We start from the raw sequence: 72,089 nt of genomic DNA, 5'->3' as shown, positions 1-72,089 counted from the left end.
AATGCAAAATTTTATGTTCAACTATACGAGTGGATATCAAGGTTGACCGAGATAAAATATTTTTCAAAAGGAGATGAACCTAAGGAGTGGACTCCTGAATTGATACAGCAACTCAAGAACACCGACAATAGGATCTCAACAGTTGTTGATTTATGGATTGATAGCATCTTGGGAGGATTCATTATTGAGTTTGCAATAGACTTGACTGTGTCCTACAGAGAAGTAGAATGACAATTCTTCAAAGGACCGCAAGGTAAGTACTTGAGCTCTCTGAAATTATGGATTAAGATGCTTTTGTGTGAAAAGGTAATTTTACGAATGCATTCAGATTATTATTTTATTTATGTTTGGGCAAGGATCTGAAGAAGAGACTGGAACAACGTGAAGTGGAAAAATATATATAATAGACACTAGAAAGAGATCTCGTGGCCAAGATCCAAAGATTTTCATAGAAACTAACTATAGCCCCCTTTTAAGTGAATATGGAAGTGAAGAAATCCTCCCTAAAAACCTCGAAGTAACTCTATAATATTCACCATTCTAGCCTCAAAGTTCATCAAAGCTAGAATCGAGTAATAATTAGGGTGTTTTTGGTTTTCCCCCTTCCCCTCCCCCTCTGAGAAGAAATATGGTCGATGATATTAAGCTACCTGTTTTTAATGGAACTGGATTAGAGGATCCAGAGCAGTTCTGGTTTTTTTGTGAAGCAGTATGGATAGTGAAGCAGGTCCACGATGAAAATATAAAGAAATGTTACACTAAAATTTGTCACCATGACTATTTGCAGTTAGTATGGCTCCATCAACTGTCATACTATCCTCCTTGGCAAGCCTCATACCTCTGCTCTCCATGTCAAACTCCAAGAAAGAGAGAAAGTCATTAAAAATCTATATATCTCTGGGTACGCAGTTTCTCTTAGCCTTACCTGCGTGTACGCACTCCAAGTTCACAATACCTGCATACTTGTACGCTCTGTATGTAAAGCAATGGGTGCGTACTCCTGTAAAGGTCAAAAGGCGCAAGTTTCACTCCAAAAAAGTTACTTGTGGTCATTTCTAGAGCCTTCTAGAAGCTTGTTTGACGTGTATGAAGCGCCTCCAGATGGTTCATGTATCCCTACCAAAGAGGAACTTATCCCATCAAGAGGGGAGCTATCCCATCCAAAGAGGGGCTTATCCCATTGATGGTGGACCTAAATAACTTCCTCTAGAGCACTATAAATACAAGCATTGGGCCAAAGGGAGGGAGGTTGAAAGCTGAACATTCCTAAGGGTAGATGCTACTGGAATTAGGACTCCCTTATAAAGCTTGAGAGGAGAGATTCCCATCCTTTCCTAGCCTTAAAGAGTCGTTAGTGCGGACACAACCGACCTCCCTAGAAGCAAAAGCTTTCTAGTGACAAACAAGACAAATAAAGCTACCTTTCTCTAAACATGCATTGAAAATACAAGTAATCAGGGGATCTTTAACATACCTTTAATCCAACGCTTTGTAGTAGTCCAGCCTCGCCGATCCGGATGAGCTCCTCCTTCTCTTCGAAACCTGCATTCACTAACAAGCCAAAAGATTAAATAGCACCTGATAAACTCATAAAACAATACATATCTATCATATAGACCAAGGAGTATATGAAACAAACCATGAATAACAATCTGTTGAGAAAAATAAGTTCATTTGCATTAAAAGGTAACAAAAGAAACCATTACAACCTGAGCCTTGGTGTTGTGCAAGTCCCTCCTAGGGTCCAGCAAGAGTTTTCCTTTACTTTGATCAGCTCACCCACTCTCAAATAAGTGCTAGGAAAGGATGGGAATCTCTCCTCTCAAGCTTTACAAGGGAGTCCTAATTCTAGCAGCATCTACCCTTAGGAATGTTCAGCTTTCAACCTCCCTCCCTTTGGCCCAATGCCTGTATTTATAGTGCTCTAGAGGAAGTTATTCAGGTCCACCATCAATGGGATAAGCCCCTCTTTGGATGAGATAGCTCCCCTCTTGATGGGATAAGTTCCTCTTTGGTAGGGATACATGAACCATCTGGAGGCGCTTCATACACATCAAACAAGCTTCTAGAAGGCTCTAGAAATGACCACAAGTAACTTTTTTGGAGTGAAACTTGCGCCTTTTGACCTTTACAGGAGTACGCACCCATTGCTTTACATACAGAGCGTACAAGTACGCAGGTATTGTGAACTTGGAGTGCGTACACGCAGGTAAGGCTAAGAGAAACTGCGTACCTAGAGATATATAGATTTTTAATGACTTTCTCTCTTTCTTGGAGTTTGACATGGAGAGCAGAGGTATGAGGCTTGCCAAGGAGGATAGTATGACAGTTGATGGAGCCATACTAACTGCAAATAGTCATGGTGACAAATTTTAGTGTAACAGATTGCCCCCTAAAGTGCGAAGCGTGTAGTAGATTAGGGTTTCATATCATCTAGGAAGGGTGAAGTACTTTATCATTTCAAGGATTATCTTGTGGAGAGCCCAGTCGGAACCTGCAAGTATTCAACACAAAATACATATATAAGATCATATCATCGCTGAGGTAGGCATTCCCATACTCAGATTGGAAACTTTAACTAATTGACTATCTACTGCTCTGATACAGGAATGATTCTGCAGTACATCATAATCATAGACTTTTGTAGACACAGTATGGATGCAGCCATCTGTTTATGATTAGTCTACTGTACAATGAATACAAAACTCCTCGCAGCCTGGATGGTGGAAACTAGATCCAGGGTCTTCATTTCTACTTCCCGAACAGGTACGATTCTATCCATGCGAATAAATGAGTTGATGTCGAACATGGTAGAAACCACTTGATTACCAGTCAATGATGTAAACTGTTAACAAGCGTGAGAGAGACCACCAGTGATGTCAATGGTTCTCAAAGTACCCAATACAATCCATGAGATGTGAATGAATGAGTTGATGTCGAACATTTCACGGAATCCTTCGATCGAAAGTCAATGATGTAAACCGTCGTCAAAGGCGAGAAACCTGCCATTGATGCATGCAGACTTCAAGGTACTGACGATTCCTAGGTCATCTTTCTAGATAATGTGCTGATGTCGATAGAAAGCAACCCGTTGCAGGCAAGCCCACAACACGAAATCATAGATCAAGTTGAAGAAATGTAGCTGTAAGGACTGACTCAGGGATGGTCAAGATGGACGATGGGTATTTTGCGGATGAATGTTTATTGCAGAGACCTCTTGAACACATAACGACACGAAAGATGGCTTGGTGACATTTGACCCAAAGTTAATACCCGGCTAAAGGCTTTCAATGTGGTTTGATCAACTGTGAGGCAAAGGATTTCCCAACCCAGGTGAATGAAAGTGTCGTGTTCAAGAGTGGTAATAAGGCTTCTTCTGAGATAAAGGATAAAAAATGGGCTCATTTTTCTCTCTTTTCCCCCACCATTTCTGGCAAGTACCTCTTTATTTTTTACAAGCTTGAGGAGGATAACATATGCTTGATTATAAGCTCATCCTTTGGATGAGTCCAACTTAGTTTTGATTCGAACCCTAAGAAGGAGTGGTCCGTTCCTGTTTGTAATCGAACAGGTCCTTTACTGTGAAATTTTAACGAGTCCAGTATAGGAGAAACTCGGTGTTTTTCATTTTTAGAGAGTCTGAAAAAATTTAAGAAGACTCCAGGTTGAACTTTTTCGTAAAGTTGTGTCTCCCAAGCCCGAAAAAGTATAAAATAATACTTGGGAGAACCGCTTGATCTTGCGACCAAGGAGTACTTTCATGATTAATGCCTCTGACCTGAAAAGTAAAAAGCGATCAAGGACACGTCGTTTTATTTCCAGTATCGAGTTTAAAACGACAAAAACCTGGCAATCTTTTCCTATTTTCACGGTCAGAAAAGGGATATAAGGGGACCGTCTTTTAATTCCGTTTTAACGAGCGTAAAAGAAACGCTCGGCAATCTTTTCATGTTTTAGGAGTCAGAAAAAGGGCTTAAAAGATGACTCTAAGGTTGCACTTTTTCGTAAGTTTTAACGAGTTCGAAAAAATGATAAAAATGTACTCATGGTTTTCATTTTTTCATAAGTTTTAATGAGTTCGAAAAAATGATAAAAATGTACTCATATGGCCAACTTTCAATTTAATTTACGAGCAGGAAAAGATGGAAAGAACTCGGCATTTTCATTTGTTTTACGAGAATGAAAGATAGAAAAATAATCTCGGGGTTTTCATGAGTTTAACGAGTCTTGAAAATAACCGAAATTGACTCAAGATAGGTTTCATTTTTACAAAAGCTTGAAACAGAGAAAAACTATGCTTCAAAGTAGTTTCATTTTTTCACAAGCTTGAAACAGAGAGAAAACTGTGCTTGATGCCCCTTAAGCATAATTGCTAGAGCGCATGCCCCCCAGCTTCATTTCATTCAACCAGTTGGATGAAATAAAGGTTGAGTTACGAGATCGTTTGAAAGACTCGACCTAAACTGTAAGAAAATTATGCAAAAACTAACCTAAATATAACTTAACATTTATGAGATCTAGACAAACTATCGACTCAAGTAGGGGAGGATTTGTTTCATTTTTTAACGAGCTTGACACAGGAAAAGAACTATGCTCGAATTCGGTTTCATGTTTACGCAAGCTTGAAACGAAAAACTATGCTTGTTATAAGTTCACATGCCCCAGGCATAATGACGCAAAGCGAGGTACATGCCCCCCAAGCTTCATTGCATTCAATGAGGTGGATGGAATGAAGCTTTACTTTCAATATCTTGGAAAGACTTGTGGGAGATGTTTCATTTTTTAGTGAGGTTGACACAGGAAAAGAACTATCCTCAAAACCCTTGTTTCATTTTTTAAACGAGCTTGACACAAGATAAGGAACTATGCTCATAACTACTCTCTACAATCTACCTAACAAAAAACTTTACTCTAAAAACCTTGATTCATTTTTTAACGAGCTTGACACAAGACAAGGAACTGTGCTCTAAAATCCTTGATTCATTTTTTAATGAGCTTGACACAAGACAAGGAACTATGCTCATGACTACTCTCTACAATCTACCTACTTAACCTACAATCTAGCTGCTTCATTTTTTAATGAGGTTGACTCAGTAAAAGAACTATCCTCATACTAGCCTGTTTCATTTTTTAACGAGGTTGATACAGGAAAAAACTATCCTCGTAGCATCCAGTTTCATTTTTTAACGAGGTTGACACAGGATCAAAACTATCCTCGTACACACTGATTCATTTTTCAACGAGGTTGACACAGTAAAAGGAACTTTCCTCACACAAACTGATTCATTTTTTAACGAGGTTGACACAGTAAAAGGAACTTTCCTCACACACATTGATCATGTCTTCCAACTGGAAGAAAGACATGTCAATGGACACACCTTGATCATGGCTTCCAAAAGGTCTTCATCAAAAGGAAGAATAGTTCTTTGGAAGGAACACATGTCAAGGGACTCAAAAGGGATAAGAACATCGTGTTCAAGTAATCCCATAGAGTTTTCCATGTCAATTACTGGATCTAAATCAAAGAAAGATGAGCAAACAGTGAGAGGCTCACTTACATCGGTAACTGAAAACATGGGACCAGTCGCCACATAATTAACCCGTGGCAGGGTAGATACCACTTTAGAATCAGGAACATTTAGGGGTGTCATATTATTGGTAGTTGAAACAAGACTAGGGAATGAAAGCTGGTCTACAGTCACAATACTGCCATTGTGAGGGAAAGACATCACACGAAAGAGTGTCGATATGACAACTTTCATTGCATAAACATAGTCTCGCCCAAGGAGTAAATTGAAATCCAAGGGACCTCGAACTACCATAAGATCAATACAGATAGTTTTACCTTCCAAGGTAATAGAAAACTTAGGAAGGATCCCTAAAGGTTCACTAATGGTTCTGTTAAAAGCTTTCAGATTTTGCGTAATAGGTGCAAGCTGAGGGGAACCCAAAGCTTTCCAAACAGTTGAGGATAAAATACTAACAGAAGCACCTTCATCTACCTGTGTACGATGTATGTCCCTACCACCACCCTTGACAATGATTTGGAAAGGGATGGAGGAAGGAAGACGAGGTTCTGTCAGTCTATTCCAATCAAAGGAAAAGACCTCAGTACTTGGAGGGGGTTCTGTAGAAACAGGTGAAATGCCCCCCGACGTAGAAGAATCTGATGTAACAAGAAGAACCTGAGCGGTATGAAGTTCACTCTCTAAAGGGAAAGTGGGATCGACCAAATGTGAAATTGAATCGACCACTTGATCAACTAATGGATCATCAACCTGAGTGACATGAGTTTCACTCTCCAATGGAAGAGTGTGATCGACTGTACTTGAAATTAGATCAATCACTCCGTCAGTTGACGGTAGGTTGGGAGAAAGTTTACGGTAACCAGTTGGAAATTCTTGCTGTGGAACAGTAAGGTTTTCCAATAATGTTGAGGCTTCATCCATGTGAGGGCAAATGTGAGTTTGATGACTCCCTTTGCATAACTTACAAGGGAACCTAACTTTACCCTTTTTCCCAGGAACCTGACTATCACTAGTTGATGGATCAATGGAAAGTTGATGAGATTTTTGTGACCATACTTCCAAGACCTTTGGAATACCAGGACAATTGACAAGGAAGTGGTCACCCTTACAAAGCCTGCAAGGGTATTTGGGTTTACGATGCATGTCGGAGTTTTCCTCAACACAACTAACACTTACAGCCACGGTTGGTTGGTTGACTTCTTTCTTATCGTGCTTCTTCTTCTTCTTCTTCCCCTTTCTTCTTCTTCTTAGACACCTGGTTACTAGCATCAAGGCTTTTACCAGGCGAAGAGGAAGAAATGGAGTAAGAAAAATTAGGCGAAGAAGGTAAAGGGTCAACAGAAGGTTGGTGATGTTGAGATGGTGAACTCTGTTGAGGTGAAGCATCCGGTTGAGATGGAACAATTGGAGTATTTTGGGCCAACGAAGTTGAAAATAACCATATCGGTAAACCTATTGTAAATCCAGGTAATGACAAAGTAGCCATATAAGGAGGACCAACATTTCCAAAGTAAGGAAAAGTACTAGGATTCTCGTTAGGAGGGGTTCCTAGGTTGGTAAATTCTGGAACATTTGCCATTATATTCAACTTCAGTGAATTTTATTAACAATTTTTAAAACTAAAATTAACAATTCACAATCCACACCTAACAATTAAAATTCACAATTCACACCTATGGTCTCTAAAAGTAAAAACAAACAAATTAACACGCGCTATCAAATCTAGGAGTCAAACCACACACAAACAGTAACCTCCCGGACTGAAAACACTAGTTGGTGGTGAAATCCAACATCGCAGAATTCAGTACAGAAGTGGCGGGTGGAACAGTTACCCCGACAACCTGCTTAATGAATAGACTGGACCAAGTTCCTCCACTTTAACCGTCTCGAGTGAAGTGAACCCCCCAGAAAATCCAAGTGAGTCTAGCCGACGTCTGCTCCAGGTACAATGGGATCTTCCCTCCACCGTCACCTTGGGTAGAACCCTAAAGATAATGGTCACTAAGGTCACCAACAACAACAAATACACCTGGGGGAATAGTCTACGACCCGATAGCACGCAAGGGCAGAGTAACAAGCTCAATCCCCTTGCCGGCTCCTTGACAATAACCCAAGGTTTACCGACAAGTGACCCCAGGCTCCTCGACAATAATCCGAGGTTTATCGTTTGTAGTACGTGTGTATCTGGGGTCTTTCCCAATGAAGGAGGATTGATCCCCTTACTGGTTCGGACACGGTCTCGTGCTTCTCCTTTAAGAGGAGCTTTCCCAGAGCATAAATGTAACAGTTGGATTTATCCTACCACAAGATGAGCTACTTGTTTGGTTTTGTTGTCTTGGAGAGTTAATTACTCTCCTACTCCAAGACACTAACCTAATCTATGTTGGTGTTTCAGAGCCCTAGAAATGTAAAAATTACTAGATGAATTTTAATTAAGCGCTGTGTTATTAAGGCTGTTATTACTCAAATGGGTAAATGGATACGAAACCAATGGTGTTATGACCCGACTCAACTGAATGCAATTGAATATGATAATGTAATCCTTTCAATTCGATGAATCCTAACTAAAGTAAGGAGAGAGTTTCCATTCACTTCCAACAATGCAAAAAATTGATCACTAAGAGAAAATATAACAAATTCTCTAATGCACTAATTTTATCAAGAAAAACTAATGCAAATCAATTCCAAACCATTTTTTTATTTTTATTTTTGTGTAAATTCAAATCAAAGAAAACTGATCTAAATCTACGATTGATTTTCCAGAATGTAAACTATGCAATTGTAATCTATGCACAATTCACTCGAAAAGTATGCAAATGTAATCTATGCACATTTTTCAATAATATTCTGAAAATGAGAATTCTAAATTATGCAAATGTGATCTATGCAAGAGAATTCTCAAACACAAGATGATTCTAATGTAATCTAAGAACCAATCAAGGGCAAGGCGAGAAAATTGGGTGAGAGTTCCAAAGATCAAAGCATAAAAACACTCAAAGGCGATTAACACTGATACACAATTTAGCCCCCCCCAGCGAATGAGGGGGAATTTTTTTTTGCAAAAACAAAAGCAAAAAGATGCAAAATTGTGAAAAGGCTGAGACAAACCTCCAAGTAATGACCAAAGGAAATCAAATTAAGAATTTCTCAAAAAAGAGACTCAAAACACCCAATTGATGAAAGCTTAAAGCAGGAATGCCAATGGAATTAACCAAGGAAAGTTTCTGACAGGTAACCAGTGGATCTGGGCAGCAAAAACAAGCTATAAACAAAATCTAAAAGATAAAAAAGAAAAAATTGAAATTTTCTAGGCTTTTGACAGGGGTACGCAGGCAGCCTGTTTGCACAGGTGCGGGTACGCTCTGTGTACAAAGCTGCAGTGCGTACAAGTATGCACTGTGCTCAACTCAGAGGCTGCGTACTTCTAGCAAAACAAAGAAAAACTAAAATCTAATTTAACCCTAAGCTAGCCCACCCAAATACACAGTCAGACAGCCAAAAACCAGAAAACAAATAACTTTTCTCAGATCAAAAGTTCATACAAAGGAAAAAACATTCACATCAATGGATTCCCCAGTGGAGTCGCCATTTTGTCATGCGGAAAGAGTCGTTAGTGCGGACACAACCGACCTCCCTAGAAGCAAAAGCTTTCTAGTGACAAACAAGACAAATAAAGCTACCTTTCTCTAAACATGCATTGCAAATACAAGTAATCAGGGGATCTTTAACATACCTTTAATCCAATGCTTTGTAGTAGTCCAGCCTCGCCGATCCGGATGAGCTCCTCCTTCTCTTCGAAACTTGCATTCACTAACAAACCAAAAGATTAAATAGTACCTGATAAACTCATAAAACAATACATATCTATCATATAGACCAAGGAGTATATGAAACAAACCATGAATAACAATCTGTTGAGAAAAATAAGTTCATTTGCATTAAAAGGTAACAAAAGGAACCATTACAACCTGAGCCTTGGTGTTGTGCAAGTCCCTCCTAGGGTCCAGCAAGAGTTTTCCTTTACTTTGATCAGCTCACCCACTCTCAAATAAGTGCTAGGAAAGGATGGGAATCTCTCCTCTCAAGCTTTACAAGGGAGTCCTAATTTCAGCAGCATCTACCCTTAGGAATGTTCAGCTTTCAACCTCCCTCCCTTTGGCCCAATGCCTGTATTTATAGTGCTCTAGAGGAAGTTATTCAGGTCCACCATCAATGGGATAAGCCCCTCTTTGGATGAGATAGCTCCCCTCTTGATGGGATAAGTTCCTCTTTGGTAGGGATACATGAACCATCTGGAGGCGCTTCATACACGTCAAACAAGATTCTAGAAGGCTCTAGAAATGACCACAAGTAACTTTTTTGGAGTGAAACTTGCGCCTTTTGACCTTTACAGGAGTACGCACCCATTGCTTTACATACAGAGCGTACAAGTACGCAGGTATTGTGAACTTGGAGTGCGTACACACAGGTAAGGCTAAGAGAAACTGCGTACCCAGAGATATATAGATTTTTAATGACTTTCTCTCTTTCTTGGAGTTTGACATGGAGAGCAGAGGTATGAGGCTTGCCAAGGAGGATAGTATGACAGTTGATGGAGCCATACTAACTGCAAATAGTCATGGTGACAAATTTTAGTGTAACAAGAAAGCAAAGCTCTTCACGACATTCTGAGATAGGGCGTTGATGTGGTACATGAATTATTTGAGTAATAAGATCAGATCATTTGCAGACATTAAAACAATGTTGTTAAAAGAATTTAAGAAGTCGAAGTTTGAGTCGCGGTGTATCAAAGAGTTAAAAGAAATCAAGCAAAGACCTACTGAGTCTGTTTGGAAATTCAATTATAGATTCAAGGTATTATTAGATCATGTGAGCTACAACATAGCTCCACAACAACATAAGGAATGGTTCATAGTTGCGTTGCTACCACATATCATATTATCGTTGACACAACAAAAGATAGAAACTTAAGCCGAACCTCTAGAGCTAGCGATGAAATTAGAAGCTTCGCCTATAGGAGATACCATTGTAGGTATGTAGTAGATTCAGATTTAGCTAGCAAATTTGACTCTGCAGTTACAAGATATTAAGAAAAGTAAATAAGTCAGAGAAGAAGTGCGATGTACAAAGTGAAAATCAGAAAGCCACTCTAAAAAACAATGCCCTCTCTTCAGAAATTACATGGTTAGTGGAGAAATAAATCCTTTGAATGTGATCCAGCCTATGGTGCAAGATATGTAAAACTAGAGGTGAACATTGATAAGAAGATTGCTATTTATTGTAAATATATGTGCAGACTCACAGTAACCTATATTGCAAGTTCTATAAATCTATACGACATGATGAGAACCATTGTAGAGCTTATGAGCTAATGATGGAGCATAATGTTTACACTTATAGGATGCAAGAGGAAGAACATGGACATGATGACAATGGATAACACAGTGGTAGAGGTGGTTATCAAGGAAGAGGTCGAGGTGGTGGAGCTGGTCAAGGACGAGGATAGATTATTTGCTATAACTATGGCCAGCCAAGACATTTTGCAAGAGAGTGTCAGAATCACACTACGACATGTAAGTATTGTAAATCCTTTGATCATGTAATTGAAGAATGTTTGGTACTTATGGAAAAAATGAAAGAAAATATAAACTAGCAACTGACACAAAACATCCAAATGATGACTGCTGAAAGAAGAACCGATGATCCTCGAATCAATATTGTTACTAAAATTGGAGCTATGATCGGTGATGACAAAGTAAATGGAAAGGAGTTTGAGACTACATGGGTTAGAAAGACTACTAAAAAACCTCATGTCATTGATATTCAGAAGGGAAATGAAGTGTTCATGGAATCCAAACGAATCTTTATGGATACTGGAGCTTCGACATCTAGTGCACAACTGATTCAAAAAAGTAACTACAACATGGCATCAACTTCAACACAGGAACAAGCTTTGACACAAAATAAAGAGTCAACACGCCAAGAAGGTATTTTAAGGTCTTTCCTACAAACTTGTATGAAGTTGTTAAGAGATAAAAAGGTTGTAGAAAGACTTCAGGAATTAATAGATTCATGCACATCTAAAGTAATACCACGAAGTGAGTTTTGCATAGTTAACAATTTGCATCAACAGAAGAGAACATGAAGAGAAATGAGGCTTAGTGCGCAAATAGGAGAATACGAGATGGATCACATTATTTTAGATTTGGGATCTGAAGCTAATGTTGTGATGAAGCAGACATGGGAGTTGATGGGTAAGACGAAGTTACAATGGTCACGTATTCAACTAAGAATGGAAAATCCACAGAAGATCTTCCCCTTAGGAAGACTATCAGGTGTGACAGTAGACATTGAAGGGGTTCACACTACGGCTGACTTTGAAGTAACCCCTACCCTGCATTACTTGGACTTGATTGGGCATTTGATAACATGGCTATAATTAATCTAAATAAGAGACAAATGATACTCGATGGGAATTATATGATGGTAATTATTCCCTTGGATCCATCAAAAGGAGCGAGGTATACATAGCCAGTTAGAGAAGAATATTGCACAACTGATATAGATAATATTTATCAATCGATAACAAAGCAACATGATTTTGTTAATCCTACTACAAAAGGCAAGCTAAGTTGGGAACATGAAAGTTCTTGTGCATTAGATTTAGAAGAAGAATTGGAAAATTGGTAGAACATGTTACATGAAGTATCTACAAGGCACTGTGAAAGAATGTCCAAATCGGTTTGTTGCATGACATATGAGGTACATAACCTACCTTCTTATGATGCCTTAGGGGATGTAAATATTTTTCTTGATGATTATGAGGAACAGGTTCCAGAAATTCAAAGATTGTTAGCTTTGGATATAGCCCTAAAAGCTACTCCTGCTAGATGGTGGGGTACACATAAGAAGAATATAGGAGGTTGGCAGGAATGTCGAAGGTTGATATGGATAAGATTTTGTCAAAAAAATACAGAGATGGAATTGAAATATGATGGTGAAACCAGTCCCAGGGAGCATATTCGATTATGTACCACAACATGGAAGGATATTTTAGAACAAGAATGGGTACATGGGTTCATTCATACATTGGAGACAATTCCTCAAAATTGTTACTTGGAAACAGAGCTTCAACATGGTACTAAGAGTTGGGCAGAAATGGTTGATGGGTTTATATTGACATTTAACTTTGAAGACGATTGTCCATATATAGAATAACCCTTCATGTTGGGTGTGGAGCCTGATTATCTTCTTCATTCAGAGGTATTTGTTTTAGCTGGATGTATACCCCAGGAAGACTATACACCCCTCCACGCGGGGGGGTACTTGTCCTCCCTATAGGGGCCCATCCCCCCTGGTTTGGGGCTCTAGGGGCCAGCGAGGGATTGGGGGCAGCACCCCCGAAGCTAAAAAAATAGATGTAAAATGTTGTAATTTTGTAGTCAATCTGAGCCATTCATTAGGCAGATGATCTAATGATAGAAGTTATGTTTAATTTAGGAGTTTTTTCCCTAGAAGGAAACCCATCTCTATGTATGAGGGAATTCTATTGCAATTGTGCATATGTGTATTCTAAGCGAGAAAGAGAGAGGATATTGTGTGAGAGCGAAGAGAAATTTACTACTGTAGGTTGTATTTCTTCATTTTGCTGGATAATATAAAAGGAAGGTCTGCCTATTTCTCCATGGATGTAACCCAAATTGGGTGAACCACATATATTTGTGTTATCTTGTTTTATGCATTTTTTGTGTTTGTGTTTTTGCAATATTTTATGTGTTCTATTGCTCTATAATATATAATTTTCTAACACTTCAGATAGTTAAGAAGAAGATCTTTGGAAATACAATTCCAAGGACTCGACAACAACCTAATTGGGTTGCACAGATAGAACATGCACTAGAATGCTACAACCTTATTGCAGAAGAAGAAGAAGATCCTTGCAACATTGACATAAAAGAATCAGAAGGACACCGCGAAGTAAATGGACTTGAGCCAGAGATACCAGATATAACAAAGCCAGTAAAGACAAAGAAGGTAAATATAGGATCAGAAGAGGAACCAAAGTTTGCAACTATAGGAGATTATTGGGATGAAGAGACAGTCGACAAGGTTACAACTTCAGGAGTATCAGGAGTTGTTCCCTACTAAGTTTTCATAAATGAAGGGTATAGTAGGAGATTTAGGAGTTATGAAGATCCCTCTTAAGCCTGATGTGAAGCTAGTCAAGAAAAGACCTTACAGATTGAATCCAAAGTATAAGGAGAAAGTAAAAGTTGAGTTGGATAAGATGATAGTAGCAAGAGTTATTAAACATGTGGAAGAATTAGAATGGGTAAGTCCTATGGTGTTACAAGAAAAGAAAACTGAAGGAGAAATCGGGATCTGCGTTGATTTGAGGAAGCTGAATGATGTATGCTTACATGATCCTTTCCCTGCCCCTTTCACAGATGAAGTATTAGACAATGTGGGAGGTCAACAAGTTTATTCATTTATAGATGGATTCTCAGGATATCATTGGAAAAGAATTGCACCTGAAGATCGACATAAGACCACCATTGCTACATAATGGGTTTCATGTCAATACACAATGATGCCTTTTGGACTAAATAATGCCCCTGATATATTTTCAAGAGTGGTGATTGCATCTTTCAAAGAATATATCCACAAATTTATAGAGGTATACTTTGATGATTGGACAATATTTGGGTTGCTAAGTAAACATATAGGAAGTTTAAAACTTATGCTTGATACATGTAAACAATATCAGATCTCCTTGAACTTAGAGACGTGTATATTTTGTGTACCTTTTCGTATATTGCTGGGACATGTTGTTTGCAAGCAAGGATTAATGGTGGACCCTGTGAAGATTTCTATAATTGTGAACTTACCTCCACCGAGGATAGTAAGACAGCTTCGCACTACATTGGGACATATATGATATTACAAAATTTTTATCAAAGGATATGCTCAGATTATTATACCTATGGAAAAGTTGTTGAAGAAATATGTCACTTTTCAATGGGATGAAGAATGTCAAAAGAGCCTTGACATATTGAAGGAAAATATGGTAGTTTCTCCTATACTAGTATTTCCTTATTGGAATAAAGAATTTCATGTACATGTGGATGCTTCTTGCATAGATTTGGGAGTAGTACTGGCACAACCTGGTGCAAAAGAAATTGATCGTCCTATAGCTTTTACAAGCAAAAAACTATCTAAAGCAAAGAAAAATTACACAACTACATAAAGGGAAGGATTGGCAATGATATATGCCTTACAAAAGTTTAGACATTATTTGTTGGGATTGCATTTCAAGATGTTTATAGATCATTTTGCACTAAATATTTGGTTAATAACCCTATTTTAGGAGGGAAAATTTGTAGATGGTTATTGTTGTTCCAAGAATTTGACTTTAAAATTATTGTTAAGCCAGGAATACTGAATGCAGGACCTTACCATTTATCAAGATTGGAAATGGCTGAAGAACCAACCAGTTTAGAACATAATCTCCCTGATGCACAAATATTTTCAACCAGAGTAGCATATGACTATTTTGTAGACATTATTCAGTTTTTGAACACATGAAAGACTCCTTTGGAATATACTACAAAGCAGAATAAAGAATTAATGGTGAAGGCAACTTATTTTTCATTGATAGCAAGACACTTATATAAGATAGGACCAAATGAGATAATGCAAAGGTATGTTCCTGAACATGAAAGAGAAATAATTCTATTAGAGGCTCGTGAGGGCGCAACTGGTGGAGATTATGCAGGAAGAGATAATGCACAGAAGTTTTTAAGAGTAGGATTGTGGTGGCCTACACTACACAAGGATGCAAAGGATTATTTCCAAGCTTGTGATGTGTGTCAAAGAACAGGAAAACCTTCAAGAAGATATGAGATGCCACTAGTACCACAGGTTACATTGCAGGCTTTTGACAAATGGGCTATTGATTTTGTTGGACCTATCAATCTACCTAGAAAGACGACTGATGTGAGGTACAAAATTACTGCATCTAATTATTTGAAAATATGGGACGAAGTACAACTAGTAAGGGATTGCAATGAAAAGACTACTATAAAGTTTATTTTTGAATACATACTATCTAAATTTGGGTGTCCAAAGATCTTGATGAGTGACCAAGGTTCACATTTTCTGAACAAGACTATTGAAGCATTGACTGAGGAATTTCAAGTTTATCATCAAAAGAGTACTCCTTATCAGCCTTAGGCCAATGGAACTGTGGAAGCATTTAACAAGATTTTAGAGAATGCACTGACCAAGGTATGTGATGTGAACAAATATGACCGGGACCTTAGTATTCCAACAATACTATGGGCTTATAGGACTACATGAAAGAAGTTGACAAGTCATACACCTTTTAGGATGGTTTATGGGCAAGAAGTTGTGATTCCCATGGAATACATTGTTCCTAGCCCAAGGATTGCAACTTCTATGAATATGGGAGACTCTAACATAATGGAGGAAAGAATGTCGCACATGATTGCTTTCGAAGAAGACATATTTATAGCAAGATTCCATCAGCAAGTGCAAAAAGCAAGATAAAATCCCTAGAATGATAGGTATATTAAGCAAACAAGTTCCAGGTAGGAGACCTTGTTCTCCTCTATGAACGTAAATTTGTGAAATTTCTAGGAAAATTCAAAATGCATTGGTTGGGTCCATATATGATCAAGTATATTACCGATGGAGGTGCAGTCTAGCTAGTGAAGTTAAATGGAGAAATGGTTCAGGAAAAAATAAATGGCAATAGGTTGAAGTCGTAAAAGGACAACTTTACCCCTCCAACTACGCTTTGAGGAAGAAAGGAGGAAACTCTTAGTGCCACTTGTAGTTGAAAGTGGGCACTCGACTATAAACTACGCTGGAGACACAAATTTCGACATAGAAAGTACTTCGCTACAGTCTAGAGTGTGTCAAAGTTCGTAGGAGCTGCAACATCAGATGGGATGTGCACAATAGTGTGGAATGCATCAAAGTTCACCAGAAAATAAAAATATGACCACTAAAAGGAAAAAATACACAGAAAGTTGCATTTATGAGGACAAATTAGCAAAATCTAAGGATAGATATGCAATTAATGAACAAATATGAATGTGATATGGACAAAATAGAATCTAATTATGGGGTTCGAAACTCATAATTGTAATAAGTAGCCTTCTCCCTCCCACATTAAGAATTTTTTTGAATTGAGAGCTCAAGTGTAGATAGTGTGAAGAGATTGCAAAGTTTTCGCTATGTATGCCATCTAAGCATTCTTGGGAGGAAATTTTGAAAATTTTTCGAGAGAAAGGATTATCCAGAATCATGGAAGCTACTGGTATGCCTGCCAATCAACCGAGATGCCCGTAGTAGCATCACCCCAAGTAGCACTAACCGTAGCACCATCATCGCATAAAAAAAAATAGATCCTCAAGAAACAATTTGTCTAAGGAAGTGAGAAGCAAGCAAAAACAAGATAAGAAGCTCGCTAAACCTCAACAAAAGCCAAGTCGATCAAAGAAAGTGAAGAAGAAGTGAAGGAGATATAGGTCGATGAAGGAAAAGTAGTATTTTTATCAACCCAACCACCATACATCCCACCGAGGAAGCCACATTCCAAACCTATAAAAGAATCAAAGGATGCAATGTATGACACATTTACACCCTTGTTTCTAGAAGTAGTGCCCTTAAAAGGAGAGGTTTTAGGGAAAATTTTGTAGCTCAAATTCATGGATTATGATTTTAATGACAGGAAGAAGTACCCTCAGTTCACACCAGATCGATATTTGAAACAAGTGCACTATCCGGACCGTGGAGTGATGGGGTTGGAGCCACAACAATGGGTGAATGGGTTGGCGCAGTCGGGACTTCTCAATATGTTGAACATGCTTCACTTCGGCAGAAGTGCGGGAAGCACAACGTGTGTAAGGGAATTACTCGTGTTGGTGCATGGTGGAAATTTATGGTTGGGGAATAAGATCCCCATATACCCTATGCTGATCTAGAGGATCACAAGATTGCCATACCAAGGATGGAAGCTCACGGAGGTGTTTGTTGGCAAATATCAGGATCGCACTATAGTGAAAAATATGAAGAACAAGTTTGGACTAGCCAAAGTAAAGAGAGGTTATGACATAAATTAGATCAAGAACCAAGAAGTTCGTTTCGTAGCGCACATATTGGCCAGGAAGATTATGAGGAAATGTCATGAAAATCAAGTTCATGCGTTGGTAGTATCACTAACTGTGTAGTGTGCCAACGGGGTTCAATATAACTTGGACAAAAACCTATGCAAGGAGTGCCTAGATGATTGCTGCAATGTCTAGGAGAAAGGTACAACTTTCCACTACGCTTGGCTAATTTTGATTATTGATATGTTGACATGGAAAGAACATGAGAAGTCGTAGTTCCCTTAGGTGACTATAGATACATGTGAATCTATGAGGTATGCTTTGCTGTGGTTTACCACCCAAGCATCTCATGCAAGAAAACTGAATATTTTTCACATTTTATCACATGGATTTACACATGCTAGTAAATAAAAATCTCAGACTCTTGCCGAGCTTATATGAGCAATATAGCTCTGTGGTGAATTTCAAAGAATATTTTCACAAAGTATACATATAGGCGCGCAAAGATACAAATAAAAAATGGCATGCCTTGCCACATATGGTTATTGAAGATGAACATGTGGCACAGATACATAAATGGACCGAAGAATGGATGACTCTGCTGGAGGTAACAAGAGACAGTGCGACAGCGGAGGAAGAGGTGGACACTTTGTAGCATGGTGAAGCCAGTGGAAAAGATAAGGAGCAGGATGAACATCAATAAGAGGAGGAAAAACAACATGATGAGGGTCAACAAGATCCTCCATAGGGATATAACTAGACCAAGGAGACAAAAAGGTTGAAGCAGAAAAAATTGTCACAGAGAAGAGGAAGGCAAAGGGTGAAGCTGCCTCAAAGAAAGAGATGAAGAAGAGGGTCAATAAGATGAAGGATCTCATGGTCCTTAATGAAAATGACTTATATCAAATAGGGGGAAGGATATAGGAAGCAACCATAGAATCCTGGAGAATAATAGAAGATCGCTATGACACACTTTTGACCAGTGTTGAATAGAGAATCACAGAATTGAAGATATTGGCATAGATGGTCAGCCAACCAGTGCAGATAGAGGAAAGGATTGAAGCAGAAAGACATATAGAGCCCACACGTACAGCGAGGCTAGCACAAATACTTGTAGGGGCCTTGCAGTTTGAATATGCCAAACTACAGAAACAAGCTTAGGAATAGAATTATGTTAACATGAACATCACAACAATGTCATTGCCAAGACTACACAAACTACAGTTAGAGATTGTAGAGGAGTTGAAGTTGCATGAACAACATACATTGCAGCTAAATATACAAGTAGAAAAAGAGAAAGTTGCGATGTGGCAGAAAATCGAAAAGGAGATGCAAGAAAGGGATAAAATAGCACAACAACACTAGAGTCTCAAGGAGACAGTGGAAGAAACATGCAAATAAATCTTGGACCTTGATGTATGATAAGAAGATCCAGTAGAAGAAAAGGTTGCGAATCTCAGCCTTACAGTGAAGGGGTATAAGGACATAATTATTGTAGTTCAATTCAAGTATGAAATGAAAATTAGTGAGTTGCAAATGAAGCTGCAACCAACTGTGCCACAGGAAGTAACGGATCATAGGGAGACTGACATAAAGATTGCAATGGCTAGCATCTCCGCAACATTGGAAGACTGTGGGAAGTTATTAGATGAAAGTTTGCAAATTTGGACTTCACTACAAGAAGATACAAATGTACAGAAACTGTAGGAGGAAATGCAATAGAAGCAAAAACAGTTAGAAGAAGTCCAGGCATCTGCGAAGATTTTTCCAATATCGCAAAAGCTTGCGAAAATTAACGAGAGTAAGGCCCTTTAGAAGAATATTGAGGAATTGAAGAAGGAGGAGAAAATTTTGTTGTAGAGGACTCAACCTTGTCAGGATGAGGCATCACAGACAGTGGATGAGAAACTTTAGGAGCTTCGACAAAGGGAAACAACATTGGTACAGAATGATGCAGAGCATGTGATAGAGGCACTATTGGTGGAAGCACACAATGAGGACAAGAAGGTGACATAAACACTGCAACAGTTCAACCAGGCCTACAACAACATCGCAACAAAAATCATAGGCAAAGCAATTGAGTGACTCGGGACGAGTCACATGTGAGTGTTGGGGGCTTGTTGGGCGTAGCCCAACTTGGCCTAGATTTTGATGAAGACTATGTATTTTGGGGAGCAAAGTACGAAGTAAAGGATGTAGCAGAGTGCAAAGTGGACCACGTAATGGAGTAGTGGAGTGCCAAATTAGACCACCTAGTAGATATACCACGCGGTATATGGCTTCAGAGAAGGTCAAAGCCCCTCCCTTTTGTTAAAAGAATGTAATTTTGTATATGATGAATGCTTTTCAGACCATAGTAGCTTGTATTAGGGGAGTCCATAGTATATGGACCATGGTATTATGATGATATATCCCTCGATGTAATAGTATATATAGGGATGAATAATAAAGAAGAGAGGCATCATCTTATGATCCATATCTTTGTTATGGTTAAATCTTGTTGATATGTACTTGGGAAGGAAGGTAAGGCTTTGTAATTGAGTGTGCAGAGGCCTGGGTTTGTAGCTGGGTGTGCAGACTTCCTGCAAATGAGTGTGCAGGCTAAGACTGTTTGTTGTACAAATTATCTATTATAAGCAACAGTTCTTGTGGACATAGTCCCACATTTGGATGAACCACGGTAAAATATGTGTCTTCATGTGTTTATTTTCTTATTATTTGTTGTAGTGTAGCAGTTGCAATTTATTTCAATACAATAAAGTTTTATGATATGGTTTAAGTGATGAATGTAATGTGGCGAAGTAATGTGATGCAAGAGCATTTAGACCTAGTCAGTAATGTGATGGTATGATCACATGTTGTGGCTAACAAAGGGTTGGAAGACAAGAGATTAATTGATTTTATTAATTTAAATGTATGAGAGTGTTTTATTTGTTGTCAAAATCTAAGCAGAAAAGGGTATAAGTTGATGATTGATCCTCCCTGCGTGGAGATCAAGCCAAGTAGTTAGATTATCTGGTTTGAATATGATATGAGGGATTTGAAAGCTTAAATTAGCATTTGTTTGCGAAAAGAGTGGAGTAAAGAGATTCTTTAGGGAAGAATGAGAGATTTCTGGATTTGAACTAAATGGGTTCATGAATCTGCATTTTGTATAAATTGTAATCTTTTGGAATGAGTGAAGGGGTTAGATTTAGATGGAAAGATAGGATGGATGAGCGAGGGAAGAACTGAAACAATTGAGTGTGACTGTTTCTTCTGTAAATATTTATCAATATGAATACAATGTGGATTGTGTATTTCTTTGTTTAATTTAGTATTGAGTGTGTTTGTAAATTTTAGTCTCTGGATTGAGGATCTGAGAATTATTGTGTTTGTTGATACTCAGAATATAGGATAAGAGTGTGTGTTCTGTATATAACACATAAAACTAGTTGATGTGGATTATCCCTACCAGATTAGTAGACAAAGATTGAATGAAGGAATGAATCATCATTTATCACAGGTTTGATCAATGATGATCTGTTTGTGAGAAGATCGTAAGTGTTCTATAATGAATGTGCATGTGGTTTAATACAGGAAATAGACCCGAAACAACAAAACACTGATTTGATTGATATTTTGTGAAGAAACCCCAAAATAATTCAGGACCGTCTATTGGCTGGCAGATCTGACGGTGAACAATAAATGCAGGGGTAGGAGAGTACGGATTTCTTGATTGTCGCTGAAGCCCCACACTCGCTCCTAGCCATCGATCTCATATTCAAACTCTTAGATCATAGTCGATTGTGGGGGTTAACCCCATTTTTAAACCATGTGCTAGTTGAAGTCCCACAAACCGTAGATTTGATGGCCTCTTATATCCAACAGATATCGCATCATAAAGTGATCGAACTTTAACTTCAAAAACGAACCCGAAAATCTATACATCAAGGATTTATATTCCTTATCGGCTCCATAAGAGTGGTCAAAGTCAATGGAAAAGTTGGACTCGATATGTTATCAATGCAGGTTAAATCTATTTGAGATACGGTCAGATGCGGTCGAAGTGGGACTGGGCTCATTGACATGTTATATCTTTGTTTTTTGTTGATCGGGTGTATAGTCGGGTTTTCTGTTGTTTTGGGTTTTGATAATTTGATGGGGTTTTGTTAAGTTAAATGAACAAGGATTTAATTAGTTTTAATTCCAAATTTATGAAAGGGTGTAACCTTGCTTCACTTTGGAGGTTATGTGGGCATAACTCATAGGTCCACATGGGATTTTCAAAGGATGTCAGTTACGTGACATCATAATGTATAAATGCGAAGTAATCTATGAAAGTTAAGTATAAAAGAACATAAAAATACCACATTGCATCATCCCTCAAGGTTGCATAAACCTGGTTCTGCATCCTCCCATAATCACTTCAGGTGAGACTACGATCTTCTTGCAGGTCATTGCCGAGAGAGTCAGTGATTTAGGGGTTTGTTGGTGTGCAATAAAAGATCGAAGCTGGTTCAGCCCAACCTAAAGCCAACATTTGTACCCAATAATAGTTGGGCATACCTAACAATAGTTTTGTGCATGGATTTTGCACATGGTTTTGGGCATGGTGGTTTTTTGCCCATGGTATTTTGTAGATTTGGTCAAGGGAACTATGATTATGTTCTAATCCAGGGTTAATGGATTGGGGTTTATGAGTGATTCGACATTTATATAATGTATTGTAACATTGAAAGGAATATAATGAAAAACCAATCTGGTTTTCCCGGTTTGGGTTCCAGGAGAAAATATTTGTGTGCGTTTTTGTGTTATTGCCGTTGTATATTTTTTCTATTTTAAGAATGTGTTTGCAGGTAATTTTTGTACAAGGTTGAAACCTACAAATCTAAATAAATTTTAAGGTTTAAAAAGGATCTTTACATAATAATAATAGTTTAAATATGTGTCATCCTCTTTAGTAAGACTCATGCCCATCATATCTCCATTTTTTAGCAAAGGCAATAGGGGGTGTTTATATCTTCAATATTTTCCTATAAATCTCATCACCACCATCTCTAGGATTTCCTAGCTACTACTAAAGACAGGTGTTTCTCCTCCCCCATATTGAAATAAAAGCCATGAACATATTATACCACACATTTAAAAGAGGAGTGGATGCAAGCTATAATATTTCATGGGCAAAGCTAATGAATGTCATTTTTTGTAAAATTGTTCTCTAATAAAATAAAACTACAAGCAGCAAGGAGATTTCCATTAAAGACAACACACACTGTTGTTTAAAATTTAACTTAGTTAACAAAGCAATAAGATCTTCTATCAACATCAACAACATGGGAAGAGTTGAGGGACATGCTCTCACATGCTATCCACAAGATCACAAGTAGGTCACATACACTCCTTCATTTGCTCTTTTCTGATTTCAAACATGTTAAACACTTAAATCTTGCCCAATTTTTGGTTGTGAACATTATGGAACCTTGAACAACCCCATGAATGTGGTGAATTTAGAGTTTGTAGGGTTGGTGGAAAATTATGCCTTTCTTGAACATGTTGCCTTGTCTTTGATACACAATTTGATGGATTCTATAAATGATGCCATGCGTAGGGATTGCAACAGGCTTAGGTTTCTCAATGTTAAGAATTGCAAGAATTTTTGTGACCATGCCTTGGAATCTCACAAACATTGTAAGAATATCCAATAATTTAGCTTGAAGCAATGCATTTGGGTTGTCAAAAAAGGTTAAAATTGTTTGGCACTTTAATATTCTCATCGATCTTGATGATTTTATTGACATTACCTCGATTCTCATGTCCCTAGCTACCCACTACTTGCATATGCAAAAAAATGTCTTTGTAATTCCCACACACCTCAACATAATATTTTCTCTGTGTTCCTTTCCTTGTCCTACTTTCTCAGTTGAAGTAGATATTGGGTTTTGCCTAAATTTCATCTCATGGGGTATTGGAACTATATGTTAAATCCTTGTACTCTTAAAAATTAGATTTTAAAATACATATTTCATTATATTGGTGAACTATGTTACTTGAGTATAATAAAGTATGATATACAACAAAGAAAAAATATTGTATGATACTAGCAATAGCTTAAGATATTGAACACTATCATATTATAAATTTTTAGCATTACACATATCAAATAAATCAAAATATTCATTTTTCCCAATTGAGAGCCAATGAGTCATCATCTCTGCAAATTATTGAGGTGAAGACCCTCTCATGCACTTTGAACTACAAATCTCATCTAAGTCAATGGTTTCCAATCTTTAATTGAATCTTATTGGTTGCCTACGAAAATATCCTACATAAAATCAATCCCCCATTTCCAATTGTCTTTGGAAATTCTCAAGTTATTATAAGAAGGTCATCAACCCCACCCTAGAAGATCAAAAGTATCTCTCTATTTTAACTAGCTCAAAGAAGAAAATTAATATAGCAAAGATTAGAACGAATTCTCATGAGCTCCATAGTGAAACAGGTCGTTGGGCAGTTCCTAAAACGCCATGGATGGAAACGATCTGCCATGTATGTGAGAATAGGAACATCAAGGATGAAAACCACTTCCTCTTAGAGTGCCTCGCATACAACCACATTAGATCTCAGTTTCACAATCTTTGTTACAATACTGACATTCCTAGCCTTTTGCAATGTCAAAATTATAGTGAGCTCGGAAGGCTTCTCTCCAAGCTTTTTGAGCATAGGAATAAAATCTTAAATCAAATTAAATAATTTGTTTTTAGGTCCGATAGACCAATGTTTGGTCTCAGGGGACGTTAACCACCACCACCATCATCATCATCATCATATTACCATTATTGTATTCTTGAAACTTTCATTCAAAACAATTAATGTTGATAATTTTTTTTCAATTGTGTAGACCCTCGAAAACATTGATACATGTCATTTGCTATTTGGTTTAAGTTCATCCTACAACCCTCCATGTGTTATTTAATGATTGGTCTATTTTCCATCTTATAGTGTACTCCACTTGCCCATCCCACTTGGCACCCTCTGCATGCCCTCTTCACCTTTACATCACCTTCATTCATCAGACACTATTTTATAGTTTTGCTCCATTATCGTCTCACCACCCTCTTAATTGCTTACTCTTCTTCCTTCTCTATTTCTCTTTGGAAAATTCACACACATATTTGCGATTATGGCGGGTGAGCATGTAGTTGGGAAATTTAGATTTGGAGTTCTAGGATCATTGAAAATATTTCACTAAGTATGAGATAAAGATTAACCTTATGAAATATTCATTTTCCATCCTAAAAAAAATCTCTCGATCTTCAAACAACATAACCTCCCCAATCCACTTTGGCATTTCCTCTCCCCTCCTTCAAAACTATACTAATACCTAACCCATAATCTCTTAAATATATAACTCAAAATAATCCCATTACTAATTCACTAACTCTCTCACCATTAACTTGATCACCAACCTACCCTCTCTCTCACCATCAACCTGCTGACAAACCCACCCTCTCACCATTGATACACTAACTAAAAATTTCATAACCATTATTCAACCAAGCACGAATGAAATACCTTGATGACTAACCCATTAACTCCTGAACTGGTACAACTCATATAATTGATTATAATGGAATATGATAAACTATGATGCACTAAAGGATATAGTTAGCCGAATGTAACAGCTAACCTATAAATCATTGAGGCATTTGTCCAAACAAAAAGTAGGTGCTTTGCTCCGTCACTCACTATTCATATGGTGAGGGAATAAATCAAAATCATTTCAAATCTGATTGACGAATTTCATTATAACACTTCTTTCATGGGCATGCCTGTGTATGGTGAATGTCTTACATCGAGCATGTGCTATCTGAGATGTAATTCTTCAATTCAAGAAAGAGAATGTAACATGTATTTTGTAAGTTGTGAAATGAAAAAGATGCATTGCTGCAGTATAGAGCTAGCGTAAATAGCTATAGCCGGTGAGAGAAGCCGTAGTGAGCGAGACTAGCTAGCGATAGAAGCAGTAGTAAGTAGTTCCGAGTGATAGCATTAGTTAGCTGCGATGCCAGGCAATAGGTTCGGGTAGACCAGGTTCAGCTTCGGTATTGATGGTTTGGTGGTAGCATGTTCCTACCGAGGAGCTCTACTGAGACGATGAAGGCATTAGAACCAAACCTTTATTACTCACTTATTGCTAGCTATCCCACCCTCACCTACTTCTAGCGCTTGCTATCTCACCATTATAGCCTTCAACCAAGCTATCTCACCGTCTACTGCTTCTCTCGTACACCAATAGCTCTGAGAACAAACAATAGGGCTAGGTTAGCTTCGGTCTAGTCTATAGAGTCTGTCTGATTGGTTGAGTTAGCTGGGTATGATAGCTGCTGTACCTGTAGCAATATCAGTCGGTATATGAGCTGTAATCAGTACCTCTAATAGCTGTCCTTCTCCTTGTTTCAGCTGTAGCTGTCCCACCTCTAGCTGTACCTTTATTACTTGTATCTGTACCTTTAGCTGTCCCTGTACCTAAGTGTATGCTAAGTGTATGTCTGGTTGATTGGGTAGCTAGCTGGTCTCATCAGTAGCTATCTCGGTCTCATATCCTCTGGGTAGGGGGTTAGATAGCTTGTATGATTGATGGGTAGGGTTCTGGGGTTAACTAGCAGGGATGTATGGCTAGTTAAGTCTATCTAGCTTGTATGGTTAATTCATTGGGATCAGTCTAGCTTGTCAGGTGAGTTCTCTTTCGATGGGTATGTATTGTTGTGTGGGTGATAGGATGTATAGGTAGCTTGTAGGGCTAGATAGCTTGTATAGATTGGTTGTAGGTAGGATTAGTACCATTCAAAGTATCACTCGTAGTAAGTATCACAGTCTTACAAGCGCCGGCTCCCTTCGTCTCAATAAAGCGCTTGACGAAACGGGAAGAGCAAGCAAGAAAACAGCCCCCTATATATTCCCCACGCATCTCGATTCCTAGCTGGGATGGAAACAGTCATTGCTGGACTGGTGGGTTTATGGACTAGGCGGCTATTTGGTTTGGGACGGTCATACAAACAAATTGAACCTAGAACCTATTCTTCGAACCTCTACATTACATTGACGCAACCTCTCTCTCGACCTCTACAAAGAACCTACGGAAGGCCCTCTTACCATCAAACATATGGGAATAGTACAGTACATTGAATAAGAACATATGACTAGAAGCTTGACACTGATCAGAGCTTATGAATAGTGGAAACCAATGACCTCAATTGATTCACTCTAACTAATAACTTACTTCACCATAACCTTGTAAGCTTCATGTGTTCAATGTTCCATAAGACATGGATTGGATCTTACGTATTATGTGTAATTAATAGCATGTTATAAGCTTATCTTATGGTGATAATAGAGCTTATCGTATTCAAGCTTTAATGAAGAGCTAATAGCTTTGGAATCATAGTCACTAGTGTAGTTCCATATTAGCTAATCATTATACCATAATCAACACAGTTCTATAGTAATCATTGTACTAGAGATAGGGTTGTAGTATTACTAATACATAAGCAGTCTGAATTACTATCACATCATACCAGATAGGTTATGTAGTTTTGACTTATGTGATTATCGTGTTCTGTGTGAGGCTTTGTTTCCATTGCTTGTTCATAGAAGCTGGTGTTAAGCTTTCCATTACTCCAAGCTTCCAGCATGATTACGGTGTTTCCATATTGAGTGCTTAGCGACGAGTTAGAGTGGGTGTAGGTGTTGAGGTAGCGGGATAGATGCTATTGATGATTGGTGTATGGGGGATTGCCCGTCATTCAAGTTCAATGGATGGTGTGATTGATGGATCTATAGTTTTGATGGGTGGGATAGCTAGCGATAGAAGCAGTAGTGTGTGACTCAATGGCTATGGTAGCATTAGAAGGCTTAGTGTTAGCGGGCTATGTGTGTAGTTGCGATACGAGGTTGAGTTCACACCGCTTGGTTCGATGGCTTGGTATGTCAGTTCAATGAATCAATCAGTCTATCTCAGTAGGCAGGCTAATGATAGCTTGGCAGTAGGGTTAGCAAGCGAGAGTAGCAGTACTCTTTACCCACCCACCCCAATCCCCGTAGACCACTCCACTTTGCACGGGACATAGACCAGGTTCAGCTTTGCACGAGACACAGTTTCACGAGGTAGGGCTTCGCACAGGTTAGATAGAGCTTCGCACAGGTTAGATGGCAACAAATAAATCCCATGCTATTGAGTCATAAATGCGGTTTAAGAGTGCTATGATGGGACCTCAAGTCGGCCAGCAATCGCCTAGCATCTTCACCATACATATTCACCATACATGCATGGCATGTAACGGGACGGCAGCGCTCTGGCCGGGAAATGACTCCAGCCTCCACCAGAAAATACTGACGTGACCACTGGATATTTCAGCAACGTCGAGGAAGGGACAGGCCCATTTATTTTTTGGCAAGTGTACAGCTCCAGAGATTTCTTCGCAGATATGCCTTCAATGCTATCTCCGTGCCCAAAAATTCAAATGCTTCTTCCGCGCCAAGAATTTCACAACAGACCGGTGGGTGCCCAAAAATTCAAATGCTTCTTCCGTGCTAAGAATTTCACAACAGAATGGTGGGTTAGGACAATCTTGAAATGAACTCATGGCGCATCCTGCTACAGGGGGCTTTATGTCGCACTGCGGATGGAACGCCGTGCTGGAGACGACGACGATGGGGGTTCCCATGATTGCATGGCCGCTGTATGCAGAGCAGCACTTCAACTCAAAGTTTGTGGTGGACGAGATCCAGATCGCACTGGAGGCACCGCAGAGAATCGACCAGAATTGGCTGGTCACAAGAGAGGACGTGGAAAGAATTGTGAAAATGTTAATGATGGAAGAAACGGGGCAGGAATTGAGAGAGAGAGTCGGAGAACTGAAGGCGGCTGTCAGAGCAGCGGTGGCCGAGGGCGGATCCTCCACAAAGAATCTAAACCTGTTCGTCTCCGAAATCATGTCTCTGTAGACCTAACATCATCATTAAATCTGTAATCTCTGTAGGCATCACACCATCATTAAATGTGTAATCTCTGTATGCAATTTGAATATGTCACGCCTCTGAAAATATAATTAAGAGAGTTGCTTATTTTATATAATTAAGAGTTGCTTATTTTAGTAAAACTTCGACAGTATTGCCCTCCTTCAACCTGTATTTCAGTTATTGTGATTGTGTTAAATTAGAATTAATATATCAATTTTATGGATGCACACTTTAAGAGTTTCGAGTTTAAAAGAGAGAGTCTCTTCTCATAACAGATTCCGCTGTTTATATGAAAATGAATGCGGAAGTCGTCTTTTTTACTCTTATGGAAATGTTGCTCATAATTTGAAGGGATTTTCGTTAAATAAAAATGGTTAAATTTCATAATTTTAAGTGCTTTAAAAGTTGTTGTTGGTGCTGAATTTATTTTCATCATATGATGATTCAAATATTGTTTTTATAAGACTTTTAAATTTTTTTACTAGGATTCAGAACATTTTTGACTTTCTTCCTATTTATCTAAATTTTTGATGTTGTTGAATCTATTTTAAACACCACCTTTGTAAAAATTTTAAAAATATTTTTACAGAATTCAAATCACTTTTAACCTTCCCAGCGATTCTTCAACCGCGACAGAGTACTCCAGAATAAATCTAGGCTAGAGTTCTATATGCCCTCTGGATATAAATTGTGCTTTGGAATGGAACCCCAATTTTAAATTTACTGTATTGTATTGCCCGCCAGGTATAACGCTCAAGGCCTGAATGGTGAGTTTCATTTGCAATGAAAGCTTAACAATTTAATTTTTGCTAACTATTGTATAATTAGTTTACTCATGTATATTAATAGGCGTCAGTTAAACATTATTGTTGAAATTTTTTAAAAATTTGTTTATTATAATTTATCTAGTTTTTTATACAAATTTAAATTTAAGTAGGAATAAAAATGTAAATATTTAAATTTATTAAATATAGTGTTCATTAAAATTTAGGCAAATTTTTATACAAAATATAGATGGGATGATTGATATTATTATTTTTTCACTAATTTAAAATTAGATTGTGAGAATAAAAAGAGATGATAGATAAATGTAGATAAATATTCGTCCAAGAGTTACTTTAGACATTTTTTATATTTAGGTAAATATTGTGCACCATATTTTATGCAATTATTTTTACAAATTTAGGTAGAAGTAAAAATTAAATATGCAAATTAAAGTTTAGTGTCCACCAAAATTTATGGAAATCTTTGCACAAAATTTAGGTAATAAGATCAAACTAGCCAATGATTTGTGCAATAATGTATAGTCACTATTTATGTAAATTCAAATATTTTGCAAATCATACTCAACCATTCTCCAAAAGTTCTCAAGTATCTTGAGAAACAATGTGTAAGTACAAGGAGTTATGAGAGAAATTATCACTAATGAATAATATGTAAAAGTATATAAAACCCCAATATTACTCTAGCTTTTCAACATGTAACATAAATGTTATATTGATATTGCAATATTATTATTTTTTATTTATAATATAATTTATTTTAAATTGTATTTATAATTAGCTTATGAGGTGTTGAGTAGATGGTGAGAGGGTCTTCTGTTAAGACATTTAGTGGCGTAAAAGACACTAATTCTAAACTTGTGGGTAAAAATCCAACCATGCTAAGGGTTGGTGTGGCCCAAGCTAAGCCACAGGTTAGGAGTGTATATATATATATATATATATATATATATATATATATATATGACTTTTTTGGATATGTTGTATTTATAAACTGCTTATTCACCCATGGTCTTGTAACATGGTATTGAATCATAGTTATCGTAACAAAGTCTATTTACAAATTATAGATTCTTTTTTGTATTGAAGCTTCTAAATATTTTGATTTGAAAAGACAAAATTCAAGTTCAAATGTTTTGAATCTCATGATAAATCGGGCATCACTAGTCATAGTTACTTCCTTTCTCATGATTGCACAAACTTGAAAAAGCTTGTGAAAAATCCTCATTATTTCAATTAATTCTAACCTAATGAAAATTGTTTTCTAGTATTTTGGTATTTGAGAGTTTGTCTACTTCATGTTTGATCTATTTCTCGAAAGAAACATTGAAATCTATGATTTAGAAGAACATGTAGAAGGTTGTCCCTTCATTGGGCACCATATGAGGAGATTTCCTGATCAATGACTAAGAGAGCGAGGTGATGAGTGTCCTTGAGTAGCAAAGTATTTTTTGGGAGAAACATTTTAATTTGAAATGCCTCAATATATGCCATATATATAATACTAACTATTGAAATATCTCTTTACATAATTGAGATGATAGAAATATGAAGGATATTGACGATAGTTTTGTGCATATACACAATTGAGATTGGATTTATGGTTGTCCCATGCCCATCAATGATAAGAATACATAGAATTGTGTTACATTTGTCTCCATGTTTCATGACAAGAGAAACACTAAGACTAGTAATTTCCCTGGAAGGTGCAAAGGAATGTTAATTAAAACAACACATAGAAAGTGAAAGGAACATATTTCCATTCTCCTTTAAACAACAGTTCCATGTCAGTATGGATGGTGTATTGAAAAAAAAGAAAGTATGAACTCATAGCCACATGCACAATGTTGTAACTCAAAATTTTACTCTCATTTCTTTTCCGAAAAAGAGTTCAACACCTTCTAATGACAAAATAATCATTTAAAGGTATGGTTACAAGGGTCCCTATGTTGGTAGTATCTGTTGTCAATGATGTCAAGTTATGCAATTCATAGACATCAATATTAGGGGGAATCGAACCAAGATCAAGAAGTAGCTAAGGGTCTAACACAATGTGGAGATGAATGTGATCAATACGCAATAAAGGGGCCTAGTATAAGTTGAAGGGATAATCTAGTATATTTCCTAGAAGACTTAGGGAAGTATATAAATTGGCGAAAAATATTATAACTAAAATAAATGACTTTGTCATGAGATCTTGTTTCCTTAATCTTGGCCCCTAATCCATGATTAATGATTATTAAACCAAGATTAGTGAGTATGGGACATGATTAGTAGTGCTTGAGTATACTGGGTACAAGAGCACCAGAAACTTGAGTGTAGTTTATATATGAAAGTTGAGTTCAGGATTCGACATGATGTGGCAATGAGACATGAAAAATATGAGTTGGAAGAAGGACCATGTCGCAATGCACGATTGGTCCATGGTGTATTGACTTGACAAACCCAAAGGTCTTGGGATTCGTACCAAGATCCCGTCTGATGAGGTTTTCCTGTGTATTTCTTTTTTGGCCAAAATGGCTGAAAATGAAGGTTTTGTGCCAAAATAGTGCATATCCAAAGGTCAACCCTTGTGGGGTCCGTATTGGGCTACTTGAGTACTGAGATGTCAAAATGAACATGGAATAGTACAATATGGTAAGTCTTGGATGGGGAAGTTTTTGTCAAGTTTTAGATTTGGAAATTTTGATGCGAAAATGCCGTCAATTGAAAAGTACTAGGGTATCTGCATGAGAAACAAGTGAAGCAATTTGGTATGACATGATCCAATGTGATAGGGAAACAACCAATAGTTGCATCTGGGTACCTTGTCAGTGTCTTTGCAAGGTGGAAAGACGATAAACCGTCCCCACCTTTTCGCTCGGATAGCACCCCATCCAAGATCCTTAAAATAATCGTTCAAAATATATTACTAGTTTATTATTATTATTATTTTGTTGGCTGACCCATAAGGGGTTCGAATCTAGAGTCTCATGGAATATAATATTTGATTATCAAAGCAAACCCAAATTAAGCTAGCCCATGGGCTTAATTTGTATTAATTTTTATATTTGGCATGTAACTTACATTTAAATTCAACTCACATTATAATATTATTTAAAGTAATATAAATATATATTTAATTATATTATTATAAATAACTATAATAAAGAATTGCATTAAATTTTAATATATTTAAGGTAATTAATTAAATTAGATAATTATAATAAGATATGGTAAACAATTTTTTTTATCATAAATTACATTTTAATAATATAATAATAAATTTATAATTTTAAGGCATTTTTTTATAAGATATTAATTTTGAGTAGACAACAAAAATTTAAAAATTTGAACATTAAAAAAAAATTGATAATAAAAATACTTAAATCATATTTTATTTTTACCATAGAAATATCATCAAAAACTCCTCAACAACTGAAATCTTACACCTTAATAGCTATAAACAAAATTTCCGAAAATAGTATTAAGATTCAAAATCCTACCAAACTTTCTATGACACTATATTTTAATCATCATCATTCTTCAACAATCTCGTTACAACACTTGTTTTTTATATCTTGAGAATTAACGTCTTAACTTGTTTGATTTTGATTTTCAATTTTATATGTTGACAATTGACTCCTTACTCGTTTATTGTTTTTGGACCTTGCCTTTAACTAGTTTATTGATTTTTTATTTTATTTATTCAGTTTATTTTCTTTTAGGAAGAGTGTTCTCCTAATCGATGCAGGTACAGCCACATTTTCTTGCGAACTCAGGTATCTGTCGCGACTAAGTATTTTTAAGATTCGAATCTGTTGTGTGTCATGAAATATATATATATAAATAAGATTACATATTTTAATAGAATTTTGTTTTGTATTAATAGTGATTTACTAGAGTGATTATTCACATATTTATATTAGTAAATTTGAGTAAATGAGTGATTAGTGATATGTTTATATTAGGAAATGAGTAAATGTAATTATTATATATTTAATGTTAATTTTTAAAAATGAGTGATTATTGACATATTTATATTAGTAAATGTGATTAATATATATTTAATGTTATTTTTTTTCTTTTAAATTAATGGTTTTATTATAACTATTTTTTTTATAAATTTTTTATTCATGTAATGTTTTTATTATATAATGTTATATAATAATTTAGAGAGTGATTTCATAATTGTATTAGGTAAATGTAAAAAGATAAACATATATTTATACGATTTTATTTATTATTTGATAATTTACTTCCTAATTTAATAATTGTACTAGGTAAATGTGAATATGTAAATATATATTTAGAGATGCAAGTTAATTAATATTTGAAATTCTATCTATTAATGTAAAGGAGACAACAACAATATGTTAATATCTTTCACTTATCACCATAAAATAAAGATTTGGATTAAAAGAGAAATTAATCTATCAATGTTCAATAGGAGGATGTCTATCTACGTAGTTATAACATCATAACAATAAGTTGAAAATTAGAGACAACACTATCAAAGTTTCATGTACCATGTGTAAACAACAACTTAGGATGAATATATTCAAAAGCTGATTGCTCGGGTCAAAAGGAAATACGATGAAATTATTTTGTCACATAAATATTTCTCTTATTACATAATGGTTGGTAAATACAGATATGCATCAAAAACACCTACGTCATGACACATTTTATATTGCTAAGATAAAAAATTCATAACGTTAACTAAATTTTACCTTTATCTTAAATTATAAATATTATTATTATTAAAAACAATTAATGTATAAGTTAAATGTACATATATTTAAGAAAATGTGTAACATGATTCTTAATCATAGGAGTTCTTAATTTGTAAATAGACTTTGTTACGATAACTATGATTCAATACCATGTTACAAGACCATGGGTGAATAAGCAGTTTATAAATACAACATATCCAAAAAAGTCATATATATATATATATATATATATATATATATATATATATATATACACACTCCTAACCTGTGGCTTAGCTTGGGCCACACCAACCCTTAGCATGGTTGGATTTTTACCCACAAGTTTAGAATTAGTGTCTTTTACGCCACTAAATGTCTTAACAGAAGACCCTCTCACCATCTACTCAACACCTCATAAGCTAATTATAAATACAATTTAAAATAAATTATATTATAAATAAAAAATAATAATATTGCAATATCAATATAACATTTATGTTACATGTTGAAAAGCTAGTGTAATATTGGGGTTTTATATACTTTTACATATTATTCATTAGTGATAATTTCTCTCATAACTCCTTGTACTTACACATTGTTTCTCAAGATACTTGAGAACTTTTGGAGAATGGTTGAGTATGATTTGCAAAATATTTGAATTTACATAAATAGTGACTATACATTATTGCACAAATCATTGGCTAGTTTGATCTTATTACCTAAATTTTGTGCAAAGATTTCCATAAATTTTGGTGGACACTAAACTTTAATTTGCATATTTAATTTTTACTTCTCCCTAAATTTGTAAAAATAATTGCATAAAATATGGTGCACAATATTTACCTAAATATAAAAAATGTCTAAAGTAACTCTTGGACGAATATTTATCTACATTTATCTATCATCTCTTTTTATTCTCACAATCTAATTTTAAATTAGTGAAAAATAATAATATCAATCATCCCATCTATATTTTGTATAAAAATTTGCCAAAATTTTAATGAACACTATATTTAATAAATTTAAATATTTACATTTTTATTCCTACTTAAATTTAAATTTGTATAAAAAACTAGATAAATTATAATAAACAATTTTTTTAAAAATTTCAACAATAATGTTTAACTGACGCCTATTAATATACATGAGTAAACTAATTATACAATAGTTAAGCTTTCATTGCAAATGAAACTCACCATTCAGGCCTTGAGCGTTATACCTGGCGGGCAATACAATACAGTAAATTTAAAATTGGGGTTCCATTCCAAAGCACAATTTATATCCAGAGGGCATATAGAACTCTAGCCTAGATTTATTCTGGAGTAGTCTGTCGCGGTTGAAGAATTGCTGGGAAGGTTAAAAGTGATTTGAATTCTGTAAAAATATTTTTAAAATTTTTACAAAGGTGGTGTTTAAAATAGATTCAACAACATCAAAAATTTAGATAAATAGGAAGAAAGTCAAAAATGTTCTGAATCTTAGTAAAAAATTTTAAAAGTCTTATAAAAACAATATTTGAATCATCATATGATGAAAATAAATTCAGCACCAACAACAACTTTTAAAGCACTTAAAATTATGAAATTTAACCATTTTTATTTAACAAAAATCCCTTCAAATTATGAGCAACATTTCCATAAGAGTAAAAAAGACGACTTCGGCATTCATTTTCATATAAACAGCGGAATCTGTTATGAGAAGAGACTCTCTCTTTTAAACTCGAAACTCTTAAAGTGTGCATCCATAGAATTGATATATTAATTCTAATTTAACACAATCACAATAACTGAAATACAGGTTGAAGGAGGGCAATACTGTCGAAGTTTTACTAAAATAAGCAACTCTTAATTATATAAAATAAGCAACCCTCTTTTTATATTTTCAGAGGCGTGACATATTCAAATTGCATACAGAGATTACACATTTAATGATGGTGTGATGCCTACAGAGATTACAGATTTAATGATGATGTTAGGTCTACAGAGACATGATTTCGGAGACGAACAGGTTTAGATTCTTTGTGGAGGATCCGCCCTCGGCCACCGCTGCTCTGACAGCCGCCTTCAGTTCTCCGACTCTCTCTCTCAATTCCTGCCCCGTTTCTTCCATCATTAACATTTTCACAATTCTTTCCACGTCCTCTCTTGTGACCAGCCAATTCTGGTCGATTCTCTGCGGTGCCTCCAGTGCGATCTGGATCTCGTCCACCACAAACTTTGAGTTGAAGTGCTGCTCTGCATACAGCGGCCATGCAATCATGGGAACCCCATCGTCGTCGTCTCCAGCACGGCGTTCCATCCGCAGTGCGACATAAAGCCCCCTGTAGCAGGATGCGCCATGAGTTCATTTCAAGATTGTCCTAACCCACCATTCTGTTGTGAAATTCTTGGCACGGAAGAAGCATTTGAATTTTTGGGCACCCACCGGTCTGTTGTGAAATTCTTGGCGCGGAAGAAGCATTTGAATTTTTGGGCACGGAGATAGCATTGAAGGCATATCTGCGAAGAAATCTCTGGAGCTGTACACTTGCCAAAAAATAAATGGGCCTGTCCCTTCCTCGACGTTGCTGAAATATCCAGTGATCACGTCAGTATTTTCTAGTGGAGGCTGGAGTCATTTCCCGGCCAGAGCGCTGCCGTCCCGTTACATGCCATGCATGTATGGTGAATATGTATGGTGAAGATGCTAGGCGATTGCTGGCTGACTTGAGGTCCCATCATAGCACTCTTAAACCGCATTTATGACCCAATAGCATGGGATTTATTTGTTGCCAGGTTAGATGGCTTAGACCACTTCTTTTTCTTGGACAATGGGTATACGAGACGAGGTTCAGCTTCGCGATCCATTGTTTGGTTAACGATCTAATGGTTCAGTTTCAAGAGCTTGGTTCGGGACCATTTGGATGGGACTACTTCGTTTAGACCCAAGAGCTTAAGGTTTTTTAGACCGGTTTCAAGAGCCTATCTGTATGGTGCGGTAACAGCTTGAACCGGACCGGAAGCTGGTTCACCATACATGACCCATAGAAAGATTTGACAGGAGCATGCGGTGGATAGTTCTCGAGTTCTGACCTCGAACAGCAAGGGCCGCCGCCAATGTCAGAGGAATTGTGTGCGCGCGGAGCAGCAAGGGCAGCCGCCAATGTCAGAGGAATTGTGTGCGCGCGGAGCAGTCCTTCCATCAATTTGAAATTTGAATTTTGAATTAACCCTAGCTTCTCTGTTCCACACTCTTTTCTGCTTTTCTCTCTGACCTCATTTCTGCATTTCTATCCCTTTGCCCTGCTGCGGAAAGTACGCACAGAAGACTTCTTTGCTTTTGCCAGTTTACACCACCGTAAATGAAGGCCAAGACCATCTTCTTGAGTTCAAGTGCAGTGTGACAGTGAACGGCGCACGATATGATTCGCCTCCAGGATTCAAATATAAGAAAGAAGCAGAGAACGCCACCGGATATGATTCGCCTCCAGGATTTAAATATAAGAAGGAAGCAGAGAACGCCGCCGCTACGCGTTGTGCTTCTTTCTTATGTTTAAATCCGGGAGGCGAAAATTCTGAACATTTTCTGAACATTTGTGTCCCTTGTTGAGGTCTGCCTACTTGCCATATATCAGATATACTTTCTTCTCTTTTATTTTCTTTATCCTGTTGACATTTCTGATAGTTATCTATGGGTTTCTATTTAAAAACAAAATTGGGTATTGACTACTATTTTTTTTTTCTTTCATAAATTTGCAGTCTACTGGTGCATTCTATGCTGTTTCAAGGTTTGCAAGTGCCACACCTCTCCCTCAATCTATCATCAGCCGTGGTATAGGCTGGCAGGTAAGGAAATGGATTCGTTGCTTTCACCCTTATGGCTTCAGGTAATTGGAAGATTGTATCATTGTCATTGATGGAATGTAATGGTCCTCTCTACAGGGAATTGGAATTTTATTGGATGGGATGTTTGGAACTAGAAATGGGTCCACAGTATCAGTGTAAGAACCAGGAAACTTGACCCATTTCTGGCAACCTTAGCTACAACTTGACCCATTTCTGGCAATACTAGCTCTGAAATTTGTCTTATCTTGGGAATTTGCAGTGAGAATGCTGGTCTTTTGGGGTTGACATGAGTTGGGAGTCGCAGGGTGCTCTAGATATCAGCAGGATTTATGATATTCTTCTCTGTTCTTGGTGATAATCAACTCAAGTTGGGATATTGTTCTCATTTTGGGGTTTATTCCCTAGTCTAGGATTTTGCATTGCTAATTTCATGTTAATGTGTTCCAGGCAAATTTGGAGCAATCTTTGCTTCTATTCCAGCACCCATTGTCGCTGCCGTGTACTGTCTCCTCTTTGGTTATGTTGGTATGTATACGGTGTACACAAATCCTATGTGCTGAGCTGCAAAGTCAGTCAACTAGTAGTATCTTAGCTGTTGCCGTAATGTATAATGGATGCATGCATAAAACCTTAAGGTTAACTCATATTGGCAGACACTTAGTTTGTACAATGCAATTTCAACATATTAGGGTAAAACAACAATTCATTGGGTACCTATATTGGCAGGCAGTTTGTACGATGCAGCTTTAAAATTGTAGGGTAGAACAGAAATTCTTTGGGTTTTGCCTCATGTCTGAAATTTTTTGTATTCTTGATGAGCAGCTGGTGGGGGTCTCAGTTTCCTTCAATTTTGCAATCTAAATAGTTTCAGGATGAAGTTCATCTTGGACTTCTCTCTGTTTTCGGGATTATCAGTACCACAGTACTTCAATGAATTTACAGTTTCTTATGGTCATGGTCCAGTCCACACTCATGGACAATGGGTAGGGTTCTTACAACTTCTTTCAGGGACTAAATTGAAATTTTTTGGCTAGCAGTTCGTTGTGGCAACATTCCCTTCATTCTTCAAATTTCAATGCTTTTAACTTTAAACATTTTTGAATGGCTTTTTTAACAGTTCAATGACATTATCAATGTGATTTTCTCGTCACCACCTTTAGTTGCTGGCAGCGTAGCATTGTTTTTGGATAACACTCTACATATGGGGAAGAGTTCAACAAGGAAAGACAGAGGCCATCATTGGTGGGATAAGTTCTGTTCATTCAAAATCGACCCTAAAAGTGAAGAGTTTTATGCTCTCCCTTTCAACCTGACCAACCCATCTATCTGAGGATGAAACTCTATTTTAGAGGTGGGGTCTCTGTTTTATCAATAGCCTTGGTGCATTTGGAGAATAATTAGAGTGTCTTCAATTCAGAAAGAGACAACTTCACAGTGTGAAATCTAAGATGTCTATATTTTATATCTATCACTTTGATAGGGAACTGCTTTCACGAATTATCTTAAATGAATGCCTCTGTTCCCTGGTCAATCATTTTCAGAGCACTTCAAGATCACCGCTCTTGGCAAGTAGCAAAAGGAGAATAATGAAAAGGAAAAGTACATTTCAGACTCTCAGAGTGGTCAATATGCTATCTTGGCTCCAATTCAAAAGAGGCATGTTGTGCATAGAGTAGTTTATTTTTGTAAGTACTTTTGAAGATGCAACAGAATTTTTGTTGTTGTTGGTGCTTCAAATTGAGCCAATGAGCATTTATCTGGAACTCGAGAGTCATATAGAGTCATTTTATAGTAATGATATCTTAAGCCCCCTTGCAAAGGCATTAGTAGGAACTAGCAGTACAATTGCTTTCTGATATTCTCCACGCATAATGCGAGAATTATTAGTTATTCATAGCATGTTTAAAATATAATTTTTTTGGTAAACGTTGTTTGCCTTTGAAATAAAGGCTTCAGCTCCTGTTGACAGGGCACTTTAGGCTTACCATTAACTTTAGCTTCATGATTTTCTTCTAAAATGAGTGCATGGAAATTATTGCAGCAAAAATGAAATGACATTGGAAAAGTAACGAAAAATATAGTACGGCTTTTCAGATGGCATTCCATGCAATGTATCACAGATTTCTTTTGGGAATTGTCATCTATTCTTTTGTACTTTTTATTATGTTCTACATATGGGGGATTTTTTTCTTATGCATTTTATGCATCATGATTAGATATGCTTACTATTGTTAGCTTCATCCTAGGTATATACTTTTCAGTTTCTCATGGCAAAATCATTTGTAGTTCTCCTGGGGGTAGGTAGCATTCACACATGTTGCCACCAATATAACAGGGGCCGCTAGAGTTGCAAGATCATCCCCATGTTGTAAACTTTATCTGATAACATAACATCAAAGGGATGTATATTTTGTAATATCTATTCTATTTGAATTTCTGTTTTGTTTGAAAATATATCCTCTTTTTTTTGAAAAAAAGTCAAATGAAGTGTTGTACTCTGATGTTATTTACAGGTGGGGAAATGCGTTGAAATAGGGCTTCCACAACTTATTGCACTGGTCTTCTTTTCACAAGTAAGGAATTAACCAATTACCATTATGTGTAAGCTTCTTGAGTGTATCTCTCTAGATATATATCATATATCCTGTTCCTAGTCTTTCCATGCTTTTTTAAATCTGTTGTATTAAATGATTTGTAATTGGAAAGATTGCGGCACTAATTTGTTGCAGAATGAAACTAACTGATTAAACTCTTTTTTCCTCCCTTTCATTATGGTCGACATATCAAGACTCGTAAGAAGCCTTTATTTGAGCGTTTTTCCATCATAATTGCAGTTGCTATTGTGTGGGCATATGCCCATATACTCACTGTAGGTGGAGCATACAAGGATACCCCTCAAAGGACCCAAGCCCATTGCCGAACAGACTGTTCTAGACTAGTTAGTGGTGCCAAATGGTATGCATTCTTACAAGAAGCATGCATACTAATTGTCATGTCACTTCATACAGTACGTTCTCATGCAAAGCCTCAGCATGGTCTTTATTATTCTGCAGGATAAGTGTTCCATATCCATTTCAATGGGGAGGACCTGTTTTTGATGGAGGACAGTCTTTTGCAATGATGGCTGCAGCATTTGTGTCTCTTGTTGAGGTCTGCCTGCTTGCCATATATCAGATATACTTTCTTCTCTTTTATTTTCTTTATCCCGTTGACATTTCTGATAGTTATCTATGGGTTTCTATTTAAAAACAAAATTGGGTATTGACTACTATTTTTTTTTTTCTTTCATAAATTTGCAGTCTACTGGTGCATTCTATGTTGTTTCAAGGTTTGCAAGTGCCACACCTCCCCCTCAATCTATCATCAGCCGTGGTATAGGCTGGCAGGTAAGGAAATGGATTCGTTGCTTTCACCCTTATGGCTTCAGGTAATTGGAAGATTGTATCATTATCGTTGATGGAATGTAATGGTCCTCTCTACAGGGAGTTGGAATTTTATTGGTTGGGATGTTTGGAACTGGAAATGGGTCCACAGTATCAGTGTAAGAACCAGGAAACTTGACCCATTTCTGGCAACTTTAGCTGCAACTTGACCCATTTCTGGCAATACTAGCTCTAAAATTTGTCTTATCTTGGGAATTTGCAGTGAGAATGCTGGTCTTTTGGGGTTGACCTGAGTTGGGAGTCGCAGGGTGCTCCAGATATCAGCAGGATTTATGGTATTCTTCTCTGTTCTTGGTGATAATCAACTCAAGTTGGGATATTGTTCTCATTTTGGGGTTTATTCCATAGTCTAGGATTTTGCATTGCTAATTTCATGTTTATGTGTTCCAGGCAAATTTGGAGCAGTCTTTACTTCTGTTCCAGCACCCATTGTCGCTGCCATGTATTGTCTCCTCTTTGGTTATGTTGGTATGTATACGGTTTACACAGATCCTATGTGCTGAGCTGCAAATTCAGTCAACTAGTAGTATCTTAGCTGTTGCCATAATGTATAATGGACGTATGCATAAAACCTTAAGGTTAACTCATTTTGGCAGACACTTAGTTTGTAGAATGCAATTTCAACATATTAGGGTAAAACAACAATTCATTGGGTACCTATATTGGCAGACAGTTTGTACGATGCAGCTTTAAAATTGTAGGGTAGAACATCAGTTCTTTGGGTTTTGCCTCATGTCTGAAATTTTTTGTATTCTTGATGAGCAACTAGTGGGGGTCTCAGTTTCCTTCAATTTTTCAATCTAAATAGTTTCAGGACGAAGTTCATCTTGGGCTTCTCTCTGTTTTTGGGATTATCAGTACCACAGTACTTCAATGAATTTACAGTTTCTTTTGGTCATGGTCCAGTCCACACTCATGGACGATGGGTAGGGTTCTTACAACTTCTTTCAGGGACTAAATTGAAATTTTTTGGCTAGCAGTTCGTTGTGGCAACATTCCCTTCATTCTTCAAATTTCAATGTTTTTAACTTTAAACATTTTTGAATGGCTTTTTTAACAGTTCAATGACATTATCAATGTGATTTTCTCGTCACCACCTTTAGTTGCTGGCAGCGTAGCATTGTTTTTGTAAGTACTTTTGAAGATGCAACAGAATTTTTGTTGTTGTTGGTGCTTCAAATTGAGCCAATGAGCATTTATCTGGAACTCAAGATTCATATAGAGTCATTTTATAGTAATGATATCTTAAGCCCCCTTGCAAAGGCATTAGTAGGAACTAGCAGTACAATTGCTTTCTGATATTCTCCACGCATAATGTGAGAATTATTAGTTATTCATAGCATGTTTAAAATATAATTTTTTTGGTAAACGTTGTTTGCCTTTGAAATAAAGGCTTCAGCTCCTGTTGACAGGGCACTTTAGGCTTACCATTAACTTTAGCTTCATGATTTTCTTCTAAAATGAGTGCATGGAAATTATTGCAGCAAAAATGAAATGACATTGGAAAAGTAACGAAAAATATAGTACGGCTTTTCAGATGGCATTCCATGCAATGTATCACAGATTTCTTTTGGGCATTGTCATCTATTCTTTTGTACATTTTATTATGTTCTACATATGGGGGATTTTTTTCTTATGCACTTTATGCATCATGATTAGATATGCTTACTATTGTTAGCTTCATCCTAGGTATATACTTTTCAGTTTCTCATGGCAGAATCATTTGTAGTTCTCCTGGGGGTAGGTAGCATTCACACATGTTGCCACCAATATAACAGGGGCTGCTAGAGTTGCAAGATCATCCCATGTATATTTTGTAATATCTATTCTATTTGAATTTCTGTTTTGTTTGAATATATATCCTCTTTTTTTTGAAAAAAAGTCAAATGAAGTGTTGTACTCTGATGTTATTTACAGGTGGGGAAATGCGTTGAAATAGGGCTTCCACAACTTATTGCACTGGTCTTCTTTTCACAGGTAAGGAATTAACCAATTACCATTATGTGTAAACTTCTTGAGTGTATCTCTCTAGATATATATCATATATCCTGTTCCTAGTCTTTCCATGCTTTTTTAAATCTGTTGTATTAAATGATTTGTAATTGGAAAGATTGCGGCACTAATTTGTTGCAGAATGAAACTAACTGATTAAACTCTTTTTTCCTCCCTTTCATTATGGTCGACATATCAAGACTTGTAAGAAGCCTTTATTTGAGCGTTTTGCCATCATAATTGCAGTTGCTATTGTGTGGGCATATGCCCATATACTCACTGTAGGTGGAGCATACAAGGATACCCCTCAAAGGACCCAAGCCCATTGCCGAACAGACCGTTCTAGACTAGTTATTGGTGCCAAATGGTATGCATTCTTACAAGAAGCATGCATACTAATTGTCATGTCACGTCATACAGTACGTTCTCATGCAAAGCCTCAGCATGGTCTTGATTATTCTGCAGGATAAGTGTTCCATATCCATTTCAATGGGGAGGACCTGTTTTTGATGGACAGTCTTTTGCAATGATGGCTGCAGCATTTGTGTCTCTTGCTGAGGTCTGCCTGCTTGCCATATATCAGATATACTTTCTTCTCTTTTATTTTCTTTATCTCGTTGACTTTTCTGATAGTTATCTATGGGTTTCTATTTAAAAACAAAATTGGGTATTGACTACTATTTTTTTTTTCTTTCATAAATTTGCAGTCTACTGGTGCATTCTATGCTGTTTCAAGGTTTGCAAGTGCCACACCTCCCCCTCAATCTATCATCAACCGTGGTATAGGCTGGCAGGTAAGGAAATGGATTCGTTGCTTTCACCCTTATGGCTTCAGGTAATTGGAAGATTGTATCATTATCGTTGATGGAATGTAATGGTCCTCTCTACAGGGAATTGGAATTTTATTGGATGGGATGTTTGGAACTGGAAATGGGTCCACAGTATCAGTGTAAGAACCAGGCAACTTGACCCATTTCTGGCAACTTTAGCTGCAACTTGACCCATTTCTGGCAATACTAGCTCTGAAATTTGTCTTATCTTGGGAATTTGCAGTGAGAATGCTGGTCTTTTGGGGTTGACATGAGTTGGGAGTCGCAGGGTGCTCCAGATATCAGCAGGATTTATGATATTCTTCTCTGTTCTTGGTGATAATCAACTCAAGTTGGGATATTGTTCTCATTTTGGGGTTTATTCCCTAGTCTAGGATTTTGCATTGCTAATTTCATGTTAATGTGTTCCAGGCAAATTTGGAGCAATCTTTGCTTCTATTCCAGCACCCATTGTCGCTGCCGTGTATTGTCTCCTCTTTGGTTATGTTGGTATGTATACGGTGTACACAGATCCTATGTGCTGAGCTGCGAATTCAGTCAACTAGTAGTATCTTAGCTGTTGCTATAATGTATAATGGACGTATGCATAAAACCTTAAGGTTAACTCATTTTGGCAGACACTTAGTTTGTAGAATGCAATTTCAACATATTAGGATAAAACAACAATTCATTGGGTACCTATATTGGCAGACAGTTTGTACGATGCAGCTTTAAAATTGTAGGGTAGAACATCAGTTCTTTGGGTTTTGCCTCATGTCTGAAATTTTTTGTATTCTTGATGAGCAACTAGTGGGGGTCTCAGTTTCCTTCAATTTTTCAATCTAAATAGTTTCAGGACGAAGTTCATCTTGGGCTTCTCTCTGTTTTTGGGATTATCAGTACCACAGTACTTCAATGAATTTACAGTTTCTTCTGGTCATGGTCCAGTCCACACTCATGGACGATGGGTAGGGTTCTTACAACTTCTTTCAGGGACTAAATTGAAATTTTTTGGCTAGCAGTTCGTTGTGGCAACATTCCCTTCATTCTTCAAATTTCAATGTTTTTAACTTTAAACATTTTTGAATGGCTTTTTTAACAGTTCAATGACATTATCAATGTGATTTTCTCGTCACCACCTTTAGTTGCTGGCAGCGTAGCATTGTTTTTGGATAAAACTCTACATATGGGGAAGAGTTCAACAAGGAAAGACAGAGGCCATCATTGGTGGGATAAGTTCTGTTCATTCAAAACCGATCCTAGAAGTGAAGAATTTTATGCTCTCCCTTTCAACCTGACCAAGTTTTTCCCATCTGTCTAAGGATGAAACTCTATTTTAGAGGTGGGGTCTCTGTTTTATCAATAGCCTTGGTGCATTTGGAGAATAATTAGAGTGTCTTCAATTCAGAAAGAGACAACTTCACAGTGTGAAATCTAAGATGTCTATATTTTATATCTATCACTTTGATAGGGAACTGCTTTCACGAATTATCTTAAATGGATGCCTCTGTTCCCTGGTCAATCATTTTCAGAGCACTTCAAGATCACCGCTCTTGGCAAGCAGCAAAAGGAGAATAATGAAAAGGAAAATTACATTTCATACTCTCAGAATGGTCAATATGCTATCTTGACTCCAATTCAAAAGAGGCATGTTGTGCATAGAGTAGTTTATTTTTGTAAGTACTTTTGAAGATGCAGCAGAATTATTTTGTTGTTGGTGCTTCAAATTGAGCCAATGAGCATCTATCTGGAACTCGAGAGTCATATAGTCATTTTATAGTAATGATATCTTAAGCCCCTTGCAAAGGCATTAGTAGGAACTAGCAATACAATTGCTTTCTGATATTCTCCACGCATAATGCGAGAATTATTAGTTATTCATAGCATGTTTAAAATATAATTTTTTTTGTAAACGTTGTTTGCCTTTGAAATAAAGGCTTCAGCTGCTGTTGACAGGGCACTTTAGGCTTACGATTAACTTTAGCTTCATGATTTTCTTCTAAAATGACTGCATGGAAATTATTGCAGCAAAAATGAAATGACATTGGAAAAGTAACGAAAAATATAGTACGGCTTTTCAGATTGCATTCCATGCAATGTATCACAGATTTCTTTTGGGCATTGTCATCTATTCTTTTGTACTTTTTATTATGTTCTACATATGGGGATTTTTTCCTTATGCATTTTATGCATCATGATCAGATATGCTTACTATTGTTAGCTTCATCCTAGGTATATACTTTTCAGTTTCTCATGGCAGTTGTAGTTCTCCTGGGGTAGGTAGCATTCACACATGTTGCCACCAATATAACAGGGGCCGCTAGAGTTGCAAGATCATCCCCATGTTGTAAACTTTATCTGATAACATAACAACAAAGGGAAATTCTGAACATCCATTGCATCTACCTTGTTTTTTAAGAAAGTTCTGAGCATTCTTGAATTGAATGTTTGCTTTGGAGATTGTACATGTTGGTGGAAGAGAGTAAAAGGAAGGTCATCTTCTCTCTGTATTGTTATCTCTAGGCCATCACATGTAGAATATTTCTACACCTTTTTAACCAAGTATAAGTTATGTAGTAGTATTAGAACCTGAAAATGTTAGATCCTTGTGTACCTTCAATTGATGCAATGATGCTTCAGCCATATTGGTCGATTCCAAAAAAAAGGGTTCAATAGTTACTATATCATCTGAATAGATACCCTCCATGTGTGGGTGCCTTGAACCAATAACATGGAGATGTGTGCAAGGGAACCTATTCAAATGGAGATACATCAATAGGTGGAGCACTCCAATGAAACAAATTCCATAATAAGTTGACTGGTTTACTTCTTAAGGAAGATGCTTGTTCTTTTAAATATAGGCTGGAAAAGGTCAGTCCCTTGGTTTACTTGTTTGCTCAATTGCCTTCTTAAGGAAGATGCTTGTTCTTTTAAATATAGGTTGGAAAAGGTCAGTCCCTTGGTTTACTTGTTTGCTCAATTGCTGGGGGAATGTACCATTTGGAGGAAGATGCAAGTATTTGGAATGGCCTACGAAGGTTGGAGTACCCACTTTGGGGCCCCACACATATTTGAAAGTGTTTCTTGCAGAAGTATTTACCCTTGAAGCGCCTTTGGAAGATGGATGTTAAGCATTGAAGCCCTTTGTTTCCAATGTTTATGGAGGTATTCCTCTCTTTGGGGGCTATTTGGTGTAGAGTATTGTACATGTGGCATAAAAAAACTCAATTTTTATATACAAATCTGTGGAATAAGTTCTCCCTCTGGCAACTGTTTTTTAACCCATTACAGCCCTAGAGTCAGTCCTCCAACAGCAATGCATCTTTCCACTTCAAAAATACTATTATTTTTTATTGAAACTACACATATAACATGAAACTTAAAAGTTAATTGGAACAAACCTAATAGTATATAATATATATTGTCAAACAAAACATACCATAAACCTCAAACTTCGGTATATAGGAACAAAGCAACCCTACCAATAATTAATCTTCTACATGACTTGGACATATATAAATTTTTTATCCATTATTATTTGCTTAATTTTGAAAACCAAAGTAATTTTTTTTTATCAAAATTCTACGAGGCTTATTTGTTAATTAAGTAGCTGATCTATTTCATTATGTACTCTGCAATGCTTGATGACAAACTATGAAAGGTTGATAAATTTGCTATCACGAATGTGTTTTTTTTTTCCTTTTTCTTGATTTTGTCAATGATTAGGAATTACGTGGGTGTTGATTATAGTTTTAGTTGTAGCCTTTCAACTTTTTGGGCTTATCTTCTTATATCAAACATTTGTGCAGGGTTTCAACGAAATAACATTTCATTGAGTATGTATTTACAAATAAGTGATTTTGGGATCAAATCCCATAAAGTAATTTTATATTTTCTCTTCAAATTCTTTCAAGTTTTTGAAAGTAAAACCAATGAATTATCAATATAATTTTACCATAATAAAAAACAATTAGAAAGAATTTAACCAGCTCAAATTGCTCATCTCTATCTCTTCTAGAAAACTTCCCATATAAAAATATTGGGAGTATCCAAAAAGAAAACTTTTAATTAAGTAAGAATTTATACAAAAATTATTATTTTAATTAAATTAAAACTTTTCAATTCAACAATTCCAATTTAATAATCTTATCGGCCTCTCTTTATACCTTTTGGGACAATTGCTAGTATATACACCAACCATGTACTTGATTGATAGGTTGATTTTAAAGTGTACAGGGCAATTGTAACAAAATGACATGAGAGTCTTTCAAAAAACCACATAGTAAATAAATATACATAATAACCACATAGTAAATAAATATACATAATAGATGAATATATCTTTTAATTTAATGATTATATTTTCCAACAATGGCACTCAAAACCACATAGTAAATAAATATACATAATAGAGGAATATATGTTTTGCTTATGACTATTATGTATTTTGAGTATTGATTGGTCTATATTAGTCAATTTTAATGGACTACCCTTCCTAGAAGTCACCATATACAGAAGTGTATAAAGACTTCTTAAGAAAAGGAACACATCATTATTGCTCCAAAATTCTCCGTAGAGCCAACTTTTCATTTCCGTCATCAATTGAGAGTACCTATTTCTTGAGTCTCTGGTGTCTTCTATAGACATAGTCTTCACCTCTATCATTTTATTGGATTCCCTAAGTTCTTTTAAATCTTCCATTATCAGGGAACTGCAACCATAGATTTTTATTATTTGAAGTGTTTTCAAATTGAAATAACTCTTTGGAAATACCTTCAATGCTGAGCATTCTACAATGATGAACATTTCAAGTACTGGCATTGCTCCTTACTTTACGATTGGCAACTCTTATAATTCATGTAACCCAACAATTCAAAATATCTTCAATAAAGAAAATGCCTCCTTGTCACCGAATTCTTGAGGAAACCTCTTTAATCTAGAGCATTCAATTATTTCCAATCGCTGCAGATTGTTGAGCTTATGCAGATGTGGAAGTTCTTCCAACATATTACACTTGTATAATATAAGACTAGTCATATTCTGAAAAGCACAAAAACTATTTTCCATTCTAACCAAGTCAAGACACTCCATGTACAGTTTTCTCATATACAGTTTTCTCAACTTTGACATATTATTCATGTCACTCGGCAGAGATCTCACCTTTGTGAGCTCTAACACGAGGGTGTTCATTTCAATCATATTCCCTAATGTGCCTTCCCTAATAACGCCCCCATTGTTTGTTAAATGGAGCCTGGTGAGTTGCTTTAAGTTGGCCAGACGCTAATGCTTGCCACTTTTATCCATTTCTTGGGCTCACCTTTTTCCCATAGATTGGTGCATCCATACATTGTCAAACCCTGCAAAGAGGTGAGCCTTGAGATGCTAATGCTTGCCACTTTTATCCATTTCTTGGGCTCACCTTTTTCCCATAGATTGGTGCATCCATACATTGTCAAACCCTGCAAAGAGGTGAGCCTTGAGATGCTGCAAGGTAGATACTACAAATGACCACATTTATCCATGGCTAGATGCCTTAAAGATTCCAAATTATGAAGGGCAGATGGTAATTCCGTGATTCTAGAGCGGCTTAGATCAAGGATCTCCAGGTTTCCAAGATTTGTAAGAGATGTAGGTAGAAAGTTGATGGGCATACCTGATAAAAAGAGGCATCTTAGCTGTTTCAAACACCCCACACTCTCCGGTAATGACTGCACTGACGTCCCACTCAAATCCAGAACCTTAAGAGAGACCATTCTCCCAATAACCCTTTTTGGAATTTTTGTTAGACATTTGTTACCATCTATTAACAATGAACATAGTTTCGGAACTCTCGTTGACTCAGGGACCGAACACAGTTCGTTATTACTGAACAAAATCTGACTGCATCTGGAACATTCATTTTCATTCAACGTGCTCAAATCCTGACCCACATGGCAAAAGAAAGTTTCTTCGGCCTCTGCAACACAGATTCCCAAATCACGCAGGAAGTTGTGTATCCTGAAGAAGACTGCACCCGCCAATGCTTCTCACAATGGGTTCAATCAAACAATGATGTGCCAAAAAGTTGAGATAAACCCCTCCCACTACGAATGGGTTGTAGCTAAGTTGATGGTGATATTTTCGTGCCAGCAACCCTTCTCCCACCCATAATGGAATCACATGGTTGGCATGAATAATTTGGTCTTCTGTAAATGTTGCGGCCATGTATAGAAAGCATAATTGCAAATGAATATCACATTTAACTCATGGAATATAGATGCAAGTGTCCAATCTATGCTTTATCGTCCACTTTTGCATGCAATTTTCTTTATTGATTCTTATTTTCAATGACCATTTACATTTATGCCTTACGGCGTTTCTTTTGCAACATCTGGTGCAAATGCTAGTATACTGTTTAGTAGCCACAATGATATCTAAACAGCCTTATTTATGCATGTGCCGCAATGATATCTGGACGTTTTCCTCTGCCATTTTGTGGAAGCACGGAGATGGCTTCTTGTTATATATTATACTGTTCAGTACTCCTTCGGTACAGCATGTGCCAAAATGATATTTGAACATCCTTATTTATGCATGTGCCACAATGATAACTGAAAATCCTTATTTATGGGCCACAATGATATCTGAACATGTCATGCCACTTTGTGGAAGCATGGAGATAGCTTCTTGTTATATATTATACTGTTTTTCTCTCCGAGTATACGAGGTGGTCTTCTCATAGAATGGAAACTTTAGATGCATATATAAGCACCCGGGTCCTAGTTGATCCACAACATGTCATAATGAGCTAGATGTAATGAGTTCCATTTGATCAGAAGTCAAGTGGTGAACAAGTCTTAGCATGTATCCTCGAACACTTTGAGACCTTTGTCAATCTGGTAAAAGAGTTTGTTCATTCGTTACCAAGCCTAATGAGTTTGAATATGTTGGAGGATTGTAAATTTGTTTGTCTTATTTTTGATGACCAAGCAGGAGACAAGACTACTCAAGAACGTGCTCAGCGAGCTTGCTGTAAAAGAGAACATTCCACTTCCTACTTATCAATTTACAAAGGAATGAATCGCACACTGCCCAACTTTTACGGCAACTGTAGAGATTAACGGGGAGTCGCACACCGGAGCTCCTGGAAACAATAAGGAGGCCGCAAGAAATGCTGCATATGAAGCAATCCGATCAATTCGCACCCAAGGTTGTGAGTTGCTATAGATAGAAAACAAATTATTTGCATTCTCCTTAGTTATCTCTATGTAATTTGTAATATTGTTAGTATCCTTCTCTCCATTGTGCTATTTAGATTTGTTGATGCCACTGATCCATTAGATTCTCTTTTCAGGCAATTCTTTTCCACAGATTGAACTTCATGATGAAACCAAACAAAACAATGATTCTAAGCAGGAATTCAAGGTCACCAATGCTGTATCAAAGCTACCTACTGATAACAGTACATCTAATAATCAACTATTGGTAGAAACGGTCACCAATGCTGTATCAAAGCTACCTACTGATAACAGTACATCTAATAATCAACTATTGGTAGAAACGGGTTCTCATTCAGCTGAAAATACAGAAAAGTTGAATGTTAAGGATGTTCCTACTGTTCCAGAAAAGATAAATGTGGAGAACCCCATGTGAAGTTGGAGGGGCTTCAGAAAAATCAATGGTGAAGGATTCGGGTGAAGTTGAAAATGGTAAGCCAAGTATAAATGATGCAAAGAAAAGCCTCAACAGGATCCTATACTGGTCGAACAACATGGATTGAAAGAGGAAATGACAGACCTCATTCAAAATAAGGAACATTGAAGGGATGCAACAAGGCAGTCAAGAGGTTGTTTTAACAGAATAGATTGTCAAGAGGATTACAAGTGAACATGAGGATGCTGAACATATGTCTGAGAGAAAGAAAAAACTTAAAAAGAAGAACAAGGCCAAAGTGAGGAAGAGTGATGGCACAGCGTGACGCAGCCAAGAGAGTTCATTTTCAGTCTGCCTGGCATTGATACGTGACCATACAAAATTTATTCATATTTTACAAATCTCTGTTTTTATTTTAACTCTTGTTATATTTCCTTAGATTGGATTTTATAACTCAAAAGTCTGTTGGCCTGCTCTCATAATTTCCTTAGATTGGATTTTATAACTCATAAGTCTGTTGGCCTGCTCTCATAATTTCCTTAGATTGGATTTTATAACTCATAAGTCTGTTGGCCTGCTCTCATAATTTCCTTAGATTGGATTTTATAACTCATAAGTCTATTGGCCTGCTCTCATAATTGAAAAAATAAAGTGAAACAACTTTTACATTATGTCAATGGCCTTTATGTTTTAAAATTTTGAAAATATCTAGGAGATGTTTCTTAGTAGCTTTACATATACCTTTTCATGTTGAAAACCTTTCTGATTTCTTGTTTGTCACATGCAATTTATTTTGGAATTTGAAAGCTGCAATCACAATAAACATGCTAAAAGATTTTCAAAAATAAGCACAAATGACTACAAGTGAAAGTTTGGCCAAAATAACCAGATCTGAAAAATCAACAAGAAGCTCAAACTAAGCTGAGTGTAAGTTGTAAATTATTACAATGTGGTTTCTAATTCATTGAGGCTATTTCCCTGAGCTTTATTTTTTAATCTTTCACTAAGAACACAACTTATACACATGGGATACAAAACTTTATCACTTCCCTTTTGGCACACATGTTGAGGCAATGAACAAAAAAACCAATTCTCCCTAGCTTCAATTTAGCCTTGTTCACATGTGCCAATCTTATCCATGCTTATGCTTATCCTTTCGCACGAGACTTGAGGAGGTTGTTGAACATTAGGTTGATTGGATGGCACCTTAGGGTTTTGACCCTCCATCTCATCCACCATATCCACTCATGCATACATACCTAGGTGGTGCGTTCCACTATGAGGACATACTCCTTGGATAACCTTGCTCACACTTTACACATTTGAATTGAGTATTGATGGTTTGACTTGGTCAAAGGAGGTCCACTTGCGTATATTTTGAGGAGAGATCATGATTTTGATGTGGACCCATTTCCACAAGTACCTAGAGCACATGGTTTTGACCCTCCATCTCATCCACCATATCCACTCATGCGTACATGCCTAGGTGGTGCGTTCCACTATGAGGACATACCCGGCAGTGTATGTCCCAGAGATCCGATTTTGATTTTAGAAAGTGCCTACCCCATTGACTAGGCAATTTCTATTATGTTATTGAGGTATTTATTTTTTGGAACACCCTGCACAAGAACTTGCTTTCTGAAGGAAGGAAGAGTTCTTGACTAGGTTTTACCCTATGCAGGGGTTTTTCCCTGGCTGCATGCCTATATCTCGTGTCCTCTTCTATTTATTGATTGGCATTAGTCTTGATGATAAGAATAAGATAAATTGAAAGAAGAAAAACTAATAATGAAACATCACAAGATAATGTCATAATATGAGAAATCAGTTAACTTGCCACCCAATTGGGTTTCTCAACATGTTATTAGAGCTATGGTGGAAGAATGTTGAAAATCACCTTATTGGCAAGAAGGAAATACAATTACTCCCTGACCTATACATTGAAGACAACTAAAGGAAAACACTAACTCTTGAGGTCCGATCTCCCGATTCAAGAAGGCATAGAAAAGGTCCGAAGAAAGTACAAGAATATAATCATTACTACAAGGTTCAACCACCTCAAAACCAATGGAGACATGATCATTGTGATAAAGGATAACGAATCGAAGAACATATCGAAGAAAGAGAGGAGTCATTAAAATATCAAAGAAGCAATCTGCATTAGTAGAAATCCTTTAGAACCTGTAGCAACTTCTCCATTATTATCATAGAAGGATACAAAGGTCATGATGGCAACAATATGGATATTGTTCCTCAGTTTATGAAATAAATGTTGAGAAATCAATGCTAGTAGAGTTATGATTAGATTTCTCTTTCTTGATAACTACTAGTGAATTATGTTGGCTTCTTTTACTTCTTTGTTATATTTATCTTTCATCAAGCAATTATTGTTGTTTTGACTAAAGTTGACTTTCTGGTTAGGGCTGAAGTTTGACTGCAGAATTTGACAGGTTGATTTGACTTTGTATTGGGCTAGTCTATTTGACTTTTTTACTCTCTCTTTGTTGAACTATTGAATAATAATAAGAAGATTTGATCAAAGGGTTTTCCCCAAATTAGGGTTTGGCATCTGCTAAATCTGGTGTCCTCTTGTCTTGGTTGGTCTTCTGCATTTGTTTTATGTTCTATCTGCATTTACTGTCAATGTGATCGCTATTGGAAATAATTGGAAATCGTTATTGGGATGCTAAGCATAGGATATACCATTGTTGTATTGAAATTACATCATCAAACAAAGCTTTGGTGAAGACATGCTGATAAAGACCGCTACAGGCAAAAGTGCATTGCATTCAGGCATTTGCGCAATGCACTCAGGCAAAACCGCAGCGCCATCTTGCAGAAGGCTTTTGGAGGCCTTCCAGTGCTCCAAATTAATAACTTGGTGGCTTGTTGGAAATTTGAGAGTGTTTAGTTTTCATTTGACTACTCAAGCAAGTGATTTGGACACTCCATCTAGCAGAAAAATAGATTTTCCCAAGGTCACTCAAAAAACGCAGCGCCTGTTTCAAAATAGTGGCAGAAAGTGATGCTTTGACTTGTTTTTGAGTTTTTTCTCCCAATATTTCCACCAAAAAACTTGAAAAAGTGGATAACGGATAAGTAGGGGTAATTATATATCCAGGCATATAACTTTTTTGGCATTTGGATCGCTGAGGAAAGTGTAGCGCCTTGGTAGGGTCAAAATTATGGGTTTTTCTACGAAAATAGGCCTCAAAGATGGAGATATATATCTCTAAAAATAAAAATAGAAAATTAGAAAAAGGGCAGAGTTTTGGGTAGATAAGGATGTTTTGAATAAAAACCTCTCTCATTTCTTGGAAATTCATTTTCATTTTCTCGGAATCTGTGCCACAAAATCATGTCTAAAACAAGAAATTTACTTGATTTTATTTTTTATTTTTTGACATAGGTCTCCAAGAAAGTTTCATATGTCCCAATCTATGATACCTATGTAAAAACGGAAGGAGTTTTTTGTCCCTTGTTATATGTTTGACAAAAACCTCTTCCACGTTTGTCAAGTTCATCTTCATTTGGTCATAAACACACTTTGAAGCAAAAGCGTCCCTGTGTGTGGCAAATGACCACTTGATGAGTTTGTGAGGCACTGATCTATTTGATGTTAGATGGCTCAAATATTCAGACATGTCCTCCATTATTGTACTTATTCTTGTCAGTGTGTGTGGCCTCTTCTTCCAAGTTGAAACCCTAGCTCACTAGGAGGAAGAATTAGGGTTTTGTTTTGGGAAAATAGGGGATTTGAGACAGTATTGTAGATGGAGGGGAATGAAGGGGTTAGGGGATTTCTAAAATCTTAGGGAAATTTTGGGACTTAGGTATAGGTGTTAGGGAGTGTAGGGAATTTGAATTCCTAGGAATGAGTGAGGGGAAGGGGTAGTAAAGTGCAAAACACAGCCCTAGCCTAGGAAAGTGTCAAAAGTATAGCAATAGGCTAGGGTTTGTGGGAGAGTGAGAGAAATTAAGGGAATGAGCATGGTAAAAGGTTAGGTGAGATATATGGAGTATATGTGAGGGTGTTTGAGCAAAAAACATTAGGGTTTTACGACAAAAATGAAGTAAAATGACTAGGAGACCAAAAGTGCAGCAAAACCCTAGGAGAGGGTGATTCACTAGCTCTTTGTGAGAAAACTGATGAAAGGAAGGATGAAGGAGGAGTGAATGAAGTTCACTTGTTGATTATGTGTTGGACTGGTAAATTGATGGATAAAACCTCTGCAATGAATAATTTTTCTCCCTTTTCAAAAGCGCAACAAGGATGCCAAAAACATAGCGAGGGAGAAAGAATGATACTCCAGAGGCAATAATTCGATCTTTTGAGGGCTGGAATGCACTTTTCTAATGGAGTGATGTCTTATGAGGGTAGAATGAGCAACTGGATTTGTTTTTTGGTCCTTTGTAGCTTGTGGAAGTCAATTTCTTCATAGTGGTGAGGTGGCCCACCACATGTTTTTCACTTTTGCTTCCAAAACTATGTAGCTTTGGCATATTCAATGCAACCTTGGAACTTTAGAACTTATTACATCATATTTAAAATAAATTAATCTTTGAAACAATTTTTTTTGAGCAAATTCCCTATTACTACTCCTTCATTTGTCCGATTTATGAATGAGATGACAAATTTTGATGACTTTGACCCTAATGACCTAATGGTGACACTGAGTTGAATGAGGACCATGATGATATGACTGAGATTATGATGGTGACCTTTCAGTGATGGCAATGACCGGAACATGAAAATTTTGAAAGGAGCAATAATAGACCTAGACACACTAGGCAGTGACCAAATTTTTATTTTGAAAACCTAATGAAATGATAAAAATTTGACTTTGAGACCCTAACAAACCTTATAAGAGAATATTTGATCACTGGTGACTGACATGACTAGCAGGCACTAACATATCCAGCACCAGAGTGTCAAGTAATGGTTGCAAATGGAGGAACCATAAATTTCTTTGAAAAGTGCCATAATATCATGCTATCCATGGGAGAATATGTATTGAATAGTCTAATGCTTTCCATTCCAATGGGTGGTGCAGATGTTGTACTAGGAGTCAAATGGATGCAATCTTTGGGTATGATAGCTTTTAATTTTTAAGAACTTTTCTTGAATTTTTTTTGGGAAGGAAAGGAAGTTGAATTAAGGCTATCATAGGGAAACCAGGAAATATAATCAGCTCTAACAGAATGACAAAGCTTCTAAAGAAAGAACAATAGGGTGTGATTGCACAATTATTTTCACTAGAGGTTCCCACATCGAAATCATCTATTTTTCCAAATCTCCAAAATGTTTTGGACAATCATTCCAAGGTATTTGAGACTCATAAGGGCCTCCCACCTAGAAGTATTCCCCCAAACATCAGGCCTTACAAATATCCATATGCCCAAAAGAGTGAAATTGAACGTATGGTTATGGAAATGTTAGAGGTTGGTATAATTCAACCTAGTCAAAGTTCTTTCTTTGCTCCAGTGGTATTAGTACGCAAGAAGGATGGATCATGGTGCATGTGTTAGGATTATAGGGAGCTCAACAAGCTTACTGTTAAATATAAATTTCCCATTCCTGTCATTGATGAATTATTGGATGAATTACATGGAGTACTTTACTTCACCAAGTTGGATCTTTGTTCAGGATATCATCAAATCATAATGAAGATTGACGAAATTCCAAAAATAGCATTTAGAACTCATGAGGGTCATTATGAATTTTTGGTCATGCCTTTTGGCCTTACCAATGCACCTTCTACATTTTAAGGTTCGATTAATTTCATTTTCAAAGCCTTCCTTAGAAAATTTGTGCTAGTATTTTTTGATGATATACTAATCTATAGCAAGTCTTGGAAGTATCATGTTCAACATGTTGATAGGGTTCTCAAACTATAGGAGGAGAAACAATTATATGCAAAAAGCTCCAAATGTTTCTTTGGAGTACAAGAGGTCGAATATTTGGGTACTTAGTTAGCTCATAGCTCGTCTTATCATCTTCATTTTGATGGGAAAACTAAGATAGTGAAAAAATGTTTGGAAGGATATCTTCATTGCTTTGTATCTGATAAACAAATACAATGGGTCAAGTGGTTTCTTGTGACTGAATGGTGGTATAACACTTCCTTCCATATTGCAGCAAAAATGACCCCATTTGTGGCATTTTATGGATATCATCCATCGTCCATCACATCATCTTTAAAAGAAAATTATAAGGTACAAGCAGTGGAAGATCACATCGAGCATCAACAACAAGTTCTAAAACTCTTAAAGGATAACCTCACTTTTGTGCATAATAGAATGAAACAATAGGTAGATCAACATCATAGCCAAAGAAGTTTTGATGTAGGTGATTGGGTATTTCTACAACTACAACCATACAAATAAATGTCCCTCAAGCAAGCTAAGAAGGATAATAAATTATCACTAAAGTATTATGGTTTGTACAAGGTGTTACAAAATATTGGTACTATGGCATACAAATTGGAGCTTCTTGGATCTTCTTGAGTGCACCCAGTTTTCAATATTTCATGCTTAAAGAAGGTTATAGGTGAGGGTATTCTAGTTCAAACAATATTGCTAGAACTTGACGAGGAAGGATAAATCATATTGGAACGAAGTAGTCACAAAAACAAGAAATTGACCGCTACGAAATCCATCAATTTTAGAGTATCTCATCAAGTGGAAGAACTTACCCACTGAATTTTCTGCATGGAGGATGAGAATTTTATACAGAAGCATCCAAAACTACTCAAGCATTGAGGATGTTAGTACCTAAATTTGCCTTAGGCTGAAGGAAGGCAAAATTAAGGGTAACCACAAACCACGCTCAGTCTGGTAGCTAGCCCTACCAGAACAGGAGAGGGCTCTCTCCGAGTCACGCTTAGCGAATAAGTAACGGAATGGTCTGAGATGATTAACAGTGAAATATTGATCTTAGGCTAGTAAGTAAATATGGATACAAGAAAGCAATTTTTTATGAATGACTGAGTTTCTGGGATGGTATGGGACCAACGGACAACAATGAGCAGAGAATTTAATACAAAGGCACAGATTACTTCGTGAGGCAAGACAGGCAGAAAGTCTAGCAATTTAGTTTGAAATAACGCGGAATGGAGGAATTGATTAGGAGGGTGAAAAGGGCATAAGTACAAGAATCCTTTTCAACAGAAGAAGAACACTGAACATGAAATTTTCCCACAGGCAGAGCAATAAAAAATGAATTCTACCTTATCTAACTTAGAAAATTTCACTGGAAATGAATATGAAATGAACTGTGAAACATTACGAAATACATATGAAACATAAGAGACACATTTGCTACACTCACAACCACATGAATCTCATGAAACAGAGCCGCTGCCTTTCATTAATCCTCTGTCAAAATATACAATGAAGAACTGAGTTTCTCTCGCATAGTCTCCCAAAAATTACAACCAACCAACCATTTGCAAATGGTCTGCATACAATAAATAGACTATGCCATGAAGAAATAGAACGACCAAGAGTTGGGGAGTTTCTCAAATCATTACAAAATGGAGATGGAAAGCCAACCATTAGCTATAGGTGCAGCATTACAAAGATGACAAATGGCTTGGGTGACTGTTTGCCTTCCTTTGCCACTTGGATAGAAGCCAAACTCTTTAAACTTTTCCTTAGTTGCCGAAAAAAGTGAAGTGTAGATGAGCGGGCCCACTTGGAGAAAGTCGCGAACCGAAATTTCGCGAAACTGAGGTGAATTTGGCCCTTTTCTCTATATGCGCTGCGCCCAATTTTATATGCGCCGCACCACTTTGGAGGCTTTTTTGAGGCACCTACAGGAGTCCAAAGTGTGCCCAAGTGTTCTTGTTGAAAAGCCTGGCTTGTCTACTTTCCAATCCAAGTGGAATTTCTGAATTTGGTGCTCATTTGACCCTCCAAATCTTCATTCTCCCAAGACTACTTCCTGTGTGTCAAAATAGGGGCAGAGAGGTCATTTTTTGAGTGTTTTTGACCTCCTAGAGACTCAAATCATGCCCAATTTTTTTGTCCAAGCACCAGTAGTCGTGATTTTGCATGCTGAATCCAAAAATGCAAGCCATTTGTCATTTGGAGCTCCTAATCCTAATAGGGAGAAAAAACCTGTGTTGTGACCAAAATTGCCCCAAATTTCTTGAAATTGGGGCTGGAGGTTCTCTATGAAGTGCTAGGCTGGGCCAAAGAGGCTTCGGCCAATATCTGAAGTCGATCGAGCTCCCTTTGCCTCTTTTACTTCTTGATTGCCTTCCTCAATTTCACCTTTAAATCCCTGATTCGGGCTTTGCACACTTCATTTCGTGCCATGTAGTGGAAAGTTATGTGTTTCAACAAGGCATGGTCCTTGTCGGCCTTGTCCAACAGCCTCTCCAAGTGCATGTTAACTCTCTTGAGATTGGCCTCCCAATCCTCATTAATCTCTTGCTCCATTGACGTGAGCTCAACTCTTCTCCTTTGTGCAGCTTGGCGATGCTCACGAATGTTTTGTAGCTCCATGATCGCTTGCTGATTCTCAAGCTGTTTGTTCCTCTGCTCTAGATATTTAATGTTCCACTTAGCCCTCTCCAAGTCAAGGGATAAGGTTTCAATCTCTGATTGCTGCTCCTGGATGATCTCTCTAAGCTGTGCATTTGTCAGTTTTGTATCTGTCTCATCATCATGAAGGAGAACGAATTCGGTTTCTCGTTCGCCTGATGGCTCCCCTGAAGGCCCCTCATCCTGCATTGGCTCCTTGCCTTTGTCTTTTTCCTGTGATGCTGATGGAGGAAGCGAGGCCCCTTCCACCCCGGGTGGAGATAACACTCGCTTTTCCGCTGCAAACAAATGCCTACTGCCTCTCTGATAGGTGATGGATACTGGCATAGTAGTGGCCTCATGGTGCTCATACTGCTGAGAAGGACCACCTATCTCATGTTCAACCTTTGATAATACCTGTGAAGTGGTGAAGAGGTCACAGGAGATGAAGTCATCCCAAGTAATGCCCTGCAATCCCAACTGATGATACACCAAAATCTTAATAAGAGCAAATTGATAAACACTGTTAAGTTGCTGCTGAGGGGTCTTGTGCTGTATGAAGGTGTTCATCCTCTCTATGTTCCTGCAAATGAAATATGGGATGTTCATCATCCGTACCCTGGTAAAGTGCATGAGAAACCTGATGTGATAGGCATATAGACGAGAGAACCTCCCCTCACAATTGAAGTACTTCATGATCAACCTCATGAGTGTAGCATATTCATCTTTCAAATATTGGAATGGAAAGACTCTTGTGAGCTGCCTCAAACAATTGGCCTTAATGTAAGGCTCATAATGCTACTTATCAACCTTCTGTTTCTTGTGCCATGGTTCTCCAACATTCGGTATGCCGGTTGCTAATGAGACAGTTTCGGGTGTCAGTGTGAAGGTGACCCCGACCAAGATAGAGTGATCTCCATGTAGGTGAAGCACAAAAAGACGGGCCAACTCATGATGAACCTGAACATTGGCCACCCTTTGACAAAACACAAAACATGATAGATGCTGGAAACATGACATAGCAAGAGGGCATGCCTGCAATTCTGTGAGGGTGTTTGGCTCATCCCTAACATGTTTTCCACTCTTGTGATGTCTCCTGGGAGCCTGTTCTTCTGAGGCTGTATCACTTTGAGTTTCCACCTCATACTCTGATGAACCCTCAGATGCCATGACTGCTGTTTATGTACTGTACTTGGGCTGCCCTTTGATGATGGTGTCAAACTAGGTGTTGTTGTGATATCTGCCACCAAGGGGAGCAATGAAAAAAAAGGAGTATTAGGAGGGGAATAATATGATGGGAATAGGGGTTATGGGGGAGAGATTTTGTTTAGGGATATATAGGAGGGTTTGGGGATTTGATAGGGTAGGGTTTTGGGGTTTTGATAAGGTAGAGTTTTGGGGTTTGTATTGACCAAATAGTGGAGGGATAAGGAATAGGGGTTTGGTAATATCTTAGGGTAGGGAGAATAGGAAAAAATGGCATAGGGGGGATAGGGAAAAATGGTAAGAAAGGGAAAATGAGGGATGATAACGGAACCTTGGCATCAACACCACAATTATGCAACCCTAGCAACAATGGCTTTTGGTGTTTTCTTGTGGTTGGTTTTATGAGTTTTGTTGCAATTGAACATAGCCATGAACCACCATATCATTCACAAAATTTGATGAGCAAGCCGTGATATAGAGCCTACCTGTTGATTTGAGGGGTTTCACAGGGAACTTGAGGCAATTTGGCATGGTTTCAGGCCTTTGTGGGTGTGCGCCGCACGCCAAACCCAGTGCGCCGCACCCATAGAAAATTTGCACTGTAGGGTGGCTCTGTGTGCGCCGCGCTCTGTGTGTGTGCTGCGCCCCTCTGTGTGTGCGCCGCACTCTGGAAAACGACTCCCACTCACTCTTAAACCCGCACTTTGCTCTCCTAATCCTTTGCAACGTTTCTCTATGACCTTGATTTGTACAATGAACTTGTTTGCTTGTGGAAACTTGTATATAAAGACCTCAGAGTCATAGGTTTAATTTTTGCTTTTTCAAAACCCACTTTACTAATGTTTCATTTTGGCTTTTTTTTCACTGACTTAAAGCAACACTGAATTTCACTTTTCCCTTCGAATTTTTAGCTAAAATGATGAAATTTTTCGGCACTCTTTGCAGGGATTGCATGACAGGGCATTTGGCCACGAAAATCATGACTGCACCTGGAGAAATCAATTGATGGTTTTTTTGAAAATTTTATCACAAACGACACTATTTGACTTTTCTTCAAAACAGAGTTCTGAAGAACAGTCGAAATTTGTCCTCATGACGGTGAAACTTTCTGAATCATAACTTTGTAAGGGCCTCATTTTGGCTTGCATGGCTTTATTGGACATGGTTGAAGACCAGATTAATTAATCCCTAGACCTAATTATCGAAAATGACTTTTTTCCATTAAAGGACCAAACCTTGACTGTCATGGACTCTAGTGATCATTGACAAAAGACCTAAGTCAGCAGGAGCTAGACATGAGGGGAAATGACTAGCATGACCTTTTCCGTCAGATTATGGCATGCTCCTAGCGGAATGCAGCTGGGTGAATGGAGCAGGACTCCTAAAGATGAAATTCATAAAGAGTTTTGATCTCTGACAGAGGACTGACCAGACCGACTCTAACATTGGCTCCAATGGGGGATGGTAGCTCCTTGGAGGTGCCAAGAACAGCAGATCTCTGGAAGAGCTAGACAGTGCCTTCGTCCATTGGGCTATGGAGTCATTTTTTCGACAAACAACACAGGACTCTGACTTATTTATGAAACTAAAATGACCAAAAAATTGACTCAAACTTGACATTGAAATGACTTGAAAACTACTTGACAAACTCAAACCAAACTGAAATAAAAATGGTATTTACAATGACAGTGGAAGTAGCGTTAATAACTCAGAAATGGTACCGCTTGAGCAGCCGACCATTGATCGGCCCTCCTGGACAATCTTCCCCGTTCATTTCCTTCAGAAGAAAGGCATTTTGACCCCAATATGCTGCAATCTTGAAAGGACCTTTCCAGAGATTCTCGAACTTACCGTGCTTACCCTTTTCCTCATTCCTTGCATCCCACTTCAACACCACATCATCCAACTGAAATTTATCCGCCTTTGCTTTTCTGTCATAAATTTTCTTGATCTTCTCCTACAATTTGGATGTGTTCTTGGAAACTTCTTCTTTGGTCTGCTGCAAGTGGACCATTTGATTCAACCTTCTCTGCATGGGATCTTCTTCACTGCCGGCCTCCTGAAGAAGTTTGACTACCGGGGTAGCGAGAGAGGTAGGAAATACTGTATCAACTCCATAAACAATCTCAAATGGTGACGTACCAATGGATTTCTTCTGACTGACCCGATCTGCCCAAAGTGCATTGACCAACCTCTTATGCCAACTCTTCTTATTTATTTCCAGTAGCTTCTTGATGATGTTGACCAATGATTTGTTCGAAGACTCCACCAATCCATTGCCTTGCGGATGATAGGCAGTTGAGTGAACCAAAATGATGTGATATTTATGACAAAACTCTACCATCCTTTTTGATTTGAAAGCTGATGCGTTATCAGTGAATAACTTATTCGGGCAACCAAAGCGAGACAAGATGTTATTTTCAAGGAATGAAATGATTACTGCATCAGTAGCTTGTTTGGTGGTAATTGCCTCGATCCATTTCGTGAAATAATCTGTCGCTGTGAGGATCCATCTATGCTGACCGGAAGAAGCGGGATGAATTTCACCAATGAAATCCAACCCCCATTGCTGGAAAGGAGCACTCACCTCAATAGGCTTAATTGGCAAAGGTTGTAACTTTTACTTTCCTTCGAAAATCTAACACTTATGACAGCGCTTGACCATCTTATATACATCAGCAAACAATGTCGGCCAATAGTACCTTGCTCTCAGAATTTTATTTGCTGTTGACTTCCAAAAAAGGTGACCACCATAGTCTCCTTGGTGGCAGTCCTCCATGACCTTTTTTGCTTCCTTTTCCACCAACCAATTTAACAGAACGCCACTGGGATCTTTCCAATACAGTGCGAAATTAAGAATGCAAAACTTGGCAGCTTTCAACTTGAGTGTTCTTGCTTTGTTTCTAGGCATGCTGGGCGGTGGTGACAAATTTTTAAGCACATATATGATATCTGAATACCACGGAGAGAGAGAAAACATTTCAGATACCTGAATTGATGATGCTTCCTCATTCTCGTCGAACATAGAAGCGATCAGATTTATGTCCAAGGGGTGCAAGTTTGATTCGGCCATTAACTTTACCAATCCCTGCCTTTAACCAGCTTTGTGGGCTTTATTTCCACATCATATTCCAGCAAGGCTACAATCCATTTGCCTCATCTTCCTTCCGGATCGGTCTGCACTAAAACACCTTTGACAGCAGCGTTAGGAACATAGGCCAAAATATGAGAATGTAGAATATATACCCGGAAATATTTCAATGCCTTCACAAGTGCAAGGGCTTGCTGCTCAATGATGTTGTATTTTAAGGCTGCATCTCTTATAGCTCTGCTGAAGAATGCAATGGGTCTTTCATGATCATCTCTTTTCTGCAATAACACAGCTGCCATAGTGTGCTCCGAAGCAAATGAAAACAATATGAAATCCTGAGTGTACTCTGGGCTGACTAGAATGGGAGCTGAAGAAAGAGCCAATTTGACTAAATTGAAAGATTTTACAGCCTCCTCTGTCCATTTCACTTGGCTGTCCTTCTTAAGCATGTTTGTCATCTATCTTAGGTGCTCAGTAAGATTAGGTACAAAGCGGCGTAGAAAATTCATTTTACCATTGAAATATTGTGTCTCTTTCTTATTCCAGGGCAGATCGATTTGCTGAATTGCTTGCACCCGTGCTGGGTTAATACAAATGCCATCTTTTGAGATAATGTGCCCGAGTAGTTTGCCTTCCTCCATGGTGAACAAGCTCTTTTTCGGATTCAGCGACAAGCCATATTTTCTGCACTTTTGAAAGACAATTTTTAGATGGTACATGTGCTCTTCATCAGATTTGGAAAACACCGTCAAACCGTCCAGGTACACAACCAAAAATACATCCTTCTCATTTGCAAAAGCCAAGTCCATTGCACGCTGAAATGTAGCACTCGCATTCTTTAAACTGAAAGGCATTTTAGCGTAATGAAAGGTTCCCCATGGAGTGGTGAATGCTCTCTTGTCTCGGTCATCTTCATGGACAGAAACTTGGTTATATCTAGAATAACCATCAAGTAGTGACATACGATATGCTCCCATTACTCGCTGAAGTATATGGTCCATTTTGGGCAGTGGATAATTATCTTTCAACGAAACTTTATTGAGATTTCTAAAATCAATGCATAAGCGAATCTCACCTGTCTTCTTTCGTACGGGCACCAAATTAGAGATCCAATCTGAAGATTTGATGGGAACAATGATCCCTGATTTGTACAACCTGTTTATCTCCCTTTCAATAGATGGCAGCAACTTTGGATTTAGCCTTCTCAACTTCTGTCTGAATGGTTTTTGATTGGGCTTGATGGGTATAGTGTGCTGAATTATATTGGTATCATAGGTCTTTAAGTTAGAATAGTCCCAAGCAAACACATCTGCAAATGAATATAGTAAACTGATATATTTTTCCTTGATCTTTGGTGGCAATGCTTTAGACAGTTTTACCAATTTAGGATTAGCAGCTGTTCTGACATTGACCTCTTCCACACCCTTCTCTATTGGCTGCAATGTTGGTTTGCAGGCTACATCATCTTGATCGAAGAGTTCTTCTAAAGGTATCAAGCCTTTAGGAATAATGTTATTCTTTAGCTACAACACGTCCATTTGATTGATCTGCACATCATTTGTACCATTACCTTTACCATCGTCATTTTCTACATCAATTAAGGTTTCTTTGAACTTACCTTTGTTTTGCAGAAAATCATCAATCTCCTCATCATCTTGGAAAACTTGCCAATATCTCTTATTGTCTGGGATAGTCGAATGATGCTTGGCATGGATTTCGAATTTATTACTAGAGTTCAATGGGATTTTCAAACTGCTTGTTGCCTTAGCAAGAGCATCAGCAACACTATTTTGAATACGAGGCACACATGTCAAGGTGTATTCTGAAAATAATTTTAGGATGTCTAGGATTGCATTACGGTAAGCCCGCATTCGAGGATGCTTTGCTTGATATTCGCCTCTGACCTGCTTAATCACCAATTCGGAGTCGCCATATACTGAAATCCTCTTAGCATTCAACTTACTTAGAATCTTTAGGCCAACAATCAGAGCTTCATACTCAGCCTCATTGTTTGAACAATCAAAATCCAACTTGTAAGAGTATACCTGCACGCTATTAGGCACTTTGTTTGGGGTGGGGAAAGGACTGCGTACCCAAATTCCAATTCCAGCGCCATCATTTCCCATTGCTCCATCGAAATCCATGGTCCACAAACCTTCTTCCTCCTCTTGCAAGTGTTGAAAATCTGTTTGCTGTGCTTGGTCTGCTTGCTGTCCATTACTTTCAGCTGATCGCTCAACGGTGCCATGCTTTTCTTGTCCTTCTTTCTTTAAAACTCCTCTGAAATTTTCTGTTATTTCCAGAATATCATCTGCTTCTACTAATTGACTATCGATATCATTGAAACTATCAGAATACAAAACAAAAGACTCTAAATCTGTATGTACATAATTAATCGGATGATTTATTGGTTTCTCCTTGCTTGTGATCATGTATTTCATTTTTTGTTCCCGATACAATTTCCTCATTTGGCCAAACACCGGAATCGTTGCAGAGGAGAAATCTAGCTGTAGTGTTCCTTTCAATTTCGCTACCCAAGACCTGGAATGAAGCATGCCAAATCTGGGAGGAATGTCTGCTACAACAACATCCATCAAAACATTCTTCATTGGGAGCTGATCCAGACTCACAACCAAGTCTTTGATAAGTCCTATACATCTTACTCTACTAGAATCAAACGAATAGAGATCATGGTATTGCTGGGTGATGTCCAGACCAAGCTTATCCATGATAGCCTTGGGCATGAGATTGTGAGAAGCTCCAGAATCGAACATGGAATTATGTAACATAAAATCATGCAATCTTAAACTGATATAAAAGGGTGGCACGTCACTATCAGGAGACTCACCATTCGATGCTGGCCCAAAAATCATTTCAAGTTGATCATCTTTGACATTCACCATGTCGGACATTGGGTCCAAATTCAACATTTTAGATACTTGCCCTCTATAACTGCTGTTCCTCATTATTTCAGTCAAGGGGATGGATACCTTTAATTTAGAAATCTCATTCTCTAAATTAAAAGCGGGAATCTTTTCTACCTCTTTGACTGGGATTTCTTTCTTTTCCTTTTCTTTCGATGCAACTTGCTGATGTGATTGTTCTGTTGATGGTGATTTACTACTCTCCGGACCAACTGCCTCCTTTCCTTTCCTTTGTGTAACTGATGAATCATTCTTTGATGCCTCAACATCCTTCCTTTTCTGAATTGGTTTGATCGGCACATCTCTGTTTCTAAGTGAATATCGCTGCTGCTGGGCAGACAGAGCATTCATATACCCCCTTTGATACTCCTCTGATTCTTCTTCTTAAACAATGTCACTTGCTAGAATGAAATCTGCGTCTTTGTGTGCAGCTGAACTCTCCGCACACTCCTCCTCTTCAGTAATGTAAGTAGGTAGATCATTTAGAGTAAAGAAGTGGTTCTCTTCCCCTATTACCTTCCCTTCCTCATCAGAGTCCGGTCCATTCACAAAATTTTGCTGAAGAGGTGGCTGTACTAGCTGCTGTGCTGTTTGATGTTGGGCTCATTGATCTCTCTGCCTTATCCTATATTGTGGCTGCTGCTAACCACGAAAGTTAGGATTTCTAACTTGTGGCTCCTGTTTGTCAAGTTTCACCCTTTCAAGCATCTGCTCTACCTTCCAGAGTAATTGATCCATCGAAGAAGACTCTTCCTTGACTGTGACCTTCTTTTCTGCTTTTTCTCTAGCTCTCTTGGACAGTAGAATTGCTTCAACGCTGACCACGATTTTCTGCATGTCTTCCATTGTGGCCGGTTCTCTCTCTCTTAATTGATAAACCATGTCAGCATCAAAACCATCCGGGAACTTCACCATGGCTAGTCCCACAGGTGGCCTTAGATGATCTAGAATTTCGTATAAACTGAATTGAATCTAACACAATAGTCTTGGACCGACTCACCAGCGTTTTGTTTGATTTTCTCATATTCAGCCAAAATTTGAAGAGGATTCTTTTTCACTTCCCATCGGTTTAAAAATTGTCTTTGTAGGTCAGCCAAGGTAGCGATACGTGCCACCGGAAAACCTCTGAACCATTTCCTCACTTCCCCTGCAAATGTCTGTACAAAGAGTCTCATTGTCACGTTCTTCGCATCGATATCATGAAGTTCATAAAAATCTGCCATTCTGTCCACATGTTGCTGAGCAGTAATGCTGTTAGGAGTGCCATCAAAAAACGAGATTTTTCTTTGATAATCTGCGGGCATATCACATAGAACTTGAGGTAGAACAAGGGGTGCAAAAATGGGCAGCCATCACTCTTGGTGGATTTGGCCTTGGAGGTGTTGGAGGAGTGTGCACAGTTTGTAAGGGGCTAGCAATTGGAGTTTGAAGCTCTGTCGCAATATAATTATCAATTAACCGGTTAGCTCTTTCGGTTTCTAGGTCTACAAGAAACTGTGGATTGGGGACAATACAATCAACAGCCCTTTCTGATTTGGTCTCGAACAATGATATTTCAAACCGTTCGTCAAACTCAAGCTCTTCAAGATACTAAAAAATGTCAGGACATGAATGGGATTTGAACACGGGAGTTATAGAGCTCTCTTGACGAAGGAGTCTTGGAATCAAATTGGGGTTTTCATAAATATGAGGAGGATCTGGATCTGGATTGGCTCTAGTATATCGTCTTGAAGCCAGTGTGCTATTTTCGAAAAAATCAGAAGGACATGAACAACTTACTCAGCCTATCAAATCCTAAACTTATCATTCAGAAGCTTAGAATTATTAGAAGTATGGGGTGTTCGTAGGTTAAGCCAGTCGTTTACGCAACAGAGAAGACTAACAAACAAATAATTTCGTCCTCAGTAGAGTCGCCACTATGTTAGCACCTAAATTTGCCTTAGGCTGAAGGAAGGCAAAATTCAGGGTAACCACAAACCACGCTCAGTCTGGTAGCTAGCCCTACCAGAATAGGAGAGGGCTCTCTCCGAGTCATGTTCAGCGAATAAGTGACAGAATGGTCTAAGATGATTAATAGTGAAATATTGATCTTAGGCTAGTAAGTAAATATGGGTACAAGAAAGCAATTTTTTATGAATGACTGAGTTTTTGGGATGGTATGGGACCAACGGACAGAAATGAGTAGAGAATTTAATACAAAGGCACAGATTATTTCGTGAGGCAAGACAGGCGGAAATTCTAGCAATTTAGTTTGAAATAACGTGGAATGGAGGAATTGCTTAGGAAGGTGAAAAGGGCATAAGTACATGAATCATTTTCAACAGAAGAAGAACACTGAACATGAAATTTTCCCACAGGCAGAGCAATAAAAAATGAATTTTACCTTCTCTAACTTAGAAAATTTCACTGGAAATGAAATGTGAAACATTACGAAATACATATGAAACATAAGAGACACATTTGCTACACTCACAACCACATGAATCTCATGAAACAGAGCCACTGCCTTTCATTAATCCTCTGTCAAAATATACAATGAAGAACTGAGTTTCTCTCCCACAGTCTCCCAGAAATTACAACCAACAAGCCATTTGCAAATGGTTTGCATACAATAAATAGACTATGCCATGAGGAAATAGAATGACCAAGAGTTGGGGATTTTCTCAAATCATTACAAAATGGAGATGGAAAGCCAACCATTAGCGTTGTAAATACCATTTTTATTTCAGTTTGGTTTGAGTTTGTCATGCTGAAGAGAGTCTCAAAACATTGGAAACTTATCCAGGTTTATCAAAGAATACAGATATCTAAGGGGCCTTCGAACCATCAGTTTCAACCACGTTCGACATAAAGCCAACAAACTAGCTGATTTACTGGCCAATCAAGGTGTGAAGGGGGAATGGCCAAGAAGTGGTAAGAAATTCCTCCAAGCTGTGCAAAGGCTATATAGGAAGAACAAGCTAAGGAGGACAAGGAGGTCGCCTGATATCGTGCCGGGTGGAATCCTACGATTGGATGACAATGGGGTATCCCTTCTCAATCCAGCAGGTAGAACCTGAGAAGCAGATAGTCATGTTTGATCTCATCTCCTCTTGGAGCTTCTCGACCAGATCTCCTTGGTTTTTGGTGGCCCCCTGGCAGAGTTATTTCCTTTTTAATTTCGGGATCAGTCTCAGGTTCGAGGGAATGCCTCTAAACTTTCCGAGGTTCTAGGTTCAAGAGAGGGAGATTATCCAAAGCAAGAAGAACCCTGGTTTATTAGCCAATCGGTTTGTTATAAACTTGAGGGCCAGTACAGGAAACCACCTCATAGGTGGTTTTATGTTGATCGCATCGCTTTTCTGTGGAGAGCGGTTTCAAAGAGTTCGCTGCGATTCCAGTCAAGCATCAACACGTGGCAGGGGGAGTGTCCTGAATACCGCCTCTTATCGCACATTATCGCCTGTTCAAGTTGGCCAATGCGATATCACTCTCACCCATAAATTTTGGCTGACAACAATCAACGGTCAGATCTGTTCGTGTATCTTGGTGGGGTAGGGTCGCTTATCTCTGGAGTTCTTTGAGTTATATGGTCCCCCTCAGCCGTAGATCTTCCTTCTTATTTTGGACGGTCCAGATTGCCTGAACCTTTCCGAGTATGGGGCAGCGGGTTTTTCGCGGGTTTTTACTTGCGTTTGAGTTTTTTGTTGTAAGGTTGAAGGTTTTTCCCTTGAGGTCTGGGGCTTTTTTTCTTCTCTCCGTCCATGGCATCGAGTAGAAGGTTGTAAAAAGTGTACTCTAGTTTTTGCTCATTGAAATAGAAGGATTCACACTTGCTTTAGCAAAAGAAAACAGGGGATGGTCCCCACAGATCAAAATGAATATAGTCTAAAATATCTTTATTATTATGATTTCCAACTTTAAATCTCAGTTTACATTGTTTTCCATACACACAATGTTTACAGAAATCTAACTTCAAGGATTTCTGATTGGGAAGAGATTTATGTTTCATCAGTATTTGAAGACCTTTCTCGCTCATATGACCTAATCGTTGATGCCATAGATGAGTACCTGCTTCTTTGATGCAACCGCTGCTTCACTAACCTAAGTACTTCTTTTTAACCTGTAAAGATTTCCAACCTTTTTTGCTTTCATAACACTAAGGCTCCTTTAGAGACTTTCAAGACACCATCCTGACCTATAAACTTATAACCATTTAAATCCAACACCCCCAAAGAAATCAATTTTTTCTTCAAATCAAGTACATGTCTAACACTAGTTAATGTTCTAACTGTGTTATCATACATCTTAATCCTGATATTCCCCATCCCAAGAGTCTGACATGACACATTATTATCCATAAACACAGAACTACCATTTACATTTTCATACGAAGTAAACCAATTTCTATGTGGACACATGTGATGAGAAGCACCAGAATTTAACAACGAGCTATCTAAACCCTGAGAGACATTACATTCAGGTGAGGTTTCATCTATCATACATAATTCTTCAACA

General features: G+C 37.6%; 2 protein-coding genes, 1 long non-coding RNA gene and 1 pseudogene across 10 annotated transcripts; all 4 read left to right on the top strand.

The window, feature by feature from the left end:
- Positions 1-27,409: 27,409 nt before the first annotated feature.
- LOC149152778 (nucleobase-ascorbate transporter 6-like) lies at positions 27,410-41,068 on the top strand. 7 transcript variants are annotated; one of them, XR_016263539.1, is made up of 11 exons: positions 27,414-27,848; positions 36,917-37,731; positions 37,880-37,966; positions 38,063-38,121; positions 38,414-38,491; positions 38,789-38,949; positions 39,084-39,317; positions 39,508-39,622; positions 40,480-40,539; positions 40,840-40,921; positions 41,020-41,068. XR_016263539.1 is itself a non-coding variant. In XM_089445313.1 (9 exons), exons 5-8 carry the CDS (start codon positions 38,296-38,298, stop codon positions 39,294-39,296), a joined length of 474 nt encoding a protein of 157 aa, XP_089301439.1. In that variant the 5' UTR covers positions 27,416-27,848; positions 36,917-37,731; positions 37,880-37,966; positions 38,063-38,121; positions 38,226-38,295; the 3' UTR covers positions 39,297-39,317; positions 39,508-39,625. The 7 variants fall into 7 exon arrangements, 3 of the variants coding, with proteins under 3 accessions (XP_089301437.1, XP_089301436.1, XP_089301439.1); XR_016263540.1 differs by lacking the exon at positions 39,508-39,622 and having other exon boundaries at positions 27,410-27,848; XR_016263537.1 differs by lacking the exon at positions 41,020-41,068 and having other exon boundaries at positions 40,801-40,921.
- Positions 40,564-41,642, top strand: LOC149152777 (nucleobase-ascorbate transporter 7-like). The gene is made up of 6 exons (XM_089443601.1): positions 40,564-40,567; positions 40,801-40,921; positions 41,020-41,116; positions 41,266-41,352; positions 41,449-41,507; positions 41,612-41,642. Exons 1-6 carry the CDS (start codon positions 40,564-40,566, stop codon positions 41,640-41,642), a joined length of 399 nt encoding a protein of 132 aa, XP_089299727.1.
- On the top strand, positions 41,446-45,431 carry LOC149152776 (nucleobase-ascorbate transporter 7-like; annotated as a pseudogene). The gene is made up of 11 exons (XR_016263536.1): positions 41,446-41,507; positions 41,612-41,684; positions 41,800-41,877; positions 43,327-43,386; positions 43,602-43,768; positions 43,867-43,960; positions 44,109-44,195; positions 44,292-44,350; positions 44,455-44,546; positions 44,643-44,720; positions 45,313-45,431. The product of XR_016263536.1 is annotated as a nucleobase-ascorbate transporter 7-like (transcript).
- A 5,235-nt stretch (positions 45,432-50,666) lies between these two features.
- LOC149152775 (uncharacterized) lies at positions 50,667-51,664 on the top strand. Its single transcript, XR_016263131.1, has 2 exons — positions 50,667-51,399; positions 51,544-51,664. It is a non-coding gene; the product is annotated as an uncharacterized LOC149152775 (long non-coding RNA).
- The last annotated feature ends 20,425 nt before the right edge of the window (positions 51,665-72,089 follow it).

This window comes from Pinus tabuliformis, chromosome 9, assembly GCF_031772625.1.
Source record: "Pinus tabuliformis cultivar Carrire ecotype Pingquan chromosome 9, CPIR1, whole genome shotgun sequence".
NCBI lineage: Eukaryota > Viridiplantae > Streptophyta > Pinopsida > Pinales > Pinaceae > Pinus > Pinus tabuliformis.
The sequence above is the reverse complement of the archived record's forward strand: the minus strand, read 5'-3'. Positions and strand labels throughout refer to the sequence as shown.

Bases quoted from the DNA above. Each gene is read 5' to 3' on its own strand.
- LOC149152778 (XM_089445311.1), top strand. From the start codon at position 38,082: ATGGGATGTTTGGAACTAGAAATGGGTCCACAGTATCAGT. The intron at 38,492-38,788 runs GTATGTATACGG...CTTGATGAGCAG, and splicing joins TCTCCTCTTTGGTTATGTTG to CTGGTGGGGGTCTCAGTTTC. The intron at 38,950-39,083 runs GTAGGGTTCTTA...CTTTTTTAACAG, and splicing joins TCCACACTCATGGACAATGG to TTCAATGACATTATCAATGT.
- LOC149152777 (XM_089443601.1), top strand. The intron at 41,353-41,448 runs GTAAGGAAATGG...TCCTCTCTACAG, and splicing joins GCCGTGGTATAGGCTGGCAG to GGAGTTGGAATTTTATTGGT. The intron at 41,508-41,611 runs GTAAGAACCAGG...GGGAATTTGCAG, and splicing joins AATGGGTCCACAGTATCAGT to TGAGAATGCTGGTCTTTTGG.